The following is a 71876-nucleotide window of genomic DNA, read 5'->3' as shown; positions in this document are numbered from 1 at the left end:
CACAAAATTACAAAAAATATGCTTCGGTGCATTAAGTATGCACTGTAGCAATACCCTCTATATATATTTATAGAGAGAGAGAGACATATATATATATAAATATATATACAAAAAATACATAGATGTAGTCGGTGACAGTCTCAAAAATTCTTTCCAAAGTTTGTGAAAGTTTGAAAATGAAAAACCACGTCGTTAGCAGTGCGCAGTGACATTGTCAAATGGTTTTAATTTTTATTGTACTCTTCTTTTTGTGTTAATTATAATATTAAGTTGTACTATTCCTATAATTTATGTGCCACTCCAAACAGAGGAATTCCATTCAATTAAATAACTAAAAAACAGAATGATATTCAGAAAAAGCTTTCACACTTACTTCTTCTCACATGGGCACAGTTAGTTACCATTATAATAAAAATAGTTTTTTGCCTTGAGTTATGAGCATTTTTGGCAACTTAGTCTTTTAGAAAGAAAATAAAAATATTTCTCAAAGGCAGGCATATGTGGAGATTTTTTATATAATTTTTTGAAAAATAGAAGTTCCATTAGAAGAAAAACAAGAAGTTTCTCTTGGGAAGAAATAGAAACCAGTTAAGCCTTCTAATTGAAGAAAATATCATGAAAGTGCAGCTTAGTTCTCTTATTGAAGAAAATAAATCAATTCTTTTATTCCATGAAGCCCAAACAAAGCTTAGTCAAATTGTAGCCAAAATCAAGTCCAAATGTAAATGTGCTAAATTGAAGAAGAAATTACATTTTATATGGGATTTTTATTAGGGTGTGCAAAAATATGGCTTTTTTTTTTCAAAAAAAAAGTTAATCTATGACTTTTTTTAATAATTTTCACTTTTATGGGTTTATTTTCTCATATTTTTGTATAAAAGTTGGTTTATGCCATAGTTTTACTCTTAATCAAGTTTTATTAATTTGGAATGGTATGTTTGAAATTTGATTATTATTTTTTTAACTTATTTTTGTTTTATATTGTATTTATATTACTAATTTTATATTAAATTTTTCTTTGGTTGTTTTGCAAATTTTTTTTTGTAATATGAATTGTTTTTAAAATTATTTTTTATTTATTATAAGCACGTTTTTTTAGATTGTATGTTTTTTTTTTCAAATTCTGGGTAAGGTAACCAGTTACTTTATTGATCTTTGACAGTTATGTAAAAAAAATCTTAGAGCTAGGTTAAATAACATGCATCAGGAGGGGTAACCAGTGGTTACCAGTTATCCTGAGATGAGTAACTTTCTACCATAAGATGGGTAACCAGTTACCTAAGAGGGGTGACGAGTTACTCATATTAAATATGAAAATAAACATCAAATTTGAAAGAAAAAGTGGAAGAACACTTCATTAAAAAAGGAAGAAGAAGTAATTATGATTCTAGTAACATATGTAACCAGTTACCATAAAGAAACCATAAATATACACACATCAGAATGTGAAGGTAACCAGTTACCCCCCATAAATATACACAAAGAACATGAAGGTAACCAGTTACCCATTCACGTTTTCATATTTTTATTAGTTTTCTTTCCAAATTTTGGTATTCCTATAAGTGTTACAGTAAAAAGAAAATACTGAAAAAATTGATTTGAATTTTTTTTACATATAGTGGAAAAAACTATAAAAAAAATTACAATAATAAAAGATAATAATAAAAAAATAGTAAAATAAATATGTAGTGTTAAAATATATGTATGAAAAAAAATGGAATGAGAAAAGAATAAGTACAAAAATGAAAAAAAAACAAAAGAAATGATGAATAAAAAAAATAGATGAATAAATAAGAATGAAAAGAAGAAGAAAAATGTAAAGAAAAAAATGAATGAAAATATTGGTAGAAAAATTTGAAAAAAAAAAGAAAAAATGGAAGAAGAAAAAAAGAAATAAAAAAATCTCATATGTGTGAAAAAATAAAAAATAATAGAAGGGGAAAATAATAAATACAAAAATGAAGAAAAAATATAATGAAAAAAATACTGAAAAAATATGAACAAAAAAAACAAAATAATATAAATGAAAGGAAAAAAATTAATAAATGCATAAAAATGAAAATAAGAAGAAGAAGAATGGAAAAATTGAAAGAAAAAAAAGATAAAAGAAAAAATTGGTAGAAAAATGAAAAAATGAAAGAAAAAATAAGTAAGGAAAAAAAAATAACTGAAAAAATAATAAAAAAATGAAGGAAAAAATAAAAAAATAAAATAAAATTACCTTCATAATAAAAAAAACATAATTATAATAAAAAAATGTAGTATTTTCATATTTTAGTTAGTTACTAATTGTGTTTTCCATACTTTAACTTATTCTTTAATAAATTTTCCTATACAAATTAAGAAAAGTTTAATTCACATATTTTTGCACATTGATAGTATAAAAGTCATATTTTTGAAAAATTCCCTAAATTGAATTGATGAAAAGCAGTGTGTTTTCAGATTTTCTTGGCCCTAGAACTTGACAATAATGCATGAGAAACAAATTCCAATCCGGAAACAAGGTCGGGCTTGAGCAGAAAGGGTCCTATACAAAGTTTGTTATTTTAAAAAAAAATTATATATAAATTGATATTTTTCAAAATTTTAAATGTAAAAAAATTGGGCCTCATTATGTGAGAGCCTGTGCTTGGCCCGCCTGGTTGGGCCTGCTCGAAACACAATAGGAAACAAAGAGTAACAAAAATAGCCTACTATGGATAAAAGAGTAAAAGAGTACCAAAAACTCTCCAAACTTGCTTGCCCACCATAGCTTGGTTGAAATGAACAAGAGAATGGAAACCTAAGCCACCAAAAAATTTAAAACAACACAAAGAAAACCATTTTCTCTAATGTACTCAATATCTTCACACAAACTATCCCAATCTAAAACTAGCCATAGCAAAGGAGGGTATGGCTTGGATAATAATTTTAAGAAGAATCTCTTTACCAGCCCTAGAACAACATTTTTGAAATGAAGAGGTTACAAAATAAAATATTTTATCCTAATTATTAGGAATAAAAAAGGTAAAATATGAGAGGTACGATAGAAATCTAAAAAGGATTGATGTGTTGTTCTACAATCCTTTGAGTGTTCTCTTCTTGAGAATCTTTTTGGGATGTAGGTGCTGGAGAATTGTTCTCACATAATAAATTATATTTTAGAGATGTAGAAGTTTGAGAATTATTCTCCTATAACATGTTCTTCTCTAAATTCTATCATAACATAGATTCTAGGTCTAAGAACCTATATAAGTTTTACTATTATTGGCATAACCAACAAAAGCACACCTTAGAGGCTATTGAACCTAACTCTGTTGTATTAGATTCGATTTTCTTGTAATATGCAAGACACCCACATATTTCTCAAAATTATAAAATATCACTTTAAAATAGAAATCTATTAATTTCTATTTATCTCTTCATATTATCCTTCAAGACAATGTTAGACTTATAATCCAAAAGATTATCATAAGCCTTAAAATCGTATGACACTTTAAATTTTCACCATGGTAGGTCAAAATAAACAAAACCTCAACCTTTAATTTATTTTGACTTTTTTTTACTTGCAAAAAAAAAAAAAATAAAATAAACACATTTTTGAAAGTAACTTTCACTTGGTTTGTGGGGGCCTAGAATAAAAAAAATACATATATTAGTTGGTATCAACAAATTTTTTAATTTTAATTGTATTTTATCATGTTATTTTTAGAAATTATATCTATTTAGTGGGGGCTTTTATCATTATTTATTTAGTGACAGATCCATAAGTTTTATTCAACGGGCCTAAATAATAAAAACACAAGGAAAAACTATACAAAACTCTGTAAATTCAAAAAAATATATATATATATGGAATTCTACAAAAATTACAAAAATATGGATAACAATTCAGTTACTACTTGTAATAATTTTCTGTTTAGTCCGTAAATGTTGTTAAAAAATTGTAATGTATTGTTACAAACTTGTAAACTTTAGTTACAAGAAAAAACTTTATTGCTACAAATTTGTAAACTTTGTTTAAAAAAATACTTTGTATTTATGATTATGCCACTCTATATTTTTGTAATTTTTTTGGATTATGTATTTTTCGTAACTTTTTTAAATCTTAGGTATTTTTGCAAAGTTCCAAAAAAAAAAACATCAAGCCCAACTCTTTAATGTGAAAAGACACCACCAACATGGACCACAAGTCTACAGCAATGTCATATTATAATTTTGGAGATTTGAAAAATACCAATAGATTATTATTACATTGTTTTTCATAAATACGAAGGAATCTTGATATATTATTAAGGTCAAGTTGTATTTAATACCTAAAACTAAAAGTGGTACTTTTGTGAAAACTCCCATCAAACTAATTCCCAAAGGGGCCGCACACAAGTAACCCCAAAGAACATGGATATTATTATATATTTAAGGGAATTTACTCATTTGGTACCCTATGTTTTTACAAAATATTATTTTGGTACCCTCTGTTTTTAATAATGCTCATATGGTACCATGTATTTTAAAATTATACATATTTGATACCCTAGACTCAGATTTGATAGATAAAATTTTGTCAATATGATCAAATTGTCATAAGTTATATGTAATTAAGTAATTAAATTTAAATTTGACACTTACATAACTGACAACAATTTGATTAAATTGGTAAAATTTTATTAATTAAATTTGAGTTTAGGGTACCAAATATGTACAATTTTAAAATACAGGGTACCATATGAGCATTATTGAAAACAGAGGGTACCAAAATGATACTTTGCAAAAACACAGGGTACCAAATGGTTACCTACCCAAATATTTAAAGTGGACATTTCTTTGGTACTTATCGAAAATGAAATAAAACCTTATTGTAATATTTTTATAAACAATATTAAGATTAACTCATTTAACATCATTCTTTTTTTTTTAAAAAATATAATAAATGTGTAGAGAGAAGATTGTAAAGAAATTGAGCTATGATATTTAACGATGCAATATATATAGGAAGATTCTTTGGTGCATCCCAAAAAGGTGCACATCAGTGCACCTCTTTGGTGTTTTTGGCTCGGAAAGTATTTTCGATGATTTTTTTTATGACCGTGTACATTATAATTATTTAGAACATCTTGCAAATTTTTAGAAAATTCTGAATAATTTACAGTGCTGAAAATAAAGTTCAAATAAGTTACTTTCCGCGCGCATAAAAAAACACTCACGCATGTAATAAACTATTTAAACTTTGTTTTCTACATTATAAATTATTTAGAATTTCCAAAAAAATTACAAATATTCTAAATAATTACAATATACACGACCGTAAAAAAAATTTGCATCTAAAAACCTTATCGAGCCAAAAACTTAAAAAAAGGTATACCGAAGTACTATTTTTTTTGTTTGCATATGTAATTTAAAATGTATATTTAGAAGATGTGAGAAGGAAAAAAAAAATAGTGCCAATTGGGCACTCATAATATTTTAAAAAAGTTAATTTCTAACAAAACATTTAATAATACAATAGTATTGCAACCAATTTTTAAAAAAGAAATTAAAAGAAAAAAAGTCGGTGAGCTGAGCAAGACACGCGGACTTTATGATAGGATATAGGTATATAAATAGATATTATACTATGCTTTTTCAAAAATAAAATTAAATATTATACTATTTTAAAACAATTTTTTTGAAAAAAAAATATTTAAAAATACATTTGTCACAACAAAAAAAAACTATATTTGTTAATATGGTAGCTATTAATTTATATATAAATCAAGAAGTTGCTCGGGAAACACGGAATCTTTGTCATGATGTTTTATTTTCGAAGTGTACAAGGTGTTCATTTAAAAAAAATATGTATAATTAAGGTGATAGAACATTTATTACCTTTTCTATATATTTTATTTTGTTTTGGATTTATACTTTTTTAAATCATGTGTTATATCTCATTATTTGTTTGGATTTTGTATTTTGATAAATTATTTTTTAGACTTTATATTTTATAAAATTGTTAAAATAGAACTCTAAACCTGATTTTAGTCAATGTTTTCTCAACTAAAATCACAAATAATTTACCAAGTTAACAATTCAGAACAAAAATAAAATCATTTTATTTATCAAAATTGAGTTTAGAGTTCTATTTTAACTATTTTACAAAATATAGGGTCCAAAAAATAATTTATTAAAACACATGATCCAAACAAATAATGAATCAAAACATAAATTCCAAAAATATATAAACACTTTTATTTTATAAAATGAAGTTTCTTTTTACAAGTTTACTTTTGTGCTTTGTAACTTTATTTAATTAATATATATATATATATATATTATGATGAACATTATTTTTCAACATCATCATATTGCATGACCCTAGCCACACACATAGAGTTGGTCATTAAAACATATGGCTCAACTCTAAGGCCTCATTTATTTATGGTGTGGGTGTGTGCTTAGTACCAGGGCTTTTATGATTTAAATTTTAAGAATAATAAGGACATAAATACTTATAGTTTTCAATTCTTTACGCTTATTTTTTAGGTACATTTATTACCATCGTTACCATTAAGCATTAGTTGAGCTGACAATAATAGTCTCATTTTAAAATAATAAAAAAACTAACTGAAAATTAATTTTGACATAAAAAGTAAGTTTAATATGCCACACAAAATAGTTACATATGTAAGGGTGTGCACGGTGTAGTTTGGGCGGTTTGAACACTTTTTAATACACCATGCCACAAGTGCGGTGTGATTTCGTTGCATCAAACCGACCAAACCAAACCATTTTTTGCGGTGTGGTTTGGGTGGTTTTCCACGGTATAAGTGTGTTAAAAAATATGTGTGAGATAGAGATGATGATAGAGAGGAGACGCAAATGAGATGAAAGAGGAAGGAGTTGTCGTATATGATGTGTTAGAGAATAAGGTTATACCCTAATTTAAGTGGACTCCTAGTTTCAGATTGAGTTACTAAAAAATTGTAAATATGTAAAGTTTAATCTTTTTTAACATATTTGTAAGTATACAGTGCGGTGTGGTGCAAACTAAAATTTCACACCACCAAATCGCGCACCGCACCACACAGCGCGGTTTAGCTAAGATACAAACCATACTGAACCATTCCACTTTTGACACAGCGATTTTGTGGTGTAGTGTATATTATACTTTTTAAATAATATATTTTTTTGAAGAAAGGAAAATATTTAGTCAATCTTAAAAGGTGTTCTTAATTTTTAGAAAGAACAACCCTGAGTATACCGAGTACGACAACAAATATATTGCTTATTTAGTCATGTTTCAACTCCTAATCCATCACAAATAAATTTTTTGCAAACTCTCAAAGCAAGAAAATATTAAGTAATTTTTCTTAAATAAGCGACATAATTTTTTGAAAATAGACTTGTCAATTATAAAATTGAGTTATTTTTGGAAAGATAACAACTATTCACGATGAACGACTCTCATTATTGAGAGAAAAAATGTAATAAAAATAACACTTTGTCATATATTAAAATAAGCGACTAAAATTTTATGAAGAATGACTTGTGAGCGACAATAATTAATTGTTATAAGATTTGTAACAAATTAACACAAAGAACAACCGCAATCATATGGAGAAGACATTAGTGTGTTAAAATTTAGTTGCTATCTATGTTATTACATTATTTGTTGAAGAAGGACATTGATTTCACAATTATATATCAGTCGCTCTTAATTTAATTATATAGAACAACTTTGTTAAACGAAAAACAACAATCACCTGTCTCAGTTAGCGTATCAGTAGTTCTAACATAAATTTAGAACATGACATAAATGATATGTTTTAGCTCGGTGCATAATAAGGACATCGAATTATATAATAAGGCACCAATCCAATAGTGAGAATCATTCTTTACTAATAACGGAGAATATCGCTTATGTATTAGAGCTTTTCTCATTTTATTTCATTTCTATTCCTAGTACTATCTCATACTAATTGTGATTTATTTTCATTATTACAACATGTTAAGCTTTTGAGCTTAAGCATATTAGTATACTTCTTTACTAGTTTGACTCGAATAGAAGAAACAAAAACTGCAACCCAAAAAAGGATGAAGAAGAAGTAAAAGAAATTCATTTGAAGTATTTTCTACGATCCCACAATATATATATATATTTATTTATATATATTCCATGAACTTATAATTGTTTGATTCAATGGGTCTCTTATCATCCAAGTCAAACACACATCACAACTATTAACTATTGGATAATTGAATATTTGATATTGGAAATGGCTTATAAAATATTTATATATAAAAACACATATAAGATAAGGGTTTGATTGAATCAGCACCGACCATTAAGTTGACTAATCTTCTTCGACTGGCACAAGATGTATCAGCTTCCAACTGTTTTGTGGTTATTATTATCGTAGAAAATGATCCATTTTAGTGTTGATAGTCACGTTATTACAAATAAAAGGCATTACTTATATTTATATTTATATTTATATATGAAGTTCAAATGTTAATGGAGTGCAATCTTCAAAAAGTGATGAATGGCCAACTTTAGGCTTTACACTCCACCAAGCTAATATTGTTCTTTAATTCCTGAATTTAAGAAAGAAAAAATAATATATTATTCATTTTTTTTCTCAATTTTTCTATTTCTTAAGATGTTTAATTTTTTTTTTTAAAATAAAGTACAAATTAATGTAAAAAAAAATATAACAATTTTATCCATAAAAACATTTAGAATTTTATAAAAATTAATAATAATAACTTAATTATTATTGTTTTTAAAAGTGAAGGACATAATTGTTCTTTTTTTTCAACTACTAATAAATTGTCAAATATAAAAAAAAAAACATAAAATATTTATGCTAAAAAATTTAAATATCTCTACACCAAATAGAATTATAAAAACACTTTTTTTTTTGTTGCAAGTTTCTTCTTCTAAATAACTTTAAGTAAAAGATGGCTCACACAATAATATAAAGGTAAGTTTTATAATATTAAATTGTCATGTGACTCTAATTTAAAATAATAGAATGAAAATCCTCAATCTCTAAATTACACTTCTTATCTCTAAATTACTATTTAAAATTTGACAAATAAATTATTTACTTAAAATTACTATATCACATATTCATCTAAATATATATTTCCATAAATAAATGATGATTACATTTTAAGTGCTAGCTAGGAAATAAATGAGACATACAATTTAGAGACAAAAACACTATGCAAATATGATTTTTTTTTTTTTTATGTTTTTTTAAACTTTGGGTTTTGACTCATTACCTGTTTGGACTCTGTATTTTGATAAATTATTTTTTGGACCTTTTATTTTCTAAAATAGTTCAAATAGACCCCTAAACTCGATTTTGATCAAAATTTTTTGAACTAAAATCACAAATAATTCATCAAACTAACAATTTAGAACAAAAATAAAGTCATTCTGCCTAAGAACTGTGTTGTTATATTCAATTTTTTGTTCATCAAAATTAGGTTTAAAGACATATTTGAATCATTTTACAAAACACAGAGTCTAAAAAATAATTTGTCAAAACACAAAGTTCAAACAGGCAAAACACAAGATGTGAAAATGTATAAACTTTTTTTTTGTTAAGTACATTTATATTAAATAAAAATATATAGTCTAATTGTAAAAGAAAACATATTATCATTCTAAAAAGCTTATATGTATAAATACAATATATATTGGACAATTTTTTTATAAGGGCTTCACTTTAAACCTTACCGATAAGATTCTCAATCTTTCTCGATAGAATTCCCATAAATATATACATATATACAAAGATATTGACAGAAAATTTATGTATGTAAATTGACGCATACACGGAGAAACAAGCTGGGCCAACGATGAACTATTACTTGTTCCTCCTCAAGAGCCGTTGAAATTTAAATATGTTTTTCTTTTTTTAAAATACTTTCAAATAAATTGATATTTATAAGGATTAATTAGCGCCAAAATCTCTTGGCAAATCTACATTCTCCGTTAATTTTTTATGTTATTATGTGCCAACATGAATACATATGGATACACTTGGCTATTTTTTATTTGTACATATCATAATTTATAAATTATTTTAAATAAAAAATTGATTGAAAAGCAATTATATTAATCAAAATTAAAAAATTCATTTTAAATTAAAATGAATTTTCTATTAATTTTTTTTATTCTTTAAAAAACTCTTCCTAAAATAAAATTAAACACTATAAAATAAAATATAAAATAATCAAACAAATTTTTTTAAATAAAAAATTTCTTTCATCTTTATCTAATCCGTTTTGTTCATCAATATCACGAGTAACCCTTCACCTTCATCAATTCAAAATACACCATTTGCAAATCAGCAACAATAAACTTTTTGACTGACGATTTAGTCAACGACACAGAGTCACCATAAACAATAAATATTTATAAGTTCAATGCAAATAACTAAACAAACTAGAATTTATAGTGGTTCGACTCCATATAACTAAAGTTTGCTCAGTTTGACAATCTCTTAAAAAGAATACAAATGTTTGTATATCAATAACACCGATTCTCTCCAAATACCAATTATTGCGTCCCCCTTTTCAAAGAGTCCCTTAGTCCTATATATAGGCTCAAGAATCTGTCTATGGGCCGATGGGCTTTACATAAATGTTGATTTAAGCATATTTAATAAATAACAAAAAATATAGTATTTACATAAAAATAGGGTCAAATATTTTAGAAATATCTGACTTATAACCATATTTGAAATATGGCTTCATTACCACGACCAGACCTGGTTACATATTCAACACATCTTCTGCCGTATGATTAAGTATCGTTATTTAATCCATCGAGTAACACATCCTGATCGCTAATCGACCTAGATGTAATCACTAAATAGTCACGTGCAAGCCATATACACATTAATCTTGCCACGTCAGCAAGTAGTATCTTTTAGAGTAAACAAAACTCATAACAAAATTCAACATCACAAAAAAACAATCCAAAATTTAAAATGGTTGAACAAGAAGCCAGATGAAGAAAAAAATGAGAAAACAAAAGAGAAGAACCCATCGGAATAAATCAACCCAAATATCAAAAACTCGGCCAACAACATCAAAATTCCAACTAAATCATAAACCCAAAGATCAATTCAAACAATAAATCAACACCCACTGCCCATTTCAATATACATTCATATTTGTATAAAGAAACGACGCAAACCACATGCAGATGGAGACCCATTGGACATTGTCGCGCCCCTCAACTCGAGCCCCCAAATCAAGTTCAATCTCGCCCTTTCTGGGACACTAGCGCAATCGCACTAGGTCTCCAAAAACCTAAAATCGACCCAGAACACAAGTGTTATTCCCCAATTCTCCAAACCTACGATTCTTACAAATTCATACCTCAATTTTGATCCAACCACAAAAAAAAAAGTAACACTAGGCCTAGGCAACAAAACCAAATACTAATTCATCCCAAAACACAACATACAACTCAAACTAGGAATCAAAAGCATAACAACTTAAAAACACCATTTGAATGTCAAAACAATGGGTCTCGCCTCTGAATTTTGAATTCTCTGAGATTGATGATGACCCTAGCAACCTCTAAACCCAATCCAAAGTGTTACTCCACAAGAAGTGACTTCAATCTTCACCAAAAGTCCAAAGTTTGGCCTAACTTGGAGTACTTTGTGTGCTTCCTCCAAAATGCTCCAAAAACTCAATAGCAAAGGCTAGAACGTGTGTGAGCCTAAGTACCTAGCTGCTGCCCTAATGCTACCCCCCATGTGGTCAAATGACCACAATGTTCCTTGCCCCATTTAACCTCAAAGGTTACTTCTAAGGGGCAAAATTGTCATATGGCAAAATTCCCACTAATCTCAAATAAGTCTATCAAACCAAGTATTCATCAATTAATTCCCGCTACTCACTAATTTCCGGTAATTTACCAAATTACCAAAATATCTCTAAGCTCACCTTGAGCTGAGTATTTTACCTCGGTGTGACTTTTTCGCTAACTACTCCCTAGGATCATCTCGTACCAGATAACTCAAATATATCCACATAATAATATGGTCACAATTATAAATCTCACTTATTTACAATTACACCATTAACGAGTCAAAATTACAAAAATATTATTTTAATAAGAAACGAGTCCACATACATATTTAATACACTTAAACATGCAAACATAATCATATCATAATAAAATTCACATGATAACGCGGTCATAACACCTAAACATCTAATTAACTCATTTAGGCAAGTTGGGGGCGTTGCGGTAAATCTTCATTTATTTAAGTTGTTTTTTATTTCAAATATATTTTAATTTATTTTTCAAAAAATCATGTGAGGTGGGTTAATTGAAGCGTGACAAAAAATCTAGTCGACTCGGACTCATACACATAGCTAAGTCAGGATATTAGGAAGAATAGGAGACGTGTTCGCCATTAAATTATTTATTTAATTTCTTCGAAGGCCTCTCCACATTAAAAATAAAATAAAATAAATTGTTCAAAACAATAAAAATAAAAAAAACCGACTAGAGGAGAAGAAGAAGGTATATTCCCCAACCCTATAAAAGCATCTTGGTGTCCCTTGACCCATAGAAACTCTGGCTCTATTGCACACCACTCAACACCAACACAATACAGCACAGCGCAAAATAACGAAATCCCACCTACAAAATAGGAACACACACCGCCTTCCACCTTCTTCTTCTTTTCTCCGTATCAAATTCTCCGTCGGATTGAGAAAAGCCATAGAATCAGAGAAGCCCAGAACCAGTATCAGCCCTGAGGAGCCTGCTTTTGTTCCTCCACTCCACCCATGGCCGAACTCAAGGCCAGCTCCAGCACCACCACCAAGAGGGAAATCCAAGGTCTGCTTCTGGGTCGGTTCGAGATCGGCAAGTTATTAGGTCATGGCACCTTTGCCAAGGTTTACCTCGCTAAGAACATCAAGTCCGGTGAGAGCGTCGCCATTAAAGTTATCGACAAGGAGAAGATCCTAAAGGGTGGCTTAATTGCCCACATCAAGCGTGAGATCTCAATCCTTCGCCGAGTTCGGCACCCCAACATCGTCCAGCTCTTTGAGGTCATGGCCACCAAGGCCAAGATCTACTTCGTTATGGAGTACGTCCGTGGCGGTGAGCTCTTCAACAAGGTCGCCAAGGGTCGCCTCAAGGAGGAAGTGGCTCGAAAGTACTTTCAGCAGTTAATCTCTGCCGTCAGTTTCTGCCACGCGCGCGGCGTTTTCCACCGGGACCTTAAGCCTGAGAATCTACTCCTCGACGAGAATGGTAATCTCAAGGTTTCGGATTTTGGTTTGAGTGCCGTTTCTGATCAAATCCGCCAGGACGGTCTGTTCCACACGTTTTGTGGTACACCTGCCTATGTAGCGCCTGAAGTCTTGGCCAGAAAGGGCTACGACGCCGCTAAGGTCGACATATGGTCTTGTGGGGTTATCTTGTTTGTTCTCATGGCTGGTTATCTCCCTTTCCATGACCAAAATATCATGGCCATGTATAAGAAGATTTACAAGGGTGAGTTTCGGTGTCCCAGGTGGTTCTCGCCGGAGCTAACTCGCCTCCTCACTCGTGTTCTCGACACGAACCCCGAAACCCGGGTAACCATACCTGCTATTATGGAGAATCGGTGGTTTAAAAAGGGGTTCAAACATATCAAGTTCTACATTGAGGATGATAAACTGTGCAGAGTTGACGACGATGTTGACAAGGACGACGCCGACGATGCCAGTTCTTTTTCCGATCAGTCCATGTCGGAGTCGGATTCCGAAATCGAAACGCGAAGAAGAACAGCCTCCTTGCCTAGACCAGCCAGTTTGAATGCGTTTGATATAATATCCTTCTCTAGGGGGTTTGATTTATCAGGGTTGTTTGAGGAAGGTTCGGAGGAGTCAAGGTTCGTTTCAGGTGCGCCGGTTTCGAAGATCATTTCTAAACTTGAGGAAATTGCTAAAGTTGTAAGCTTTAGTGTGAGGAAGAAGGATTGCAGGGTGAGCTTAGAGGGTACCAGAGAGGGTGTTAGGGGGCCATTAACGATTGCAGCTGAGATATTTGAGTTGACACCATCTTTGGTTGTAGTGGAGGTTAAGAAGAAAGGTGGAGACAGAGCGGAGTACGAGCATTTTTGTAATGAAGAACTGAAACCCGGATTGGAGAATCTGACTCGTGAGGAGTCTGCTCGTGCAGCTGCTGTTGCAGCAGCCAACGCATCTTCAAATGTACCATCAGAGACCGAAGATAGTTAGAAAAAGAGAGAGAAAACATAAAAAGGGTATGCTTTTTTTGTCTTGATCTCTCTCTCTTTTCTTTCTTTGCTAATACTTTTTCTTGTATGATATTTTTTCTTCTTTTGGTATTGTTTTCTTCACTTCCTTTGACTCTGGTTTAGATGTCACCATGATATTGTAAGTTCTGTTCCTGTATTGAGAAAAAACTAAATAGAAATATAGAGAATGAGACGCACATTCTGCTTGTCTTGCATTCTGATGTTGAAGATGTTTCTTTTGTTAGTTTTTTCCATTTGAGAACTCTTTTTTTTGGCTTTTAAGTCATCTTTTGAAATAACTATAGAACAGATTATGATCCAGCTGTGGGGGAGAGATAAACACATAATAACTGATAACGTTACTTGATAAGGGAACAAAGAAAATTATTAAGCATGTGGTACATAATTTCCCTTTTAAGGAATGAATTCTTTCCATTGGGTTAAGCTATGATAATGCCGTTAAGCAAGTTCTTTTTTGTTTTTGGCAGTTTGAACTAAAACAGATGATATCAAGAGGAGGGTAAACAAGTTGGTAACATTTATGGCAAATATGAGTACTTTACATGACTGACCAGCTAGACTACAACATTGTATTGTGCTGTCAACGGTTAAAAAAAGCACTCTAATTGGACAAACTGAGTTTCTGGAGACAATTGATCAACTTTCTAAATTGATAAGAGAAGGCCACCAAGTTAGATGTACACAGAAGAAAAGCTTATGGCTGTACTACAAAAGAGGTTACTACTACATTATCCGAACTATTGAGGTTTGATTTCTCAACTCACGTGGGGTGGTAGGATATCATTGATGGAAGTGATTTCATTGCATCAATCAGATTTGTTACATCCATTTTTGTTTTTCATCTTCTTAAAGTAGGAACTAGGCACATCATGGCTGTGTTGCAGATGTGATTTGTTTACTGAGTTTGGGTTAGGTTCAGGGGCTTTTTTTTTTTTTCCAGCCAAGATGCGGTTGTGTGTAAATCTCATTGGGCTACTAACTCAACATGGTGTCTTTTAGATGTTACATCTAATTTTATGATATTTGAGAACCTTTACTTTCAATGTTCTTCTTTTGTTGTTTTATGGACCACCAAAATGCTATCGCCTACTTTTCTTATTTGCTTCACTTCTTTTCGGTATGAATGGAAAGGACTAAGAAGATGCAAATGTCTATACATTATTTAAGGAAACTAACGGTTTTAAAGCACATGTCTATACATTATCCAATTTATGTTTTGGCTATCCATTGCTTTTCAGCCACAAGTATATATATATATATATAAATATATTAAAACCATGAGTTTATGCAAGCAAATATATTCAAGGCAAAGAGAAGTTTGGACCACTAAATTATCGAACTCTATATGTGGCTAATATCGCATGGTGCATGTAATATGTTTTTGCCAAACTTATCAAATGAGCCAAAAACTCTTCATGACTTTTCTTAATGTGTTGTGGAATATTCTTTTGAGTAAGTAATAATCTCCATCTCTGCATTTTGATATCTAAAGCAGTCTCGCTTGGAACTAATAGTTGTCTAATTAATTACATAAATTTAAGTTAAAGATTAAGTAAGAGCTCTCCAAAGTCTCTTATGTGTGTTACTGATTCCATTCTATAATTCTAGCGTTGTGTAGTTATATGCACAATATACTGTGTTGTTCTGCATTTTTTTATTATACTTTTAATCCCAAATAATGAGTTTATGAATTTATAATAATGGGGTTTTCAATTTGTACTTCTTTTTTGACCATAAGCTTCACTTATTTGGGAATTGATGATTACTTTGTGTGGTAGCCTTATTTATGGAGCAATGTGTGGTGCGAACTGTTTTGATAATCGTTGAATAATATTACATTGTCAGGTTTTTATCTTTTAGGATAATTCCAAAAAAATATAATTTTGTTGTTACTGAATACCATATTAAAAAAAAAAGTATTTTCTCTACTTTCTAATATAAGAAAAAATTCAGTTTATTATATATACTTGATACAATGTACAATTAATGTACATATTTGATACAAACAATGTACATTTTGTTAGTTATATTTATAAAATTGATTAATTATTTTTATTAAATTTATATTATGTCGAATAAATAATTTATTTTAATTAAATAATTTATTTTATTTTTTTAAGTTTATATCTCTTATAGTTTTTAAATTTGAAAGTGACAACAAGATAATTTATATATATATTTAATTTAATATTAAATATTATACGTAGATTTTAAATTTAAGTTTTTTGCTAATTTTTTTTTGAAGCAGATTAATTGTTGCTAATTGATTGTAGATTATATTATATGTTTAATATAATATTATTCTAATACATGAGTTTAATTTTAATTAAATTTTATTTAAGTTATAAAATGTAAGATTTTATTATTTTTAAATAATTATTATTGTAAAATATCACAAAAATATCTTATTTTTATTTTTTTAATTTTATTTAAGTTTAAATGATATTTACAACCTAATATTAAATATAAAAATATTATGTTAAATATAATACTATTCCATTAAAATTAATATTAAAAAAGATAAAAAATCGTTAAAACAAAAAAATTTCATTATTTACCCACTTTTTATATAGAAGAAATTTTGACATGTAAATATATAATGTTATTTAAAAGGAACTACCGATTTATTGGAAATTTGAATAAACAGATTATTCTTTGTTTGTTTGGTACTGGAATTCTATAGTAAAAATGATAACCATTATTGTCATTAAAATGTAGTTTGAAGCTTGCCAAGAAACATAAATAGTTATGTTTTCCATTTTAAAAAGTAATGTTCTAGGAATTTATTTTTAATAAATAAAATATTTTCTTAGAATATTATATGTTATAATTAGATAAATCACAATTATAGAGCACTAACAACACAATTATATATTTATATTTACAACAAATGAGTGAAGTTTCTCTTTGAACTCTTTATTTAGCTCAGGCCAAAAAGGTGTTGGGTAATAATAAACAAAGGATTGAACATAATACCAGGTCACAAATCATAATACAAAACTAAAATTTATCATGGCATATATTTTAAAAAGGGCTATTTTAATTTTCTTAGTACATTTAGAGTAAAATATACAGTCTTATCTTTAAATTTTAAATAAGTTATGTCATTATTATATTATGAATATATACGTGTACTTCAAATATTTTTTAAAACAATAGTATTTTCATTATTGGTTTGGAGTTATATTTTTATTTTTTGATAAAATGAATTTCACTTATTTAAATAAATTAAAGTCAGATGGGAGTATCTTATTATAGAAAGGTGATAGTTATCAAAATGAACAAATCAAAGTTGAATAATTAGTCCCACTTTTCTGAGTATTTTGTTGGCAGAAGGCTTTGACAAAAGTAATAATAAATGAAGTTCCTTAGATTTAAAAAGGAAATTGTTCAACTACTTAAACTCGTTGGCACAATTTCAAAGCTTAATTTTGTTGGTTTGCTCTACAATCATATAGTAGATTAAAGTCAAATCATATCAACATATTATATTTATATATATATATATATTTATATACTATTTCCAAAATACACCTTACCATGTTTAGTTGGTAAATATTAAACTTGTTATAGCAAAACCCTCCAAAGAATAACTAATTTGCAGGAATTGATTCTGTTGTGAAATATATTTTTTTCTTATATAGTTTGCTTCTAAAGTCTCAAGTTGTGATTTAAAATCTTTCTAAAAACAATGATTAACTTGTGTATAGATTTTCATAATAGAGTGGCAAAAAATGGAAGACAAATACCAATTGGCAGAAGTGGGCAAGCATAATCCAAAGTTTTTTTTTTCTGTCAGAGAATCCAAATTAAAATAATGTTACAAAAATGAGATTAAAATAGTATTTATTTAGATGGGGTCGTGAGACTTTTTGACTTTGATTTAAAACTTGTGAAGTAGATTAGACACATTCATCAACAGAGACACATACACTCCACTCCATGCTATCTGCTCCAATTATTTGGTCACGTGAGTGGTTAGTGCTTTGAATTTGATACACAACACTTTTTTTTTCACTGTACTTACTCAGATTTCTCCTTAAATTTTTTTAACGGTGTACATTATGCGACTGTTTGTTAAAACTTAAAAAAATAGTTTTTTATTTAATTAATTAATTAATTAAAAATTTAAAAATTAAATATAAAATGTGTTTGATAATACTATTTTTATTTTTTTTAAAATTTATTAAATTTTGAAAATAGAGATTTTTCACTTTCAAAATTTTTTTTAAACAGTTTTTTTTTTTTCTTCTTCAAATCAATATCTGATATTGTTAAACAAAAAATAAAAATAAAAGTTATCAAATGCGTTTATTATTTTTTGTTTTTAAAAACAAAAAACAAAAATAGATACCAAACATATTTTTATTTTTTAAAAATAAAGAAACAAAAATAAAATTATATTTATATTTTTATGTTTAAAAAATTCAAAAACAAAAATTTGAAAGGAAAATTGGAAATAAAACAAAAAGATGAGTGGTTTGGTAGAAGAAAAAATAGGGAAGAAAAGAAAATTGAAGAGAAAAAAAGGTAGGACCCACACTATAAATTTCCACTCCAAAAGGGAAGAAAACCAAGAAGAAAAGGTTTGGGTATTTTTATGACAAAAATAACATCTACAAAATAGTAAAAAAAAACTTATAATTGTAGCTTTTTTTTAAATATATTATTATTAAAATATTTTTGACCTTAAATATCAAATATCTCAACATATAAGTCCTACCTCTATTTATTTAATTAAAATTTTAAAATTTGTCCTTTTGTCATTCATTCATAAAATTCTTATCATTTTAGCTCTAAAAAATATTTTATTAAATTACACATTGTTAACAATTATAGATAATAAAACACATACATATTATTCTTTTCAATAGTATATTTACTATTATATATATATTTCCAACTATTCTTTATCTTCTTAACAAGTTTGAAAAAAAAATTATGCTAGTTATGATAAAATTATATTTTTTAAAAGATAAATATAAAAATAAACATATAATACTAATACAAGGGTATAAATGTTTAAAAATATTTCTTTCCTCCCAATTTTAACTCAAATTTCTTTTCTCTCCTTATACCAAACAAGAAGAAAAGAAAATGTATTTATTTTCTTTCCTTTACTTTTTCTATCATTTCTATTTTTTCCTTCATTCCCATTCTATTTCCTTCCTACCAAACATAGTATTAGTGCATGCGATAAAATTTTCGAAAAATTATGAATAATTTACAATATAAAATATATGATTCAAATATGACACACTTATAAAAGAAAATAGACATGAGTGCAACAAACTGTTTGACTAAAAAAAATATCCACTGTCATAAAAAAATTGAAATTAGAATACTCCATGTATCAAAAATGCGAGTGGACTATAAGTTCTATGTTGTAAGGAGTTTCTTCTTATTATTTTATGAGTCATGATATGTGTACCTAAATATTACATACAATAACGTGGTGCTGCTTTTTAAAATAGTGATTCTTAATTTTGATAAATATAATTAGTTAAACTAAATATTTAAGTACAGGTATCATTAATCTTATTATATAAATATAATTAATTAAGCTAAACTACCATATCGAGCGATCACTCAGCAATGAACACTAACTGAAAGCGACCGGGAATGAGTACCTATCCCTTACGGGAATCGAACCCGTGTCTTCGACATGAAAAGACGATGTCCTAACCACTGGACGAAAGGGACCAAAAAGCCATTCTTCATATACCTCAGCTCCAAGAATAGAAGTGGTTCATTTTGTTTCTATACGCAATTCAAGATTTCGTTTGTGTTCATGTTGTCGATTTCTGATGTGAATTCGGCGGGAATATAATATTTAAGTAGACATATCATTACTATATAAAAGCTTAGGTTGTATAAAATATGAAGAAGCTTTGGGTACCGCTAATTAAATAAAAAGCTAACATGTCAATTTCTTCCTTGTATTGTTTATTTGGACAATTCTAGAAAAGTATAAAGGGAAAAGCCAAAGGAGTGGTATTATAATTATAGTTTAATAATTTACAAAAGAAGTGACTTGACACCATTTTTTATTTTTTATTATTTAATGAAACGAAGACAAAGATATTTTCGAGCTTTTTGCCAAAAAAGAATATATAATAAGATCACCCATCATACTATATTTGATTTCCAGTCACATAAGCAACAGGTACAGGGGACGAGCCCCATCACCCTTCGGAATGGAGATCACCGATATAATGATATGTACACTCAAAATATGAACTAAAATATTACAAACAGTGATGTATCACTGCTTTTTAAAATAATAAATTTAAATTTTAATAAATGTAATTGATTAAGCTAAACTAACATATCACTGTGTATAATATTTATGTGTATATTTTGAGTGTCCATATCATTACTCATTATTTGAATATGATATAAGAATGTGATTAAATAAATTTAAAAGGATGTTACAAATCATTTGTCACATATGTGGTAGAGGAGTTATAAATTTGGTAACTTATTGTTACAGATCTATAACTTACATACATACTTTATTTGATTTTGAATTTGATGTAGGTTAGGATTATGTATTTCATTTGATCATTTATAAAGTGTATAAATGATATATATATATTTTAGATTTTTAAACGTTTTGGTATTTTCTAAGTATCAAAAGAGAGCATAGCCACAAAGGTGGCTTTCATGTGGTACTGATTTTACCATTTTAATTACAATACTAACGTGTGATATTATATTTACAATTATACCATTATTTAAAGTTATTATACCTTTTGTACAATTTTCAAAATTTCCATGCACGTTAGTATCTGCCTTTTTTTTTTCTTTTGCATTATCTCTCCCCACTTTAACTCTCTCTTCTATGTTGCTTAGATAATTGTTTGGACTCAAGAGTGATGCCAACGCGATATATTTTTCAAGGTGACCATTTTAATATATGAAAAACATATGTTTTTTCGTTGTCACCGAAATAAAAAACAATTATTTGGTAGCAATTAAATACAGATTAGTTACCCTTATACAAAAATCTTTACATTAGTTAATTTACTCCAGGCTTATTTTTGGAATTTGGTTGATTTGTTTCTGTAATGTATGGAAAATAACTTTGAAGTTGTTTTAAATTTGTGTCATACCAAATTTTTTAGTCATATATCAAAATGTAACAAATTGATATCTTAAATAATTTTAAAAGCAATGAAAATGTAGCTTTTAAAAGTAACTATGTAGTAGTATACTAAATAATATCATTTTAATAAGTTATTCATGGTAATTTGAAATTATAGGAATAACTTTTTATACTATATGATAATTAATTAGTTTTTAAAATAGACTTGAATGTAATGCAAAAGTATCTTAAATAATAAGACATGTAAATTATATGAGTAACTAAAAAAGTGTATTAAAAATTTTCATTTAAAAGTTATTGTATAATATACTAAATTAATTTTTATTAAAAAGATATATAGTAACTTGTTGTACTATATGACATCTCATTAGTTTTTAAAATAAGCTTGAAAGTTACCAAATTATATCTTAAATAATAAGATACCATAATATAACTAATTGGTATATTAAGATGTCTACAAATAAGTTTTGGTGGTAACCAAAAAATATCTGTAATAATATGATCAAAAAATAAAGTTTTTTTTTATAAAAATGTAACAAATCGGTATCATAAGTAACCAAAATGTAACTTTTTATAACCTAAAAAAACAAAAAAATTCGGGAACCAGGATTTCCACTTTTTTGTTTTCAAATTCCATTATATATTTTTTGAATTGATTTACATATTTAAGGTATTTGTATAAACTTCTCTAAAATTTTAAGCAGTTTAGTGACATTTTGCTTGGGTTTAATAACCTCTCTTGTAACCTCCAAATCCTACATTTATGTCTATAAACAAATTTCAAATTCAAAGGTGTTTGAACTCTATAAATACTAGCCTTTTGGTTCATGTTATAAATTTACTTTCTCATCCTAAAGTACACTAGGCTTAGAGTGATAGACTTGAAAAACCCTAGAAACATTTCCAGAGTGTTTTCCCATAGTATTCTTGAGAGGGAGAAAAGAAAATAAGCCTTTTGGACAAAGTCCTTTGAGACTTGTTCAAGCCTAGTTCTTTCTTCATCTCTTTCTTTGATTAAGTTCTACTTATAACTTTTTGTATTGAGTTTGTTTCTTATACTCTTCTTTTGTGCTATCTTGATTTTACTTGTATTTTTTTTTTTTGGTTAAGGCTGTAATAAATTCCATAGCGACCTCTCCATAAAATGTCACCTATCTACGGTGTCTCCTCCGTCCTCATCCTTGTTAACCATTTTAATTTGTATCCCTACATATTTCTCGTCAAAGGCAATGCATAGAATCTTCGTTGGAGAGGGAAATACCCATGAAGGCCTCTTTACTTAAAAAAATATATATTACAATATGTTAAAGTATTAAATATTGTTAAAAATACAATTAAAAATATTTAAAAAGTTATTAATGTGCTAAAAAAAAACTTAAAAGAAACATACAATATAAAATTAGAGAAATTATAATAAATGACCCAAAATAATGGCATGAAGAAGCTAATGTCTTCATTCTTAAAATTGTAAAGAAATGATCATTTTATATTGTTGATTACCTAAGTTATTATTTTTCACCAAGTCCCAAGTGAATATTAGAGTTTATCTAAGGCTAAAAAAGTTAAAGAGGGTAATGATAAATGTAGAATTTCGCTACACTAATTTGTTGTATTGGGTCATTTGTTAATTTTTTTTAAAACTGTGATATTTATCTAAATAATAATTGTTTTTTAAACTATTTTACTCGTTGCCCCAATAAAATTATTGTAGAAATTAGATCCAGTAGCCATTTTTAGATAAGTAATTTTTTTTTATCTATAATTTTTAAGTTTTAGTGTAATACCTACTATTTCAATCAATATACCTATTATACCCCTATAATTAGTGGATACTGTTTTTAGAAGAGTACCATGTGGTTAAGAGTATTTTTGGAATTATCTATGATAAAAATAGGTAGAACTAAACTAAAAATATTTAGGAGGTTATTTTAGTTAAAAACTTATTAGAGAAATTATATGAAATGACCCAGGTTCTCATTTAAGTGTTAACAAATGTCTCTATTTTATAAATAGTAAGCAAATGACCTCTCAACTTTTTAGGATTACATTAATTTCCATTCTTACCCTTTAGTTCAATAAGTTTCAAATTTATAAATATACTCCACGTTATTAATGTCAGTACGTAGATTATGAAATTTATGTACATATACATATATTTAATTGCTAGTGAATAAAAATAAATGAATATAGTAGCAAAAATTAAGACTAAAAATAACGTGTAAATTAAGGTTGCATAGAAAGTAATAAGAATAAGGTTATTTGTGTAATTTTATTATTTTGAAATATGACATTCGGCCATTTTCTTAAATTTTTTAAAATAGAGTCATTTATTTAATTAACCAATAAATTTGGGGCTATTATGCTCCCCGTACTTATCCCAAAATTATTCCCAAATAGTTTTGGGCATGACCCATGAACATATTGGGCTTGGAACAAAATGCAAAGTGAAAAAAGTGTGGAGAGGCCAACCCATTTGTTGGAGGGCTTACGACAAATATTGGTGACGGCCGAGTGGATCGACAACTTATGTGCAGGCGCCTGCGCATGATGATATTCTGTCACTTGCTTCGTCTCAACAGCCAAATGACTCATATTGTGCGTACAAACATCTTCACACCAAGACAACTGCCAACATTATTTATTACACAACTCCCAACCCAACCTAACCCACTTTCACTTTCACTTTCCCTACTTTCCAAAACTAAATTATATAACAATGACTACTTACATATTAAGTTATCGGACAAGCCCGGCCAAATATCATTATAAAAAAAAAAAAAGACCAAATGTACTATTAACTTAAATTCTGGATCACAACGAGTAGTTGAGAAATCTCTTATATTATTTTATTGTCATAGGATAATTCTCGTAGAGCATGTTCACTTCCAGCCTTACTGGTAGGGTTCTTCAGTATTCTTGACCCGTAAATTATTTTTGGCGTGATTTTTTTTTATGATTGTGTATATTATAGTTATTTAGAGCATCTGTAAATTTTTAAAAAATTATGAATAATTTACAGTACCGAAAACTAGGTTCAAACATGTTATTTTCCATGCACATAAAAAAAAATTAGTCACACGTGCAACAACATGTTTGAATTTAGTTTTCGATACGGTAAACTATTCAAAATTTTCTAAAAATTTAACCAATATTCTAAATAACTACACAAAACACCCTATAACAAAATCATCCCGAAAATTATTTACAGATGAAAAACAATAACAGCCCACCTTAGGGATTAAGAATTGTCCTCTGTATGTATGTATATATATATATATATATCAATCTCTTTTTGGTACTGGATATCGGCGCATCATCACGCGTCTTTCCTTATAAAATATATTATCAAGATTTTGTTTTGTTTTTTCTTTATATTGGAACTGTGTGCACAAGTGTAAGTACCATCAAATGAAATCAAAACATACTATATAAGTACTAGTATTTTCCAATTGCATATATACATATATATATATATAGTAATTTTGTGTTACTTATTATTAATCTCCCAAGAATAAAAATGGCAAGTAAAGACTCGAAATGCCTCTCGAAATGTTGCTTTCTCGAATGGACGAGACTCGAGAAGCAATCCCTCTCGGAGCTTCAACAAGTTCTCAGCCCGAGTCCACCCGACGACGACACCGAGTTAACTCGCCTCGTCCACAAGGAGGTCAAACAGTTTGAAAACTACGTTGACCGCCGACGTCAGCTCTCCAAAGCTGACGTGGCGTGCTTCTACGCCCCCACGTGGTGCACCCCATGGGAGAACTCTCTCCTCTGGATCGCTGGCTGCCGACCCTCCTCCTTCATCCGGCTCGTCTACGCGCTCAGCGGGCTCGAGCTGGAAGCCAAGCTCGAAGAGTTCCTCAAAGTCGGCGGCGGCGGCTCAGACGTGAAGCTCGGCGACCTTTCTGCGAAGCAGATGGTCCTTGTGGACGGCTTACAGAGGAGGACGATAAAAGAGGAGGAGAAGCTTACGGCTAAGTTGGCTGGTCTTCAGGAAGACGTAGCTGATCAGCCGATAGCCGCCATAGCGAAAAAGCTGAGCCAGGTCGGCGAGATGTGTGGCGAGCTTGACAAGGCTTTGGAGGAGCACGAGCGAGCCATGGTGACGGCTTTGGAAGAGGCTGACGTGTTAAGACTGAACACGGTCAAGGAGATTCTTGAGATTTTGACACCGGTTCAGGCCATTGATTTTCTGGCCACGAGTAAGAAGCTTCATCTCAGTGTTCACGAGTGGAGTAAGAAGAGGGACCAGTGCTGCCATGGACCATGGTAGATCATGATGCAACCAAATTCTTCTTCTTCTTCTTCTTCTTCTTCTTCTTTAGTTTTCTATCTAAAAGTTTTAGTTTTGGCTTAGATTCTCTTCTTCTTCTTTGGTGTGTTTCTGCAAAAGTTTGAATGAACTAATAAGACTGACAAAATCTATGCAGTTCGTTCGCACATTATGGAGAGCTAGCTGCTAGTAGAGTTTCTTATTGTGTGGTCGACGGCCCACTTGGTAGATCACCATGCTTTGTCTGAATCTTCTCCCTTCCTTGTTCGTCTGTCCATTAATATTTTGACACAGTAGTCCATCATCATCATGTACCTTAAAAATGAATATATATATATATATATATATATATATATATATATATAGGCACAACCACCGTTCAGTTCTTATCGATTAACTATCACTACTAAAAAATTGTCCTATATATGAACAATCTTAGCAAACACTAAACTGGGTAAATTGGGGTAAGAAAAATTAGTGACTCTTTGTTATCTTTCTTTATTTTCATGAATCAACGGCAAAGACTATTATATATATATATATTAATATATTATTTTATAACAAAAATGTGTCTAACTAAATCTCTTTTTCAATTTTTTTTTTTTGTATATGAAATTTTACGCATCTATTGTTATAATATTAAAAATCAATTTCACATAGACTAATAAATTATTATACTTATAAACTAAATAAATAGTTTGTATACCGATTTATTTAATTATTTGTTTTTATTTTTGAGAGATGTGAGTGTATTGGAGATTAATACTAACATATTGTATCACAATACAAATATTTGGGGTTTCTGCCATAAGTTAGACAAACTATAGTGTTAATAATCTATTAATTTCTCACGCGGATCTGTACCCGCACGAGTTACAATTTATATTGCCTGACTTATATGATATAGATTACCATATTAATTAATTCTTCATATAAGATTATAATGTATAATATATCGGTGTATAGTGTCTTGTAATCAAATTCAATAAGAGGAAATTACACTTTATATATAACTCTATTTATATAACTAAACATAACTCCATTTATATATAACTAAACATTATTAATTAATGTGAAATTAATGCTAAAACCAAAAGATAATAAAGAAGCACTTGTCTCTAAAATACGAAGGCAAAATGATACTTATTTGACTCTTCCTTTCCTTTAAGTAGATGATACATATATATAAAACATCACATCTCACCACTTTACTCATGCAAACCATTGTTATATAGCTAAATTTTTTGTTTTTTTATAATGTGATCTCTAATCGCAACTTCATTTTAATTGTTGTTTATATAATTTAGTAATATAAATTTTGTATTTTTAAATTTGATAACGTTAGAGCATCTCTAGTGGGGTATCGAATTAGTGATATATTGTTAAAATATAGTTCATTTTATAAAAAAGTTACTCCAATAGTGTGCCAAAAGAAGTTGTGCCAAATTTGACACATAATATGACATGCTTTATATTTTGTATTAATATAAATACTACACTTTTTTATTTATTTTTATGTCATTTTTATTATTTTAGTATTATTTTTAATAATCATCATTAAATGCAAGTCTTTTTATCTTATTATTTTATTATTATCTCTAACTATCAACAATAAAATATAAAAAAAGTTTATTATTTTTTTTGTATATTTTCAATAAATATCAAATAAGCACTAATGAAAGATTAATTTTTGCATCAACTTTTACAATTGTGCATTGAAGTATAATGCTAAAAATTATGCTAAATATAAAACGTATTAATTTTTTGTGCCAAATATAGCGCAATATTTACATCTCTCATTGGAGATGGTATTATTTGTTTTTTATTTTTATTATTAATTTTTGTGATGTATATATATTTTTTAATAATTAGTATAAATGAAAAATAATTAAAATAACAAAAATATATAATTAATTATTTTTAATCTTTTTATAATATAGAATGTCTAAAAAATTAATATTTTAAAATATGAGATGTAGTGGGAAGGGAATATGACCCTAAAATTTAAATGTTTGACAGTAAATGTTTGTTTAAGGATTTAATAGTACTTTTGTTGAGTTTAAAATCCCACTTAATATATATTATTATTAGCTATTATAGCTTGGGGCCTTTCCCCAAAAAAATCCTGTGAAACAGAAAACTGCAGCTTATAGATCCTCCACGTCCGAACTATACTTAGATTCCAACTGACACCTCAATCTCAAAGGTTGTTCCACAACTTAATTACTTATAAATGAATAAACTTTTTCTCTCTCTCTCTCTCTCTTTTTTTTTTTTTAATAGGAATGTAATCTTTAATTTTTTTTTGTTTTAAGTCCGAAAAATTATTATTATTGTGGTAGAAATATGATTATTCTATTAAAGGATATTTGTGGCTTAAGTACTCAATGTTTGAGTTTTGAATGTTTATTTTTAGTGGCAATAGTACCCGGAGTCAGTAAAAGTGTATTCCGTCAGCCTCTTCTGTTAGGTCTCCGTTTCGTGACGACTGGACCAACACGTTTAACTCCGTGATTGGTCCAACTCAATAATATTTTAAAAATAATTGTGATTTGGACCAATAAAAACGTGACATGTGTCTGCCTAATCAGCTCATTAACAGACCTAACGGAGTAGACTCACGGAATTACACTTTTACTGACTTTGAGTATTATTGCTACTAAAAATAAACATTGGGTCTATGCCGCGTACAAAATCCAAATATTTGGTACTTATGACGCAATTATCCTTTCTATTAAAGCATTCTATTAAAGCACTCCCAAGAGATAGTGTACTCTATTCTTCAAAATACTTTATAAAAAATCTATTTTTTCTATTTTATTTCAAACTTTTACACTACATCATTCCCTCTATATTTTTTTTAACATTATTTAAATATTATATTTTAAAATATTATTTATTTATTTAAATATAAAAAAAAAATAAGAGAGAAAGAAATTGACCAGAAAACAAAGTAAAAAAAAAAGTTAAAAATGTTTGAAGAATAGTAAAACTTGTCTTTAAATGTAGAAATATATTATAGCTAGCATGTTAGAATATTATTTATTTGGTATATAAAATCAACTAATTGATTTAATATATTAAAGTCAATATTTAATTTATTGACAAAATATTCTAATTAATGGTCAACATTGTTTGTTACCTGATTTTGTTGTTACCCGATTTTTCATATCCCAACTGATTGAGGAAATATCTCAATCTGTGGCAGAGACTCTGATGGTAGGTCTCACTCTATAAATATAGAGTACCGGTCCCCAAGCTCGCTGCTCATTCTGACTTTCAGTAACTCCATCTAAAAGAGTTAGTGAGAGATTGGAAGCCCGTGTACTCGTTCTAACTTCTGTTCTTTTTCTTTTGTAGATTTAAAGCTAGATCGAGGTTATCAATAGCAATGGCTGGAGGTATACAATATTCGATCCTTTTTGTATATGTTCATTCTATATATTAATTCCGCCTACATGTATATAGAATTGTTCATATGCCCACTTTCATATTAATCTAACATTTGGTATCAGTCGCCAGTCTACATCTCTGCCTTGCTAATTTTATCTGCATATATATATTTATTTGATTTATATATGTCTTCATATTCATATTCATATATATATATATACATATATCTACGTTTTTTTTTTGTTGGCCTACATTTAACAAAATTTCTTTTGGTAATTTTATTGTTTTTGTATTGTTTGTGTTTACATATATGTTATATCTAACATATTTTAGCAATATAAACAAATTATACACATATATTTTTTTATGATTTATAGATGTGCCTATGTCTTAATCTATACACATATATTATATATTCGTGTATATAGTTTTATATATTGTTTGAGGGCCATATTTATAATTTTTTTTTTTTATTTTTATTTTGATAGAGAGTTTTAATGTCTCATATTTTTTGATTTTTTGTTTCAAAACTAATTTTCCACATAAGTACCATTAGAAATCCTTCAGATTATTTTTTCTAATGATCTATGTTTCCAAATCAAGTTTTGAGAATCCAAAATCAGTTTTGCAACCTTCATGTACCCGGTTATGGCCAAAAACAATTTTGATATTAAAGTTCGATTTTTTGTTGTTGTTTAATCAATCTAACGTCATGAATCTCTTTAGACATGAATTTCGAACCAATTTGGACAATAAATTTTATCTTGCCAATTTAATTAAAACATATAATTTTGGTAAATTATATATTTGGAAATTAATTAAAATGTGCACTTACTTGATTTTGGTGTATGGTATATTTCTTTTATTCATGCAATATTAAATAATTGTGCTATTTTAAGAATGTAATAAATTTTTACAATTAAGTTTGTGCAATTATTTTATTAATTCACGAAATCAGTAAATGATGTTATTGTCTTATTAAGCATGATTTTTTCTGCCATTAAGTATATATATGGAATTATTGTATTTTCGTACATATAATTAATTATACTAATTTGTATGATTATTTTGTTCTTATTCATGCAAAATTTATTTTGAGTATAATTATCTTTAATTTTATATGTATGCCTTTATAATTTTAAATACATTATATATATATATATTCCATTATCGTGCTAGATATATTTAGATTATATTCAAAACATTAAGATAGGTTGAATAATATTTAGCACATTAATCTTCATAATTTATTCATAAAATATTCATAAAACATTTAGGGTGAATAAAATTATGAATAATTCATAAACAATTTTGTGGTTGACATAAGAACGCATGAAACTGAGACAAATGCTCAAATCTAGAACGGTTTTTAATGATCTTCGGACGACCACACTAGGAGCACTACTCTCTGTGATTGCCTATTATGTTATAACGAAATTGTTCTTAGGTCTTCCTAGAGCCTAAAACATAATGTCTAGTGAACCATATAATTTTGCATAATTAGGGAGTAGCCACAGCATCTTTAATTATATAAAATTATATATTAATTTGAAAGGATCACATAATGGACAAAATTGTGATTGATTATATAAATATAACAATTTTACCCCACAGGGATCTTATTATATTTATATAATCAATTAGGATAATATATTAAACTAATTTTCTTAATTTACCCACAGGAGTTATGATAATTAATTTAATAGTTTTATCATAAAGTTTAATAAAGATAGAAGTATCAAACCTTACTTTATCCCAAATAATTCGTTTGAATAATCTATCATCCTTTACATCCAATTTTATTAAATTAAAAATTTAGCCCACAGGCAATTTTTGTTTAATAAAATTTCAATCTTCAGCATGTTATACATTGGTAAAACATGACTTCATTAAGCCTCAATCTTCTAAATCTAAGTTTGTAATCCTATTCATGCAACTTCTTCATCATCCTCTAGTTTCGCTAAAATCCTTACCGAAATTCCTGAGCTTAGGGGTGATAATTTCAAAATCTGGAAGGAACGAGTTCTTCTTCATTTAGGCTGCGCCGACATGGACTACGCAATAAGGAAGGACGAACCTGTTGCAATCACTGCTGCTCAGATCGCACTATATGAGAAATGGGAGCGGTCCAATCGCCTCAGCATCATGTTCATCATGTCCAAGATCCCTCTGGGAATGCGTGGATCGGTGGAGCAACCTGAGAAAGTCAAAGACTTGATCAAACTGATCGATGAGCAGTTCGACACTTCGGACAAACCACTTTACAACAACCTCATCCACCAGTTCTCATCCACAAAACTCACTGGTGTCAAAGGAGTTAGAGAACATATTTCAAAGATGAGGGACATTTCTGCTCAACTGAAGAAACTCGATGTAGTCATTCCTGAAACCTTCCTAGTCGACTACATCCTTAACCATCTTCCACCTCAATATGGGCCTTTCAAAATTTCCTACAACACACATAAGGACAAATGGAGTATCAATGAACTGATAACCATGTGTGCTCAAGAAGAAGCAAGGCTCCTGCAGGAACAAGGTGAAAGTGCTCATATGGCCACCCAAGGCAAGAAACGCAAACCATCCAAGAAGGACAAGGGGAAAAATAAAGTGCCTCCCCAAGGCGATATAAAGAAGGATTCCATCAAATGTTTCTTCTGCAAAAAGAAGGGACATGCGAAAAAGAAATGCGCCAAGTTCAAGAAATGGATGGACGACAAAGGTAATCCAATTTCATTCGTATGTTATGAATCTAATATGGCTAATGTTAATATTAACACATGGTGGATTGATTCTGGATCGACAATTCACATTTCAAATTCCTTGCAGGGTTTACAAAACCTAAGGAAGCCAGTGGGAAGTGAGCAAAGCATCTTATCCGGAAACAAGATGGGCTCACATGTGGAGGCTATAGGAACGTGCCATTTAGTTTTAAGTAGCGGTTTTGTTTTAAAGTTAGAAAAGACATTTTATGTACCAAGTTTCTCTAGAAACTTGATTTCCGTTTCAAGACTTGTACCTTTTGGTTTTTCCTTTACATTTTCAGACAAATCTTTTAATTTATATAATAAATCTGAATGTGTTGGAAATTGTATTTTGTCTGATGGTCTTTACTGCCTTAATTTACAAAACAATACCGCTTATAATACTGTGCACGTTCACGCTGGCAATAAAAGATGTGTTATGAATGAGAATTCCTCTACATTATGGCACCGGAGATTGGGACATATCTCTATTGATAGAATTAGAAGGTTAGTAAATGATGGGGTACTCAATACCTTAGATTTTACTGATTTTGATACTTGTGTGGATTGCATTAAGGGAAAGCATACCTCCAAGTCTAAGAAAAGTGGTGTCCATAGGAATTCTGACCTATTAGAAATCATACATACTGATATATGTAGTCCAGACATGGACTCATATGATCAGAAATACTTCATCTCTTTCATAGATGATTACTCACGCTACATGTATATCTACTTACTTCATAACAAAAGCGAAGCGTTAGATGTCTTTAAGATATTTAAAGCTGAAGTAGAGAAACAATGCAACAAGCAAATTAAGATAGTGAGATCAGATAGAGGTGGAGAATATTATGGTAGATACACTGAAGATGGACAAGCACCTGGTCCTTTTGCAAAGTTTCTTCAAGAAAATGGGATTGTTGCCCAATATACCATGCCCGGTACACCCGAGCAAAATGGTGTTGCAGAAAGGAGAAACCGAACATTGATGGACATGGTGCGAAGTATGCTTAGCAGCAACCCTAAACTTCCTAATTCCTTGTGGACTGAAGCTCTAAAGACATCCGTGTACATATTAAATCGAGTTCCAACCAAGGCAGTCTCCAAAACTCCTTTTGAATTATGGAAAGGTTGGAAACCGAGTTTGCAACATGTACGCATTTGGGGATGCCCATCTGAAGTTAGGGTATACAATCCACAAGAAAAGAAACTGGACCCAAGGACCATAAGTGGATACTTTATTGGTTACGCTGAAAGGTCTAAAGGTTACAAGTTTTATTGTCCATCTCATAGCACTAGGATTGTGGAATCAAGGAATGCAAAATTTCTTGAAAATGCCTTGATTAGTGGGAGTGATCAATCCAAGGACTTAGGTTCTGAGAAAGATCCTTTAGAACCCTCCACCTCAAGAGCAAGATTGATTGTGGTCGATAACACCCCTGCAGTCCAAATGGATGTTGAACCACCACAGCCAATTGTTGAAGATCCACAAGTCAATGATGAAGTTCAAATAGATCAAGTTGTTCAAGAGTTGCCTATAATTGTTGAACAACAAGCTGAACCACCCGCTCCTCAAGAGCCTGCTGGTGTAGCCTTAAGAAGATCCACTAGGACAATAAAATCGGCGATACCTAGTGACTACATTGTGTATTTGCAAGAATCTGACTACAATATTGGAGCCGAAAATGATCCAGAAACGTTTTCACAAGCTATGAATAGCAAAGAATCGGAATTGTGGTACAATGCCATGAATGAAGAAATGAATTCTATGAAAAGCAACGGAGTCTGGGATCTTGTTGAGTTGCCTAATGGGGCGAGGGCTATTGGGTGTAAATGGGTCTTCAAAACAAAGAAAGACTCATTAGGCAACATTGAGAGACACAAAGCGAGACTCGTTGCTAAGGGATTCACTCAAAAAGAAGGAATTGACTACACGGAGACCTTTTCTCCGGTATCTAAGAAAGATTCCCTCAGAGTTATCCTGGCATTAGTTGCTCATTTCGATTTAGAGCTACAGCAGATGGATGTGAAAACTGCCTTCCTAAATGGTGACCTAGAGGAGGAGGTATACATGAAACAACCAGAAGGATTCTCCTCTAGTAATGGTGAGCATTTGGTGTGCAAGCTTAAGAAGTCCATCTATGGTTTAAAACAAGCGTCCCGCCAATGGTATTTAAAATTCCATGATGTCATCTCTTCTTTTGGATTTGAAGAGAATGTCATGGATCAATGTATATACCAGAAGGTCAGTGGGAGTAAGATTTGTTTTCTTGTTTTATATGTGGACGATATTCTTCTTGCAACCAATGATAAGGGCATGCTACATGAGGTGAAGCAATTTCTCTCAAAGAACTTTGAGATGAAGGATATGGGTGATGCGTCTTATGTCATTGGCATTAAGATCCATCGAGATAGATTCAAAGGTATCTTAGGTCTATCTCAAGAAACCTACATTAACAAAGTTTTAGAGAGATTTCGGATGAAAGATTGTTCACCAAGTGTTGCTCCTATCGTTAAGGGTGATAAATTAAATTTGAGCCAGTGTCCAAAGAATGATTTTGAAAAGGAAGAAATGAAGAACATCCCATATGCTTCTGCTGTTGGAAGCTTGATGTATGCTCAGGTGTGCACACGACCCGACATTGCATTTGCTGTCGGAATGCTAGGAAGATTTCAGAGTAACCCGGGATTAGACCACTGGAAAGCTGCAAAGAAAGTTATTAGGTATCTTCAGGGTACTAAGGATTACAAACTCATGTTCAGACGAACCGACAACCTGGAAGTAGTTGGCTACTCAGATTCAGACTTTGCTGGTTGTACTGATTCACGTAAATCAACTTCTGGTTACGTGTTTATGTTTGCCGGTGGAGCTATATCATGGAGGAGTAACAAACAGACCTTGACTGCTACTTCTACTATGGAAGCCGAGTTCGTTTCGTGTTTTGAGGCTACATCGCATGGTGTATGGCTAAAGAGTTTCATTTCAGGCCTTAGAGTTGTAGATTCAATATCTAGGCCATTGAGAATGTTCTGCGACAATTCAGCTGCTGTATTCATGGCTAAGAACAACAAGAGTGGTAGTCGAAGCAAGCACATCGACATCAAGTACTTAGCTGTGAGAGAACGTGTTAAAGAAAATAAAGTGGTCATTCAACACATTAGCACTGAATTGATGATTGCTGATCCTATGACGAAAGGCTTGCCACCTCATAAATTCAAGGATCATGTAGTGAACATGGGACTTGGTTCCCTTATGTAAATTTATTGTACAAACTGAAGTTATTATCAATGAAACTCTTTTTTTGATGTTTTCTCATATTTATGCGCATCTTAATTTTATTTGAGAAAATTTTATCTTCATAGGACCTGAATAAACATAAGGTTTATTCGTTTAAGTACATAGCCACATAAATTACATTGTTATGTAATAAATATATTGTAATACATGGAAGATAATACTCGTCATAAAAAGAGGACCTATCGCCATGATTCATGTGTTTATTATCTAACAGGGATGATCGTCGGGCCTAAGTAATACATTAATTTAAATGCTGACCAAGTGGGAGAATGTTAGAATATTATTTATTTGGTATATAAAATCAACTAATTGATTTAATATATTAAAGTCAATATTTAATTTATTGACAAAATATTCTAATTAATGGTCAACATTGTTTGTTACCTGATTTTATTGTTACCCGATTTTTCATATCCCAACTGATTGAGGAAATATCTCAATCTGTGGCAGAGACTCTGATGGTGGGTCTCACTCTATAAATATAGAGTACCGGTCCCCAAGCTCGCTGCTCATTCTGACTTTCAGTAACTCCATCTAAAAGAGTTAGTGAGAGATTGGAAGCCCGTGTACTCGTTCTAACTTCTGTTCTTTTTCTTTTGTAGATTTAAAGCTAGATCGAGGTTATCAATAGCAATGGCTGGAGGTATACAATATTCGATCCTTTTTATATATGTTCATTCTATATATTAATTCCGCCTACATGTATATAGAATTGTTCATATGCCCACTTTCATATTAATCTAACATAGCATAGTTAAATTATAGACCTATTCTACCACATTCAAATGGAGCATGTTTTTAGTGCTGATTCTTCAAAATTTTGAAAGATAATGTATTATACTTCACCGTTGGAACTGCTCTTAGATTCTAAATATTCTTATTCATTCATTATAACACGATGGGTTCCAATATTATTAATTTTTAATTAAGTTTTTAAAATAATATATAAGACGTAGGGCTTATATATTAGAGTGTTGCTATTTAGCATTTTAAGGTACCCAACACCACATGAAGTGTCGCATCATGATTGGTTAGCGATACCCCATAATTCTTATTAAATTCAAATAAGTGGGACTCAATATTAGATTGCACCAATAATAGTATACCACCTACCTGTGGTGCTGTGTTGCGACTTAGCAATTCTCTGTATATATTATCTTAAAATAATCTTTTTGAAAGAAAAAGGACAGAGCGTTGACTGGAGAAATTTGAAAAGAGCGAGAAGTGGAACTGTAATCTAATCAGGGCAGTAGTCGATTGTTGCGCGGAAGCCATGCACGAGCCACGCACTTCCCAACCTCGCCACCCCACTTGCGTCGTGGCTTCCATTTCTTCCTCCACGTTCCACCCCTATATATATATATATGTATGTATATATATATAAGACTAATTAATTAATCAATAAATTATTACCATATATATTATCAAGAAAAGAAAATGAGTAGGAGGATGATGAAGACCAAAGTGGAAGAGAAGTTCTCCGAGTTCTTTGAGAAGTGGTTTGTGCAGTTAGAGGAATACCTACAACAACTACTAACACTGTCCAATCTGGAAACGACGATGATTCAGAGCGAGCCGGAGCTCCAAGCAATGGTGTCAAGAGTGACAGCCCACGTTAAGGCTTACTACACCACCAAATGGGCAGCGGCACACGACGACGTTTTGGCTTTCTTCTCTCCCGTTTGGCTGAGCCCACTAGAGAATGCTTATCTATGGGTCACCGACTGGAAGCCCTCCTCGGTTTTCCGGCTCATTGAGTCGCTGAGGATGAGCCACGTCTCCAAAATGAAGTACTTGACGGAGCCTCAGCGGAAGGACATCGAGGAGCTGAGAGTCAAGATAAGGCTCGAGGAGGAGAAGGTGGAGAGAGAAATGGAGAGGCAGCAAGTGGCCATGGCCAATCGGAGGATGGTCGAGCTGGCTCGCCTGGCTAGTGGCGGCGTCACCGCCGGAGCTCTGGCCGGACACGTTGAGGGGCTGGTCGAGGTGGCGCTTAAGGGCATCCTTTGTGGGTTGGAGAGAATGATGAAGGCGGCCGACTGCGTCAGGTTGAAGGCGATCAAAGGAGTGTTGGAACTGTTGACTCCAATGCAGCGCGTTGACTTTTTGACAGCCATTTGTATGCTTCAGGTTCAGCTAAGGCAAGTCGGCAAAGAAAAGCTTAGTACGTTGCTAGCTAGATAACTGGTAGTGCCCATAACAATGGCACCATGATCATCAATCAATCAATATATATATATATATATATATATATAAAGCTGATTCTAAGTTTCCAAGTAATATTGTGGTGGTTTAAAGCTCTTTTTCGCTATTCCCAAACAAATAAGTGCTTCATTTGTTAAAAAAAAAAAACAAATAAGTACTAATCTTCTTTATCTTTGTGATATTCAAAATTAACTTTGTAAATTTCTTGGGTTGTGGTACATATAAATTAACTTCGTAATATATTTTGTGTTGGACTTATTAGAAGTATCAGAGTTTCATATCTTGGACAATGGAGAACAAACTCAGTTTCTTCTTTCTTTTTACAACAAATAATGAAAAAAGAATATGAATTATTTGAATAAGATTTCTCACCAACCTACAAATAATATATAAGTTTCACAAATTTACGTATAATTCAAAGGGTCTGAGGCATCCCAGTATTGTGTTAGTTTTACATCCCAAACAACACCAAAATACAATTATATACTTGCCCAAAAAAGAAACAAAATAAGTACATATATCTGGTGTTATATTAAAAGTTACCACATCCCACTTGTAAAAATATGATAGCAGCAATCGTTTTGCATTATTATTCTTAGCATAGAGAATGAAGAAGAAGAAGAAGAAGAAAGAATATGAATATGATTATAATGGAATGACGAATGATGATGAAAAAGGAGGCAAAAAGGGATTTCAATACCATCTTAAGCAGCAGGGGGAGCACATGTAAAAAGCTTTCCTATACCATTTTGATACAAAGAGAGAAACAGGAACTTGACATACAACACTGATACGAGATATGAAAAGTAGACTTTAGGTTGCCTCTACTGATAAAATCTCAAGTTCAGCCCACCAAAGTGGAGAAAGTCTTGGGGTAGCTTGGTCTGGTGATATAGAAATCACTGCCCTTAACTTTGAAGTTACTTCCTTCATTGTTGGTCTATGTCTTGCGTCTTGTTGGATGCACTCTTGGATGACCTCACAGATGACATCTAACTCATTGTTCTTGAACGATTTGAGGTTCGGATCAATCATGTAGCTAATGCTTCTTTTGTCGTTTAAGTACTGAGAAGCCTGTAAAAATCATCATCATATTGTCATTTTATCCTGTTGAGCAGGTTTCTGACATTGTTTTGTGATAAGTATAATTTGAAACTTACCCACTTCACAAGGCACCCTTGTTCTTCCGAGTAGGTAAGCTTTCCAGAAATGATCTCTAGCAACAAGACTCCAAAACAATAGACATTTGTTTCTGGATCAGCAGAGGGTGGCAGTTCTGAGTTTTCTTTATCGTTTTCGGTCTGATTCTTTGACTTGAAAAATTCCCAGAAACCAATCTCTGCAATCTGTGGGAAAGAAATGCTCATATGTTTGCAATCATAATGGTTGTATTTTACTGCGGCAATGAATCAGAACTTAGTTACCAACTAACCTTAGCAGCATAATCATCTGTTAAAAAGATGACATTTGAGGAGAGGTTAGGATGTGCTACAGGGGGGTTAAGATCATGGTGCATATACTGAAGACAGTAAGCAGTTCCCATTAAAATTCTCATCCTTGCATTCCAGTCAAGATGTTCAACCTCTTTAACTGCAAACACATCAATAAATTATAAGCCTTTGAAATTTCTTATTTATATTTTGTCAATAAGTAGGAAATTACCATGTAGATGCTCAAACAGGGATCCATTTGGAGCATACTCAAACACCATCATCCTAACAAAAGGTTCATCCTCCTCACAGTAACCAATAAGATTGACAAAATTTTTGTGGTTCACCCTTGAAAGTGTATCAATCTATAACAGATCCAACAAAAATACTGAGAAACCTCAGAAAGAAAATAAACTAAGAAAGAGCAGCACAATATTTATAGAATACAATTGGAACTTTCGCTAATGAACCTTCTTTCGATAAGCCAATTCAGCAGCTTTTTTCCACTCTTTGAAACTAGGTACTGTGGTTGATGCAACAGCAATCTCAACCCCACTGGACAGTGTTCCCTTGTACATAGTGGCACCGTCAACAGTGTGAAGGATATTGCTGAAATCTTCACATGCTGTTTCTAGCTCTGAACGGTTCAACTTTGGAACTCCTGCATATAATATGATCATGTTTGTACAATTTTAAATATTAATGCAAGTAAAACCAGAAATCAAGCTAAAAATAAATTAATTTTTTTTACTGGAGGTATACCACTTAGTACTGGTGAAGCCAGGGACAGCAATCATTTTAAGATAACATTGTCAACAGATGAAGCTCAACAACCCATCATTTATGGCAGAGTATCATTTCATTGCTATAAAATTAATTTAGATACAAAATGTATTTTAATTTAGATAACTTTCTATGAAACGTTGGAATGTAAACCTGCACTGATGTACTAGTTCTATAAATTTAGTGATCTAAAGTCAACACACAAATCAGGTCTACTTCCTTGACACCAAATAAGCAAGAACCAGTACACAAAACCAATATGATCCGACCAAAATGAATTAATCATAGTAGAAAAAATTTCTCGATTACATAAGAAAGACTACCTGTTATAAATGCTTTCTGCAGCTGTCCACTCAGTCCAGTTTTCCAAGGACCTATGGTTTTCACAGCTTTGCTTCGCCACATGCAGAGCATTGCTGCAGCAACAATAAGCAAGACAGCCAGACCTCCAGCAATAGTTATATACTTCCAAATGCTTTCAGAATCATCTGACAAAGGATGATTTGTTGAATTTAAGGGGAATTCATTTGCATGTTTTGAATGATGTCCTCGAGGATTCGAAGGATTGTGTATTGGAGGAGTAGGTGGCAAAGGAAGTGGTGCAGGGGCATGAAATCGTTTCCTCTTTCCTTTCGGTACAGCTGGGAAAGCCCCACTACTTCGGGTGAATGGAAGAGCAATGATTTGTCCAGGAGGTGAAACACCAACTGCAGGTGCAGCTGGGAGATTACTAGCTTGGTCCAGTAGCTTGCGGCGTGCAAAACTGAGAAACTTCTGACCAATTTGGAGTGCATGAGACTTGGAGGAAACTGATATACTGCTATGCAAAGAGTCCTTTTCGGAACTGAACCTTGAAAGAAAAAGCAAATATTTCAATGCACTGATGACAGCAATGTAGATACAAAATGAGGATGTTACAAATAATATGAAATCCATACAATGGCAGTTCTAGCAAATTCAGATAATACGTCACAGCTACTTTGATTGGACTAAATAAAGAAGAAGCCAAATTGTTGTGGTTGGAATGTCTCTTGAAAATGCTGCTCATGAAATACATAAAAGCATCAGAAACTAATACAAGTAAAATGGTGTTAGTTATATCTCCTAAATGTGTCAACAAAAGATCACATCAAGGCATCAAAGACATAAAAACCTATATTTTCTTCTAGATCCAAGTATACTTGATGTTCCATGGAACTATACACATTTTACGTTTAAGACACCTTTGATTTTTTTGGCTCTTCAATTACAATGAAAGTTTACTTTCATGTCTTTGGATGTGATTAGTACTCTATTTTCCTTTATTTGCAGCAGCAGATGACATTAACTATCATCAATCTATCCTTATTTTCGTCTACTATTCTGAATGATAAATAAAGTGTACTACGAAAGCTTCATAAACCCCAGACATGCAACACCATTATTATACACATGTATCTACACTAAAGACTGTACTAGTTGGAAATTGAAACCAAATTTGTTGTTATTGCATAACTAGATGGGGCAAAGCTAGAATAAAAGACCGTCATCAGTTGGCCAAAAGATTTATGTCGCTATCGGGAGAACAAAGATTAGAAAAACAAATGGAATATTACCAGTGTCCCAACTTTCTGTTCATGTAGTCAATTCCAGGAAAGTCTTTGAATTGGTGGTAGTCATCAAACTCAAATTCAGAGAGCATGTTGAGCCTACCAAGATCTAGAGGAATGCTGCCTTCAAATCTATTGTCAGAAAGAAACCTAGGATACAAAACAAAATTGCTCCAGTGAGCTATAAAGTAAATAAAAAAGGACAGACCAAAGAAGCAGTAGCTCACTCACAAGTATTTCAGTGATTGCATCATGCCTATTTCAGCAGGAATTGTTCCATTGAAGTTGTTATCCCTCAAATCCAACAGCTCTAGCTCCCTGAGCTCCCCAATTTCCTTAAGAATTGATCCAGAAAGTTGGTTCTTGCTGAGCACCCTTTAGTGCAAACAGAGGAAGTAAGAAATATAAAATTTCAATAATATTCAGAATATCTTAGCATCGCCAAGAAACCTGATTCAATATTCATCAATTACTAGAATCAATTCAAGAAGATTGAAAAGTTATACCTTACTTATATTGAGAGATTCAACTAAAATGTAATACATACGCTACAATACAACTAAAAATTAGAATATTGCAGACATTGTTTTAAGTCACTACTTTGTCAGGATTTGTGTGAAGTGAGTTTTAACATAGAATCTCAATTGGATTAGAATGATTGCACTCTTCTTAATATATATAAAGTTGCATATTTGAATTACCACAAACTCAAGTCAAATCATGGATGATTTCCATTATTCTCAATCTCATTTTACAGCAAATTTTTGTATAGAAAAAAGTTATTCATGGTGTACAATTTTTAGTTTTTCTTCTAAAAACACACACACACATGACAGTGAAAAATCTCTTTTTTAATTTATACAACACCAAAGTTTTTGCAACAAATAAGAAATGAAATCATCCGAATCCTTACAGAGCTCTTAGGTTACTAAGTTTTGCAAGCTCAGGTGCCAAAGTCCCTTCCAAAGCAAGATTAGTCATATTCCTGCAATATCAAGATGAATACAAAAGGAGCTTAGAGCCATAATCTTCAACTTTTGTCTATCTCTTTTACAGAAAAGGAGAACTTACAGTTTATGCACTTTGCCATCTACACAATCAACTCCCGACCAAAAGCAAGGATGGCCATCTTTAGGATTCCAATTCTCGAAAGCACCATAAGGGTCGGAATTGATCCTAACCCGGAATGCGAGCAAAATGACTCCTGCGTATGTAAACTCAAATTCAAAACGACATTCCATTGAATCAAATGATGAAATACACCAGAGCAAACGACGACCCAGATAAGAAAAAGTGGTTACCTTCATCATTAAGCGACCAACACACTCGAATTCCAGAACAAAGAATCAAAACCAAGAAACACGAAATCCCAATTCCAAATGGGTTCCATCTACCCCCCATAGCTTGACGAACCTGATTCCACAATGGTAGAGGCAGTGACTATTTCCGCTGAAAGCCACGACGCTACACAATGTACTGTACAAAATCGCCAGGTTTTTCTTCTTTTTTCTTTTATTTATTTATTTTCCTTTTACCCTTTTCTTCTTTCTTCTTCAAAACCGGTAACGAAATACAATGAAAAAGGAAACAAAAACTATGTTACAAACAAATAAAAGTCCTTCGCTTCGAACCACCATAATGATATCTGGATCCCTCATCATTACGACTTTCAATTCGATTTTACAACACCCTTTTCATCAACAAACGCAGAACCCCGTTCCCGTTCAGCTCAAATTTTGGGTGAAGCTGAAAAGTGTTCGATGAAACAGGTACAATGAGGTTAGCAATGGCAACGAGTCAAATGGGTATTCATCAAAACAGAGCTCAAAGCAAGAATCTAAAGAATACCCTCTTCATCAAGCGATCCCCTAAGAAAAAAAGTAGCGTAAAGAGAGACAATTAACAGAAAAAGGGAGTAACTTTACCATGCAGAAGAGCCCAAAAGGATGTTCGATGTGGAATAACTTGTTCCTGGGTCCTTTTGGACCGTAGCAACACAAACTTTTATGTAGTTTATTTAAATATTAACGATTAAAATATAATTATTTGCAGAAAACAGAGAAATAAAAATGAAATCGAAAGTTTCTTGGGGATAGCAGTGGATGGAGATTGAGACTCAAAAGGCAGCAAACAAAAAATAATATGAAATCATCATCATCATCATTGATTTCATACTATTTTTCAAACATTTAAGTTATAATATTCTTCTCTATCACTGCCTTTTCCAGGATGATCTCAGAGCACCATGTCTTCGACCATCTTTTGGGGTCTCCTTCCTCAGGAAACTCTCTCTTTCACTATTTTTATTTATTTTTTTTATTAATTTTGTTTCTCTCACTACTCTCTCTCTCTCTCTCTAATCCCAACCAGCCACCCTACAACAACCTGTTCTGTTTTCTGTTTTTTTTTTTTTGGGCTCAAAGGGATTGATGGGTCCCACTAACCATTTTTTTTTGTCTTCTCTTGTCTGATTGGTTTAGGCCAACTCTAACAGAGCGGCAAATCAGGATTTTTGTATAAATATTGCATGAAATCCTCTCTCTTGTTGCGTGCTTACCTCTCTGCCTCTCTCTCTTCTTCTTCTTCTTTTTTATTTTTTATTTTTTAATTATATTCTAAGTATATTTCTTCTTAGGCAACTCTTAACAAGTTATTTAGTTAGTGTTAGTGGTTGTGGGGATAGTAAGGGTAGAGAAGAAAAAAAAATCTTGCTTTGTCAAAGAAAAATAAGGTTAAATAATCTCTTGTTAAGTTGTGTTTTATCGAAATTTAAATTTAGTATGATATATTTTTAATAATGTTTATTTAGTAATTTGTAATTTAAAGTCGTATGTACTATACTATGTAACTTTTCTTAAATTTAGTTAACTAATTTTATTAATATGATGAAATTATTCTATACTTAGTTATATGTATGATTTTAAATTATAATGTATGAAAAGAGCATTATTAAAATCATCGTAGGGTCAAACATGAGTTACTAAATGAGTATTTATCTGGAAAAGTAATTAACTTTTCTAATTCTAAAACCTAAAATTTTACCTGAAATTAATATGTAGGCTTTTGATTTTGTCTAATTTTTGTATATAAAAATAAATGGAATGCATTCTATTATCTACTCCAAATATTATTTTATGTACTTAGATCAAGATTTAATGTACTTTTGATTTTTGTTTGATGTACTTAAACTTTTGATAATTAATAATCGTTTAATCAATTCATAGAGTATACAGATTGCATCCCCAATCAACAGAAGCAAAGCTATTAATATCTTCAAAAAGGGGCTAAATGAAGAATATGACAAAAACAATACTTAGAAAGGGGCCAAAAATTAATTATAATACAAATAACATGTACTTTTTCATATTTTTGCATCTTGAATTATGACCAATTCAAATGATACCCCAAAATTATTTGTGATATTAAAATTCCCCTCAAATTATATACATTACGAAATGTGAGACTTATGTTGGATTTTTAAGTGGCAAACGAAATAATGATGTGACATTTTGGGCGTTGATATGGTAATATCATGTACCCCGAGCTTTGACAAGGGTTAAATTGCACTCTTTTATTAAACAAATTAATTTTACAATGAAAAAAATATATAATTTTTTATTAAAAAATAATAAAACCTTAAAAAAATTAATAGAATAAGGAAATAAAAAATATTAAAATGTTTAAATATTAAAAATCTAATAAATATAAATAACTATTTTTTTTTTACGTTTTCTTATCTTTACTTTTTTTTTACTATAAAATAAAGGGTTTATACATTTTTGGACCCTGTGTTTTTTCCCATTACCTGTGTTGGACCCTGTGTTTTGACAAATTACTTTTTGGACCCTATGTTTTGTAAAATGGTTAAAATAGAACCCTAAATTTGAATTTGGTTAATGTTTTCTCAACTAAAATCACAAATAATTTACCAAACTAACAATTCAGAACAAAAATAAAATTACTATGCTTAAAAACTACGTTGTTATATTCAATTTTTTCTTCATCAAAATTAAATTTAGGGTTCTATTTTAACTATTTTACAAAACACAGGGTCCAAAAAGTAATTTATCAAAACACAAGGTCCAAACAGATAATGAGAAAAAACACAAGGTCTTAAAAAGTATAAACCCTCAAATAAATCTATTTTAAAATAAAATAAATCTTAAAACAAATTTTTTTCGCTTCGCCCTTCTCTTCTGTATTAACCATAAAGGCTAATTAGGCAAAATATTAAGCATAAAGGCTCAACCATAAAGGCTAATTAGGCAAAATATTAAGGCCCAATTTTTTTTTTGTAATTTTTTTATGAAGAAATAAGCCCGAATAAGGCCTAAAGCTGTATTGCAATAAAGCCCAAAACAAAATTTCTGCTAAAAATAGGGCCCAAAAAATATTTTCTTTTTTAAAATAGGGCCTCAAATTTTTTTATAGGCCTAAGGCCACCATTTGTGTTGAGTCGACCCAAAATCAGAGAATGTGTGTGAGAATAAGTGTAAATTTTGTACACTATTTTATGTGACCCCTTGTAGTATTTCTACAAGTTGAGAAAAAGTATATTCATTCATGTGCATAATTTGTATTCGGTATATTTATTTAAACCATGCACATTGATGAATTTTAGAGAACAATGGAGTAAGAGGCCAAAAGAACCAACTGATTATAATTATTCTCTACGTGCTATCTGATTCTGATATACATGTCGGAGCATTGAAGCTATGATGAAAAATCTCTCTCCAATTCATAACCAAAAGTAAGCTAATGATATCTATCTATACAGTACAGACAATGACATTATATAGAGTCAAGTATAATAAGAGTAAAGTTCATAGTGAAAATGGCTATTACAAGAACCTTTTCTGTTTAGCCATCTCACCAATTTGCCTCAAGGCCACATCATTTTAAGGACGAAAAATCATGTGTAGCTACCAGAAACCAATAACTAACCAAAAAGGATTGGCTCTGTTTCGAAGCTACTGTAGTTTCAGGACAAAGATGAGTAGGAGGAAGAGAACCTCGAACAACAGGATTATAGCCAAAATATCATGACCATCTTCAGCTACTTCCACACAAAAAAATCCAAACATAATATATAAGAAGCAGAAGGCTTTCTCCTTGAGATCATTGGTTTTTTGTTTTCTTTAATATTTTTTGGATTTCTGAGAGATATGAGCTACTAGTTCCTGTAAAAGAGATGATCAAGTTTAGTACTTTCAAATGTTTAAAAGTGATGAAAACGAAACGACAGCAACAACAACAAAAGAGTTTGAAATTACCTCAGAGTAACGAGCATGATCATGACTCAAATGAGAAGATTTGACAATTGTTTCCCACTTGGTGTTTGTCAAAGAGGTATTGGATTTCAACATTTTGGCATGTGCTTTGGCGCTGGTGTTTTTCGAGCGCGAAAACGAGTTCCTCAGAGAAATAGAAGGAGCAGTTCGCCATAGCCAAGACTCGGAAGGAGATTTTGGCAAAGGTGGAGGTAGAGGAGATGGTACCAAGCTGGACTCAATATTTCCCAAATCTTCTTTTACAATTTGATCACTTTCCTTCCTTAGATTTCCTTTAGTAACCAGTTCTGAAAATTCTTGAGCAAGTCCTAGTTCAGAGTCCCCCAACAAAGATGGCTGCTTACTAACACTATTTAAACACATAATATCTTGGAATATAGATTCTAAAGAAGCTTCTTCTTCTACTACTCTCCTTGATACTAACAAGTGCTCAAAGTCCTCACTACCAGATTTCAGCTGTTCCTTGGTATCTAAGAAACCTGAGTTTGAGTATGAACTCTCATGATCATGAGCATTATTTACAGAATCTACATAGAGAGTCTTCTCAACAGCAGGGCTCATTGAAAGTGATCCTAGTTTGTTCCTATGATTGGCTGATATGTCCTCAAACTTGTTAGTGGCTTTGTTATAAAGATAATTGGGCTTGATGTTAGGGACCTTGACATTCTCTTCCTTTGGAACACCAAGAAACGCTGCTCGTCTGAAAGGAGATTGCGAGGGTCGGTTCCTGTAGGGAGATATGCTAGCTGCCCGTGAATGTGTTGAGGGAGATGACCTCCCTCTTTGTAGATCACCTGAGTATGCCAATCGTTTTGATTCACTAACCAACTTCTTCTCCACCACGTGAAGCTCAGCCGATCGAAATTTACAGTTTGTTTTAGCCTTGTGAGTAGAATCCCAAGTTTGCTGAGAATGGCATTTGACAATGTTAGAATGGAAAGAAGTAAACTACTAACAAACAAATGAAAAATGGAAATCATGAAGAGTGTTGAGTTACCTTCTTCGCAGGTTTGATCTCGGAATGGTTATTAGAAGTTTTGCGTGGTGGTGTTGGTGTCCTCACTTTCAACCCTGGAATTGGACCTAAGATGCTTAAAGAATTCCTAAAGCATAACCGAGGAAAAAATCCACACCCTCTTGCTGATATACTTCTAGTACTGTCATAATCATCACTATCATCTTCACTCTCTTCTTCCTCTTCTTTATAATCACCATATTTTGGTACTATATTAGGCCCTCTCTCATCATTCAAAACTCTCTTATCCATACCAATCACTCTCTTGACCTCTCTAGGCTGTTCCTGTACCACCAGAGCTTGCTTCTTTGCAGCATAACGAGGTGGCTCCAACGCCATCGCCTTGGCTGCAGGCAAGAATCTCTTCATCATGAAATCGCGAGTTTGTGGATCGGTTGAAAAGGTTCCTGATGGCTTCCCCAAGCCTGCACTTTCAGAACCACTCAGACCACTTGCACTGCAGTTCAAGGAAGCAGACTCTTTAGAAGAAAGTGTTTCGAGTGCATCAGAATAAGCATCATCATCTTCATCCTCTACTTCCAAGCCCTTTCTATCATCTGTTGTCCCTTCTTTTGAATACTTAGACTCCACTATGCTGGAACTAAAAGAAAATGCTTTGGTTTGAGGCCTAAAATCAGGTTTGTGTGGATAATGATCTAGCTCTTGCTGTTGCTTTCTTGGCACCAAAACCTTTCCTGGGGGCATCCTTGGAGTGACAAAAGCCTCTTCTCGAGGCTGAGCCTCAGCTTCCTTGTCATCTTTCGCCTTTCCTGGGATTTGTTCCCAATTAAAAGGAACTGCAACTGGTTCTGTTACCTGCTCCAAATTGAAGGTTGGTTCAAAAGGAGGATCTCTTGTATATTTCTTTCTGGGAGGGGAACTCTTAACAGTCTTTTTGTTCTCTCTTTCTGAATTCGCTGATGGTTTAGCGAATCGCCTCACAGACAGAAGTGGAGCATTGAAATTAAGTTTCCTCTCTGCCATTCTACTTTACAGCTGAGAAAATGATGAGCTTAAAAACTCTATTCCTATCTCAGAGTTGTTCAATTGAGAAATGAAATTGCCAGTTGCCTGAAGTGGAAGAAAACCATGGAAAATATCTTCACCTCATAACCTCAAACTGAGTCCTGAAAATGAAAATTTTGAGCTGAGTTCAGACTTCCAAAATAACTATACAATCTAATTCACTAGTTGGTTCAGATCATTCTACCCAATGAAGTACTATTCCAAATCTTCAATGTAAAAGAAGCATATCTGTTCCAAACCCTACCACACATATCAATTATCAAGCATTTAGTGTACTAAACAAACTTTACCAATTCTCCTGAAAGTGTCATAAAAAGTAAGTAGAAAATTAAACCACCTCTCAACTATGATTGACCAGCCTAGACTGGGCTCAATTTAAGATTGCAGCTTCTCTCAAGGGATGAGAAAGAGAGAGAATCAGAATGATCTAAGAAAAACCAGAATACCCAACAGAACAAATCAACAAAAAAAGTTTCTTAAACAGAGTTTCATGAATCATCAACATCATATTCCAAAAAGAAGGAGAAAAGAGAGGTACCTGAGCTTTTGTGGATACTTGGTTGCTATAAGAGTTCTGAGAATGAGTGAGAACAAAGAAAAGCAAAGAATAGAGAGAAAAAAACAATGAAAGAAAAAGAAGTTAGGCTCAAGTAAACTGTGCTCTCTATCTATTGTATTTCCAATCTCAGACAGTTATAACTACATCAATACAAGTAACAGTTTAAGTCTAAGTCTACTAAGAAAAAAGAAAAAAAAAAAACTTTAATTTATTATCTTTCAACATCAACTCGTTTGAGGTCACGCGCTCTTTAAATGTTTTTTTTTTTAAGTTTTAATTTTATCTATTTTCTCTTTTTTTTTTTTTTAATTGGACCATCATTTATTGAATTGAGATTCTAAGGCTAAGGAGATAGAAATGTGGTCACGTATTATTGTTGGGAAACAGAGACGGTTGCTGAGCCAACGATCTTAAATTCTGCCCAAAAATTGAGTGTAACTCTTCACCGACCCAACCAAATTATTATTATTATGTTTTATAATGTCTTAATTTGATTGAAATTACGTGCTTTTTGAGCCCACGTAGAACTTTTCTGAGGCTCATCATTATTATTATCAGGGTTTATATATCTTTTAACTTTGTGTTCTTGTTTAGATTTTATGTTTTAATGAATTAAATTTTAGACTTTATGTTTTGTAAAATAGTTAAAATTGAATCCTAAATCTAATTTTGGTCAATGTTTTCTCAACTAAAATCTCAAATAATTCATCAAATTAACAATTCAGAATAAGAATAAAATCATTCTGCTTAAAAACTATGTTGTTATATTCAATTTTTTCTTTATCAAAATTAAGTTTATATTTCTATTTTAACCATTTTACAAAATATAGGGTCCAAAAAATAATTTATCAAAACATAAAATCCAAACAAATAATGGGACACATGTAAAAAAAAATATAAACCCTTATTATTATTACAAATGATTTTGTTATGTGGTTTCTTTTTAGGTGAAAAAAAGAAAAAGAAAAATGAGTGTACAAAAATGGGCAAATACCATAATTTGGTGCATATGGAAATTGGAATGGATTATCCAATTTGTTGAGGATTGAGTTTCAAAAAAGTCAAAACAATAATTATTTTAATAAAAAGAAACAAGCAAAATTTGTGGAAAAAAAAAGAAATGGCGAAACTCCCTTTGATTGCGGAGAAGACCATGTTAGTGTTGTCAAAGATCAATAGTGAACAGTGTGTTGTTTTGTTCAATTCTCAAAAGCCATTTTTTAGGTTCTAAAAAAAATCTATTGCCGATTTTGATGGTCTGCCATTCTTGACTTAACTACTTTTTTTTTTTATAATCTAAAGTATATATATAAAGAGAAACACAATCCCACTCCACTCCTTAATTAATTAATTTATCATCCCAATACTTGAATAAATTTTCTTTTTTTTTCTGAATTTTTATTTATTTATAATTATATATGTAATTATATTATGAATATCTGATCTGAGTACCACTAGTCATGAGGACCACAATCAAAATCAATATTTATATTTATATATATTTAAAATATAGGATTGGACAAATTAATTTTGTTACGAAATTATAATATTTATTACAAGAAATTAATTTTGTACCGAATTGACAAACCTAGAATATTGTAATTAACACAATTTCCATATATTATTTGTCAGACAAAAAATTGTAACTTTATGTTTATTTCATTTATTTTCTGATTATTTATTATTTGCAAATAATCAACTCACTCTTTCTCTTAACTTTTATTTTTCATAATCAAATCATATATAGACGATTTATACTAACATTTGCTCTTTATTATTAGTAGGGTTATTATGTCTTAATATCTATTTGAATTATGTGATTTGACAAATTGATTAACATTTCATCCACCCAATAAGATCATATATATATTTATAAGATTTTATACTAGTATTTGCTATACAGTGTCTATAGAATTTATATTTTTTTAGACTCTATTTTTTGATAAATTACTTTTTAGACCTTATACCTAAACCTGAGATTTTGTTTAATAGAAAAGATGTTTCCTTTTCTTTCTACCATAAACATGACATTTTGTCTGAAATATCAATGAAAGGCTTGGCATTTTTTCCACCAAACTTTAAAGGGCCACACAAACCCAATTCATCATAACTCAACACATCTTCTAGGTAAGTGGGTCAACAATTAAAGGCAAGAGTAACATGGACATGGTATGTAATTACTATTTGATTTGAGTTAAACCATGACATACCTAAATACAATAAACCATTCTCATTACAATGCCTTTGATCAAGGGAAATGAAAGATATAATTGGAAGACTTTGTCAAAATAAGAATATATATGTATATATATAATTGTTATAATTTAAGAAAACTAGCCAACTACCAAACAAACTAAGCAGTCTTTTTTTGTTGTTGCTTTAATTTGTTCCAAGTCTTGAAAAGTTATGCCTATCTCTGCCCCCACCACATGGCAGTGGGAGAAAAAAGCCATACTCCATTGAACCCACATTGCACAACATTTTGGACTCAAGAGGTCACCACACCTTATCTTATCTCTCAAGGAAATTCATATATTAAAAACAAAACTATTACTTTTCAAAAAAATATATGTAGTTCCACAATCAAATGGAAATAATTTATTAATATATATATATAGCTTTGGAATTTTAACTAAAAATTGTTTTTTTTTTTTTTTTTTAAAAAAGGATTTATACATTTTTAGACTTTGTGGTTTGTTTCATTACTTGTTTGGACCCTGTGTTTTGATAAATTACTTTTTTAACCCTATATTTTCTAAAATACTTCAAATAGATCCCTAAATCCGATTTTAATTAAAAAAAAATTGAACTAAAATCATAAATAATTCATCAAACTAACAACTCAGAACAAAAATACAGTCATTCTGCCTAAGAACTGTATTGTTATACTCAATTTTTTGTTTATTAAAATAAGGTTTAGGGGCCAATTTGAACTATTTTACAATACATAGGGTCCAAAAAATAATTTGTCAAAACACAGGGTCCAAACAAGTAATGAGGCAAAACATATGTTCTAAAAATATATAAACCATTCTCAAAAATATGAAAACCCAAATGAGGCCAGATTCAAATATTTTTAAGACACAAGGCTAAGTATCATTCCAGGCCTTATAAATAGTATTTATTTTCTTATATAATTTTTTATTTCTTAAGAATTAATATATTATTTAGCTCTGACAAACATCAGGTAAGGTAACTACTATGCTGAGGGGGGATGCACTAAGAGTTTTGTGGGAATTATTTGTAGGGTAGAATCTTAGCCCATAATACACTAAGATGGAGTTGTAAAATGGCCAAAAAAAAATGTTGAAAGATGCCAAGAACTCACATTGATCTCAAGCATTTGGTCATTTGCCCACAACCCTATCTCAAACACAGTTTGTCGTCAGTGCAATCGGTTATTTTACAAAATGGGTTGACGCAGAATCTCTATCTCAAACACAATTTGTTGTCATTGCAATGGATTATTTTACGAGATGGGTTGAAGCAGAATCGTTGCTAAACATTGTTGAGGTTGAGGCCAAACATACTACGAGCATGTTTGGTCTGATAGAATGAAATTAAAAATTGTGCGCATTCTATTGTTTGCTTGGTATTTTATTAGGTTATTGTGTCCCACATGGAATAAGTGTAAGAATATTGAACCATTAATAAGAACATGTGTAACTCTACTAATCATCAATTAATTTTTAGATAGAGTCTCACGATTCTTGTCATGTTTTAAACTTTTGGAATGCCTTTCTATATAAATTATAATTCCAACCCTTGGTCCAATACTTATTCCACTATTAAACCTATGGGAATGGAAGCTTTAAAATAAAATAAAAATTACTATTTTAACATTTCTTATTATTCTCTCTAAAATAAACAACTCAAATGTTATTATTATTATTATTATTATTAAGCATAATTGAGTAGCTAAGATAATTTTTATTTATATAAGACTCATTATTTGTTACATTTAAAAATATTTATAAAATTTAAAATGAGAAAATATATTTAATGTATGGTAAATTAAGTAATAATTTTTCATTATAAAAATATTAATTTAAAGTATCTAAAACTTTAATATTATTTTGTTATGTATGTAATCATAATTTTTTTTTAATTTTCTTAAATTTTAACTATTAAAAAAATATAAAGAAAAAAGTAATGCAGACATAATTTTATCAATACACTACTTATCTCATTTCATTCTCATACCAAACTAAAATATTATGATTATTCCAATAACAATTCAATTTCATTCTAATTCCAATTCGGTCCAACCAAACCAAAACTCTACCTGACTTTTTAGAAAAGAAAAAAAAAATGAACACTTAGGGGTCCCACACTTGATTAACCCATGGTTTATTATTTTTATTTATATTCAATGATAGTTCAATTCTAAATGTAAATAAATATAATACAATTTTTTACTTCTTTTATGTCATGATCTTGGATGTTTTCTTTGGTTGACTTGTTCTTGTGATATATGGTGGCTCATGTTAAATCAAGCCCATTTGTCTATTAAGACTGGTTCAGCTTTGACCTGTTCCAAAATTATCAACAAAATTTCAATTTCTATGAAAATTGGGATAAGAAATTGAAAACTAAAGGCATTGATATTGGAGAATCAAAGCTGAAGCTTTTCAGTTTCTATCTTATTATATATCTATTTTATAACCACATTAATTAATATGATCCAAAAACTCAATCAAGCTGATATGTATGGTTCTTTTCTGTATTGGAGTATTTCATTTCTTACTTTGCAATGTGTTTATTAATAGCAAAAGTTAATAAATAAATGAATAATTTCTTGTTAATGATTTCCTGAATTATTATGACATGAATACATATATTATGCTTTTATGTTTAAAATTAAAATTCACAAGAATCATCAGGCTTCATTTAAAAATAAATTGGTGATTATTGGAGTTACACATATTCTTATTAATGGTTCAATATTCTTACACTTATTTCATGTGGTACATCATAGTCTAATATTCCCCTCAAGATGGTAGCGAATTTTCGATCAGTATGAATCGAATGCTCGCTATGGGAATTGATTCTTGATACCATGACAATTTTTTAATAGCAAGAGTATTTGAATGAAAATCAATTTAGTAGAATTACACATGTTCTTATTAATAGTTCAATATTCTTACACTTCTAGGACACCATAGTCTAATAAAAAATAACATTATATATATATAAAAATAATACAATACATTATACATACAATACAGCTTATTTATTTTATAAAATTATAAAGACAATGAAACAAATGTGACACTCAATTATAGAGCAAAACAAAACCACATTCACATTCTTTTCTCCTTTATGTTTCAATTTCTTAAACTTAAGCAGATCAAAGAAAAAAACTCACAAAATCTTAAAACTTCTCAATAAGCAATATATAATTCTCATTCTCATTCCCTCAACGCATTGCGGCCAAGGGGTTTCTCTTCCACTGCAGAGGATGGTAAATCTTCTCTGTTTCATCAACTGTTTTCGTCCATGGAAACTTGTGCTTGGCCATTTTTCTCTTCTTAGCAACTACTCCCAAGTAGTCTCCTTGATTCTACAAAAGTAAAACAAGTCAGCTATAAACACAAAGAAATAACACAAAAATCAATGAAATAAAATGTCATATATTACCTTGAGACAGAGCCCTTCTTGAATATCACAAATGGGGTAATCACCAGGGCAGCAGTACTCAGTTCCAGTGCAGCAAACCGCATTCTCATACGCACAACAACCATAGATTAGGCAAATATCAGAGAACTCGTAGAGGCAACAACATGTCTCGTCACTTGGGCAATAGGAGAAGTCTCCACATTGGCTCGGTGAAGGAGAAGGCGGTGGAGGTGGCGGTGGCGTTGGTGGTGGTGGTGGTGGTGGTGGCGGTGGTGGAGGACCAGACGGCGATGGATAAGGAGATGGCGTGGAAGATTCTTTAGTAGGGTAAGAAGCCATGGCATTAATTGCACACACTCCATAAGGTAAATTAGTATTCCTTCTTATGTAAAAATAGCCTTGTATTCCCCAACTAGTCCCCCATGAATTCTTCACTATCCAATAGTCTTCATCGCCTTCGGAGCCGTATCCAACGATCAAAACCGCATGATCAATATCGTTAGGGTTGTCCGAGCAATCCCCATCGTAGATTCCCTGTTCAAGTAAATCAGTTTAGTTTAGTCTAACCAATCACATTTATTAAAATAGTAACACGACAATATTTGGGTGCATGAACTCACTCCTGTGTAGAGTTGAAAATCCATTGCTGATCCATCCATACCAACACTGATGGGTTGGTGAACGGTAGCACACAGAAGATCTTTATCTGATTCTCCAACATCTTCATACCCATCAATCGAAACAACTTTGTTTTTCTCCTAAGGAAAAGACAAACGATATTAGTCAAGATTTGGTGAGAAAAGAGTTAGTTTATTATGTGAGTGTAGAGCAGACCTTGGTAGTGTCACAGGTACCATCTTGACCAGTGTAAGGATAATTAGCTTCAGTGTCAATACCACCATTGTTCATAACCCATTCAAAAGCGTAGTCCATATAGCCTCCATCGCATCCATCGTTGGTGGAATCACAGTCCACTAGTTCTTGCTCCGAAAGGCTTATGAGGTCTCCTGTCACTATGGCGTTTATTCCTTCCATGGCTCCTGTCGAAGAAAATGCCCAACAACTTCCTGCAAATTTTACATATTATATTGCAGAAGAAAATTAGTTTGACCCCATTTTCAAAATGAGAACATTTTTGCTTGTTCTGTGAGTAATGCAAATGAAATCATTGTCCAATATGAACACATACAATCGCAAACACAGTTTGTTTGGACTACAAATGATTGAAATTAAGAAGTTTGATTTTATATTTATTTAAGAAGTTTTAATATTTGTTCATTTTAGTTATCAATTCTTAAATATATTTTAGAGGGGTTTTGTTAAAATCACTTGTCAAAGTTATTCTTCTATTCTATATTAGGACATAAATTTGTTAGAACATTCTACTAATAAGTGGTCATTTATTTCTATTTGTCATGTTAGTCGGATCATTAGTGTTACGACTCATGGATTTGCTAAGCATGTCATTAGGCTAGACAATAAGTTTTTTTGGATAGGAGAAATTCCTAATCTTTATCAATTTCAACATTTCTTGACAAAAAAAAAAAAAAAAGACCATTGTGGTTTAGTCTTACACACTAATGTTTAAGTATTGACTCAAATTAATTATGGTATTTATTTAGAGAATTTTTAATTTTGCGTAATTACCAATTTGTGCAAAATAAATGTCTCCTTGGGCAAGTTGTCTGGGTACTCAAGTTTTACAACTCTATACAAACATTATTTATGTGTGTGGGGGTTTTTTTGGAAGACAAGTAAGTGAGTGTTAAGTGAGTTTGAAGTGTTGAGAATGAGAAACAAATTATGTATTGGGCTTTGAGTGGAGAGATTGAGAGAATTTAAGTGAAGTTCAAAGAGAAATAAAACTCTCATTAAATTTAAACCAAGTAAATTTCTTGTGTTTTTTAATTGTTTCTGTTGAGCTCCGGTAGTTTGTCTTTTTTCCCAATTCTAAAAGTCCACAGTTCACTTTTCGAAAGTGATACATTTTTACATCAAGGGTATATAGAAAATCTGCTACTAACTGAAGAAAATAGTGTATAACTATATAAGTATAACACAAGCACAATTAACTAAGAAAAAGAGGTTAATTGGGACAATAGAGCTTACCACAATCGCCTTGGTCTTTCACACCAGTAACAGCACCTTTTTTCCTCCAATCCAAACTCGAAGGTGCATCACAATACTGTAGTCTTCTCTGCACACTACCAGTGCTCCTCCTCTTCCCCAAAGGCCTCGTCACATTCGACAAGTAGAGCTTCCTGAACTCTCCATTGCTCAAATCAGCGAACCTGTTCAACCCCAACCGGTGACCTTTTCCTGACCTTCTCTTCTCCATTATGTACTTGAGATTTTTCTTGAAGTTTTCGAACCTCAGCTCAGCCTCCTCCGGTAGCCGGTAAACTCTCTTGTGCTTCTCCTTCCAACTCTGGAACAACTCAACAACTCTCTCCCCTGAGATAATGCTCTCCAGGTCATGATCGTAAGTGCCCAATATGGAATAGCTATCACCCTCCTCACTCAGATTGGGGTCGTAAAAAGATAGGCATGATGTTAGCAGAGATGCCCAGATAAACAAAATGAAAGAAAATTGGGTTTTCTGGCAACCCATTGGTTTCTGTCAACTGGAATTTCCTTTCCAGATTTTGTTGTTTCTGTATTCATTTTTTTTTCTCAGTTTTATAGGATTGAAGAATTAGCAGCTGAACTTCCATGCCTACCAGTCAGCTCAAGAATATAATTTTTTTAAAGGTTGATCTATGCTTTTCTTGATTAGTGAACTTAAGCAGGTTTTAGCTGTGACAAGAATTTGGATAGTAATAATAAGCTTATATACCATCTTATCTTATGATCCCTTTTCTAATTTGCCAAATACCCACTTATAATAACTATATGATTTTAAAAAGGGTTTATATTTTTGTGTACTACTTGTTTTGTCTCATTATCGGTATAGATTTTGTATTTTGATAAATTATATTTTGGACTTTATATTTTGTAAAATAATTAAAAAAAAATAATTTAAATATAACAACACAAATTTTAAACAGAATGATTTTATTTTTATTTTGAATTATTAGTTTGGTAAATTATTTGTAATTTTAGTTGAGAAAACATTAACCAAAATCAGATTTAGGTTCTATTTTAACAATTTTACAAAACATAAAGTCCAAAAATTAATTTATCAAAATACATAATCCAAATAATTAACGGGATAAAACACGTTTACAACGAAATATAAACTCTTTAAAATATATTAAATTACTCTGTGTTTTGTTTTTAATACTCACTTATTGATGTAGTTTCAATAATATTTACATTCATGAGACACTAAAATTACAAACTATTGTAAAACAAAGAAAGTCAAGACAACAACTGGTCTACTGGTTTAAAAAAATTATTGGTAGTTCCTTCCTACTGGTCTGCTGACTTTGACTCTTTAGTAAAAGTAGAGCCTAACTAACAGTCAACCCTAATTAGCTTTATATTGGGCCTAGGAATGGGCTGTGAATGGGACTGAATTCAGGCCAGGCCCACCTCATTATCAAGTCAAGTGCCTGGATTTTTTTTGTTCCTTAAATACTCATAGCTGTGCCAAGACAACCGATGTTGGCAGTGAAATATGAACGTTTATCTGCATTTTGGATTGCGTCGACAATAGTAAGTTTTAAGTATTTTTTCATTGAGGCTAAGAAATAATTTCATGGCTAAGCATGAAACTCTCCTTATAATTTAAAATCAGTTTATATTAAATTTTTAATTGTTTGAGTAGTAAAAGGTAATGTTTTAGCAAAATTGAAGTACTTTTACTGCAAATAACAAAAAAATTGAGTATTCAAATTTTTGAGAATTTTATCACAAATAAAAAAGCTTTTAAGTATTTTTTGTTGAAAGTAAAATTTATGTATTTTAAGTGCTACGTTTTAGCAAACTTTTGTTACTTTTCCTTAATTTTTTTTTTTTGGATATTTAAATGCAATATAATGTAAAAATTCAGTATTTTTTTCCATAGATATTCCTATAAAATATTATACAAAAGATAATATTTTTCAACATAGCTCAGGGGTGTTATGTTAGGAGATTTGGAAGGCCAGAAACAATGGTAGTTTTATCAACTAGATTGGGACTTGATCAAATGGTTATCTGCTCAAACTAACTAAATCTATGGTGCCATGCCATCTCTGAGTGGGCAACGACAGGAGATGGAAGTGAGCAATGGATTCGATTCGACCACACATCGATATGATCAAGGTGAATGTTTAATGCAACTACTTTTCCAACTAAAGGTAATTAGAGATTAGAGAAATTATAGTAAATAATCCAAAATAATAATGGTATGAAGAAGTTAATGTTCTCATTTTTTAAATTGTAGAAAAATGATCATTTTATATTGTTGATTACCTAAGTTATCATTTTGCATAAAGCCCCAAGTGAATATTATGGTTTAACTAAGGTTAAAGATGGTAAGGGTAAATGTAGAATTTCGCTATACCAATTTATTATATTGGACCGTTTGTTGATTTTTTAAAAAATTGAGATATTTATCTAAATAATAATTGTTTTGGGGGCTATTTTGCTCGGTACCCCTTAGAGATTATGAGGGGAGATTTGTTGAAGCAATAGTGTGCCTGTTACTGAAGGGCCGAGCTTGAATGGTAGGATCCCGATACAAAATTTGTTATTTTTAAAGAACCTATATATAAAATGATACTTTTAAACTTTTGGGGGCTTTGTAAATGTAGAAAAAAGGTATTGTAAAAAAAATTAGTTCTCATTACGTGGGGTCCTAGGCACAGGCTCCAGAGCCGGGCGAAGCCCAATAAAACTGAAGCTTTAGGAGTGAAAGAAGCATTAAGGTGGATAAAGAGGTGTTCATGGCAGTCAATGGTTGTGGAGACTGATTGCTTGAATGTAGTTCAAGCCATCCTATGGTGTCTTCTTTTGGTTTGATAATTAATGACGGTGAAAGATTGTTAAGTAGCTATTGTAATGTTGATGTATTTTCTATTAAATTGTCTGCAAAGATAAGTATTACCTTACTCGAGCATCTTATTCTCAAACTGACTGTATTATTTGGGGAGTGACGTTTTATCTGAATTATTACCTCTCTTGTTGGAGGATATTTCAAATTAATGAAGTTAGATTAATTTATTTGAGAAAAATAAAAAATAAAAACCATCACTAGCAAAAATGAGTTGTATATTATACACACATATTTAGAAAGTGACATCTTTCTCGATTCTCCTAAACTACTTTTCTATCTTTCTTGCTCATCATCTATCTGTTACACAAAAACACATCCACAACTACTTCACTCATCCAAAGAGAACAAAACTTCTTCTTCTTGTTTTTTTGTCCTCGTAAAAAGCAATACTAATATTAATAAATAGCAATAGAAAGAAGAACTAATTAAACGTATACGACAACTTAATGACCAAAACGACAAAAACAAAAAAAAAGAAGTTCATTCATCAGCAGCCATTTTTTGAGCGATTCTAGCCAATGACGAAAGGTTACACCGTATAATGGTATCAGCGAACGTGCAAGTATCCTCAACGCTACTTCCGGCGGGAACATCCACCACGTACGACTCCACCACCACCGTCTTACTAGCGGCGCCACCTTCCTCCTCCTCCTCCTCCTCCTCCTGGACCGAAATCGTCGACCTGTAATTGGCCAGGCGGTGGTCCCCGCCGATTATGCGAAACGACATGACTCGAGTGTCGTCGTCGAGCTCTTCAAGCATCTCGACACTCTGTTCGGCGGGCAGCCCCGTAATGATGGTGACTTCGCGCACGCTCCCGATGCCACCGGTGCCCGAGCGCATGCTGCAGCTCTTGACGAACTGCTTGTAGACTTGGGGATAGGCGAAGCGGCGGACCAGGGACCAGACCAGGCTCATTGGAGCGTCTATGGTTTGGGTCAGGCTCGAGCTGCACTGGTTCGAACTGAGCTGCAAGCTGGAGTAGTGGAAGTGGTACTTGTTCAACATGGCTTCTGCCTTTGACTCCTTCATCACTTGTACCATTACTCAAACTAACTCAGATACTTACAACGTAGCTCTTTTTTTTTTTGTTAATAACTTCGTTACAACGTACGTATTTATATGTATATATATACCAGCTGCGTCTCACACGTATATATAAGCGGTGATATTCAATATAGCTCAAGAATATTACCTATATCTATTCAAAGGAAAAAAATATAACGGCAAATTTCTATGGCTCACGTGGACGCATCTCCCTCTCACAGTGTTCTATTAGCAAAAGAAAAAGAAAAAACTGTTATCAACTCTTTTCTGACTATTACTTTTTTACTTAGTTTTTTTTTTTCTGTTTGTACTCGGGGACACTTTCATCAATTTTATTTAAATATATATTTTATATATGTTGAAATATTCAAATTTAGATGTATCATTTGTATTTTCCTCCACAAGCTGTATTATTTAGTTAATTAAACATCTCACTCTTTTTAGTATATATTAACATATAATTGACAATGTAGTTTTTTAAAAGTAAATGAAATATTCATTTATTACAATGAGATAATAGACATATTAAGTCATTTACAATAATTAATAGAAAGAAAATTCAAACAAAAATATAAACTCAAACAATCAAGCTTACAACGAGTGCAAAATAAACTAGGTTTCTTTTCCAATTAGGCATATGAGAGATTAACTCCATCAATGGTTTGTTGCTTTATTATTTTAAAAAATTTACATAATAATACTTCGTTACTATTAGCATTACTCAAACTCAGACAATTTACAACGTAATTCTTAATAACTTCGTTACTATTAACGTCCGTACGTATTTATATGTATATGCATATATATATATATACATACATGCTTTTAATTAAAGCAGCTGCGTCACACACATATCTTATTCTAGTATGCTTTTCATCTATATATGTTACATTATCGAGTCGTACGTTTGTTTTTAGTGTGTTTAATCCAAATAAATCATCTCAAACTGATAAATATAAATTTTTGCAAGTTGTTATAGTTTTGGGAAATGAATTGAAGTCGGTTAGTGAAGATATTTTCTCTTTTGTTTTTATCATTGTTACTAATTTTGGCTTCTATAAGGCGGTTAATTAATTATTAACTTCTTATTATGTGGATTTTAATGCACAATAATTCTATGGTTGGAAGTTTGTGGAGTATAATTTTAGTGTTATAAGAGTATCTATGCTTATATATACTCAAAAACTACTCGTATTTTTTTATTTTAAAATATATGACGTCGGTACATATATATATATATATACGCTAAAATTTATGTGTCTCGATTAATTAAAAAACCAGTAAACAATAAAATAATAATCCCATTTTCGGAGAACAAAAAACAAAAACAAAAACAAAATGCAGTATCGAATTATGGGAAACTTCACTCTCAACAAAAGAATAAAAGTAAAATTGGGAAGTCGACGATGATCGATCGTAAGAGGTTTTGTATTTGTTTTATAAGAATCCACGCGTCGCCACGTCAGAAATTGAGAAAATGAAACGTGGCAGGAAGAGAGGCTGTGATCGTCTACGGATGCCACCTGTCGGAGTAAGATATTTGCTTGACACGTAAAACGCGTTCGTTACCCAAAACGGCGGATTATAAATATAAATGCTCTCATTTTAATAATGCTGCGCTGGTTTTGGTTCACAGTTCTTCAACATTTTTATTTTTATTTTGACTTTTTTTTTTTTCATTGTTTGAGTTTGAGATAATTTTCTAAGACTATGTTTCTTAAGAAGGACGGAGAAAAGAGTAGTGGAATGGAAGGGAGAGTGACACTCATTTATGTTATTTGGTAAGTTAGGATGGAGAAATCACAATTTTCAATCCTTTTGTTTGGTATAAGAAGAAGAATTTAAAGGATGAAGAATAATTTACTTATAAGATTACTTTCTTGCCCTTATAATATTATTAAATATATATTGTTAACCGAGATTTTCGGCAACTATATTAATGAACAATATTTACTGATAATAATAATGAAAGTAGAAGATCGACACGGGGTTTTTACGAGGTTGGGGCGTTAACTAGCCTTAGTTCACGAGTCTATATATTAGAGCAAGAAGAATCTTTTACAATGGAGTTTTCTAGTTATATCTGAACATAGTTTCTGCTTTCTTTTTTCTCTTTTTTTTTTTTTTTCTTTACATTGTTCTACAGCTTATATTTATAAGCTGAGGGGAATACCGGGTCTGGGCTGGATCCGACCCGGGCCCATCAGAGAAATGAGTACAAGGGGCCTTTCTAGTGGAGGCCCAATACAAAGAGATATACAATACACGAAATTCAAATCAGCTAAGGCCCAATTGGTTGACCTGAGACACAAGTTTCGCCCGACAAAACGGCGCTTTGGCTCTGACCACTTCGAGTCACAAGGCTGATTCAGGAGACAAGACTGGTCAGGGTACTTGGCTGCGCAGTCCTGACACATCAGTGAGCAATCTCGAGGCGACCCTTTCTGCAGGCGAAAAGTGGGGGACAATGCCCACGCAAAACGAGGCGGCTTCAGGATCCTGGACGCTTGACCCTTCAACCGAGGGAGGAGGTGATCCAGGTCCGTTTACCTTTGGCCCGCTTCATTTACCTCAGGCCCGGACCATCCCAGGGTCCGGGATAGGAACGCGTAGGCCGCGACGGTCCGGGCGCTCTGGACATCGCCAGGACCGTTCTTGTTGAGGATGAACCCGGAGGGACGTCCCGGACCCCTCCACACGGGCCCAATCTAGAGTCCATGGTCCGTACCAGTCCCCTTGGGCAATATTTAAACCAAGGGACCTTGGGCCAGGCCCATATGCCGAGTTGGTCCTCTGACCGTGGGCCAAGGCGAAGGCCCAAAGCCCCTGCAGGAAATGGTGATAACATATATATAGGGAGTAATTATAATGCATTTTTTTTTGTAACACTTGTGGATCATTTTTCTATTTCGGCACCTAAATAGTTATAATCCCAAAAAAATTTATATGATGGTGGACATTATAGATATCTAGAACATCCTACAAATTTTCAAGAAATTCTGAATAAATTATGTTACCAAAACAGGGTCTAACCTGTCTGTTGCACGCATGCTTGTTTTTTTGTGTACGCGTATAAAATTTGACAGTTTGAATTCTATTTTCGGTTTCGTAAACTATTCAGAATTTCTTGAAAATTTGTAGGATATTTTAAATACCTACAATATACACCGTCATATAAAATTTTTTGAAATTATAATTATTCAAGTGCCGAAAATAGAAAAAAGATACACAAGTGTTGTAAAAAAAAGTGTGTCGTAATCATTCCCTATATATATATACATAGTCAAGAGAGAATAGCATTTTGGAGGATAATTTATCCACTTTCCCGCCTTTTTTTTTTATTCTCTCTTCTCCAATCCCTTCAATGAAAGAAGGATGAGATATGGTGGGCCTAGAGGGATTTCTCATCCCTCCAAATCTCTTCTCCATCCTCTAATATGTGCTACCAAACAAATGGATTAGTAGTCTTTATTCTCTTTTCTCCCTCCCTCACTGCATCTCCTCTACCAAATACAACTTAAAAGATATCTCAATCTGCTGTATATGTGCCCAAATTACAAGAGTAGTGTTGCTATTTGGCATCTTAAGGTGCCCAACACTACATGATATAGCACTTTATGGTTGGTTAGCCATACATCATAATACTGATTAAATTCAAATGTGTGAGACCTGATATTAGATTGAACCAATAACAGTATGACACCTTCCTGTGATGTTGGACATCAGTAGTACCCCTTAGCATTTCTCTTACAAGTGCTAGCCAATATATAAAGATTGCTGAATGAAAGAGTAAGAAAGCTAAACTGATCTAACCAATCTTGACAAACTGATTACCGGAACTAGTTGACAACATAATGAACTAAATCTGTTTCTGAGACTTACTTCATTCAAGAATTGTATAAATAAATAATTGAAACCATGGATGAAGAAAAAATCACATCAAGAAAGGTAAAGTGAAAGCATAAATTAATAGAATTTTTCTTTTGTCTTTTTTGAGATATTTGTGGTAAAATCCCTAAAAAAAATTTTCCTAATGTAACATTTAAACCCCAATAAAAAAATTTAACAGTAAAACACCATTTTGACAATGTTTTATTGTAAGTGTGCTTTTTTAACGGTTAAATACAGGCTATACCCATTACAGTGCAACTATGATAGAAGTGATAACGTTCTGTTGGGTCATGTGTTAAATAGCTAATTAATTATTTTAAAACTATTTTAAAAATAAATTTAATTAATAAAAATAGTTCTTAAACTTTATCCTTACCCAAGCCCCTCCATCCTCGTCCTTACCCTCATGGGGGGATGCACAAGGACAATGAGAGGTTGATGCATGAGGATGGCGGATTGACGGTGCTGGCTATGATTTCGCTAGGCAGATCGATAGAAAAGGGATAGGGATTGTGGTGCTTTGCAACATTTAGAGACTTCGACGGTAAGAGATGGCAATGCTTTTCATCGTTCACAATTGGATATCGAAGGTGGCAGAGAAGCTAGGTTGGAGAATGCACACTTAGAGGAACGAGCTGGGTTGAGCGAAAAAGACCTAAAAATATACAATATTTAAATGCTTATAACTAAAAATCAAATTTCACATATTTATTATGTGAAATCGTTCAAGTGTTTTATACCTCATTGTGTAACATCACATCGTATTTGTATTTAATAATCTTAACAATCTCATCGTTAAGAATTTTGATAATTGTTTAGAAAATGATCTCCAATCAGTGTGTTAATAATTTTTTACTAAGTTTGAAGTATGTCAAACTTATCAAAACAAATGTTTTTACTAAGTTTGAATTTTTTTACAGTGTCAAAGAAGATGTCAAGTGTGTCTAAAAAGCCATTTCACAAAAAATTATCAAAACAAAATTATTATGCAAAGTAACTATAAGAAAAATATTATTTTGGCAAACAACCCTAAAAGCAAAATGGACGCCTAGTAAAACCGATAAATAGGAATGAACGAAACCTCTCAAAATTAAATCAATGCACACACGTGATAATTTGTAAGTGTTACGAGAATTGTAACTCCACTTTATATATTACAAAATTGATTATAATCATCATTTATCAAATTATAACACCACAAAATATGTTACATTTGACAAAATAACATTTGTCACATAATTCATTTAATCAAAATATTATACTATTTAACATGATCAAGAAAGGGAAATCATGGTGGATGTCAGCGTTAATGGTGGACAATGGCGTGGGTTTGGGTAAGATAGAAGGAATTGTGAGAAGGTACATTGGGTAGATTTTGAATCATAAGCATATTTTTCCATGTTGTATATTAAGAAGCATATTTATACAACTTTAACTATAGAAGAAACTCAAATTTTCCTTCTCGTTCTACTAAAAGTTTTCCTCACTCGTAGAAATAATCCAAAAAGGAAAAGACAAAAAATGGTTTACTAAAAAACCACCGTATCACAAAGTTAGTTATACACACCAATTTTAAAAAAAATATATAGAGACAATACTAATTCCATTGAATTTGCATCAATTTTGTTAGATCCATTGAATTTGCATCAATTTTGTTAGAGCAACTACAATGCTCGTTGCCAAAGACATGGCTTCTTGATTTTTTCTGACATGCAACCAAATATAAGAATCGCTTACCATTGTAGCCGAAAGTTGCTTATTAATTATGAAGGAGTCGTTACCTCTGTAAGGCAACGGTACTTTCTTTAATTTTTTTTTTAATTATACATATATATATATTATATAGGAAATGTATTCGTTGGTAAAAAACGGTAATATATTAAAAAAAATTCTTCTATAAATACTCATCTATTTCATTCAATTTTCACACTATTTCATACATTTTTCTTCCAAATTATTAATATCACAAAATTTATTTTTTTACCAATGGATTCCCAAAACTTTCCAAATACCAACTCCTAAAATCTAAATTTTCAAAATTCATCATTTTCTCCACAATCTTCAAGCTGCAAAAAAATGCTGAAATTCGTGATAGAAATATTCATCGCAATCTTCAAGCAGACTTGGTGGAACACATATGGTCAAAATTTGAAAGTCATTTTAATTAGTTTTTTTTTTAATTATGTTAGATTGATTAATTACGATTATGTCATTTTATAAGTTTTTTTTTAAATTTAGTCTAATTTAAATATCATGTACTATTTATTTATATTAATATATGAATTTAAAAAATTTAGTATGATAATATTTATAATTATAAAATGATATATTAAATAATAATATGTGGAGACTATGGTTGGCAATTTTTAGGGTAACTTGCATTGGAGTATTTTTAAGAAATATGCTACAAAAAGTAATGTGGATGAGAAAGAAAATAAAAAATTATATTTTTTAGTTGATTTAGACATTTTAGGCAATACTGGGGTAGTTTGCATTGGAGATGCTCTTACCATATTCAAAAAACAACATAAAAAATTCTCCTAAAATATAACTACGAGTCTTGCATCCTTTTGCGTCGATTTTGTTTCCAAATTCAAAAGACAACATAAAAAGATCTATAAAAAAATCTCATAATCGTACACATAAGTGTTTGAAAAATATATACTAACATATACACATTACTAAATAGAACGAGAAGATACTTGCCCGTAATTTTTCTACACAAAAAAAAGATAACGATGGGAGTTAACATTAGATTTTGATCAACATCGTGATTCAATGTGCTTCAAATTAGTGATGTTTGAAATGAGTCGAATCAAAGGAATAGAGAAACAATGGTTGTTTAGGGAGTGAGAGTGAGAAATGAGTGGGAATGGAGAAGAATGCAAGTATCAAGGGCTTTTCGTCCATATTTGATTCTGAGGCTTATTATTCCAATAATTATTAAGATTGGTAATAGATTTTCGTTACAATTCAACATACATTGATTTTATTAAGCATGTCAATTAAATCAAAGTTCAGCGATGCTTTGAAAAAGTATCAAGATTATTGAAAGTAATATATGTTTAGCAACTGTATCAAGTTAATATATAACATCAAAATTTCCAATACCCCTAATTTAAAATTTCATATATATATATATAGAGAGAGAGAGAGTATCTCAATTGAAAAGTTAACCATCCATCAAATGAGAATTTGCCCCCTATTTATAAGGGTTTTTGGATGGAGAGCTAGCTTTGGGCACTTCTATTCTAAGAGCACTCACAATAAATCATGTAAAATAGCTACAAAGCTAAAAAAATATAACTAAAAACACTAAAATTCTTCTCCACCAAATGATGTATAATAACTAAGGCGTTACAGGAAAGTAAATGTATATCCTTCACCACATTTAGCTACATACTATTCATCATTTAAATTTACTTAATTATCTCTTTCTCTCTCTCTCTCATTTTCTTTTATTTAAATAAATAAATAATATCTAAAACTATAATATTTAAATGTTGTAAAGAGAAAATATAAAGCAAAAACTAAAGTTTTGGAGATATATTTTGAAAGATAGAGTAGAGAAGCTGTGGCGAGTGCTCTTATGTGGACTCTACACTGTTATTATCTCTACTCAAAGGAAGTACTCAAGTGGTTCCTGACAGTGTGTTCTTATATCTCTACGAAGGATTTTGGTTTTCTCTACTTGTTATATACCAAATGCAAGAAGAAAATGGTGTTGTCTATTCTCCCCTCTCCCTTCAATCCATCATTTCTTATCTTAACACCCCACCAACCCCATCTTTTATCCCACATAACATTCCAGTTGCTTTTGTTTAGAAAATGGTCAAATCTGCCATTGATGATTGCGCACACAAAAGCAACATATGTGACACTGAAGAATCTTCCCATTTATTACCTATAATCATAGATATCGAGGAAAATTACAAGTACGCATCTTAACATTTTGGACCATCAAGGCTCTTGTTATAGCAATTATCAGTCAAAACTCAAAACAAGTTTTTAAAATGTTTGTCACTATATTAGAATCATGCTATCTCTTTGGCTTGGCACAAGCTAAGTTGAAGCACAGTTCCTGTGATGCTCCTGGGATGGTTCTCAATGGTTGGAAGACAAATTTAGCTCTGTTATTTAATGTAAAGCCAATACTTATACTGAAAGAATTGCTTCATTAGGAGTCCGAAATAAGAATAGAATGTTGGGCTGGAGTTCAGTCCCTTGCAGTGTTCTTCAATGGGAAAATAGGAACAACAGAGGATTGAATTACTATTGGTTTGAATCAGATGATCATATCCTACTTGCCCAGAATAGGTTCTAACTTCAAAGATTTGGAAGTCTACTAACATAAAAGAGAGCATGGTATATCCAAAATGAGCAAAAGAAGAATTTAGATTTTATGTTTTCTTCACAGTCAATGGACCTAAGCATAGATTAATCAACTGGCAGAACATGACACACTAGACTATGTAAACACTCATCGAACCAAGACATAACTACTCATAATGATCAACCCAAACCTTCAATTATATTGAAAAATACTATACAGGGCAAAAATCAGTATTATTCATCGACAATTAAAATGAACTAAGTGCATAGTTTTCACTGAAGAACACCAAGGTAACCACCCCATTATTAATGCCCAGAACAAACTAAATGACATCGATGGTTTGCTCTATTGATAAGAACTATTTCATTATAAATTTTCAAGTCAAGGACAAAAAAAAAATCTAAGAGACTTACTTCCCTATTACGGTGCTCTGGGGTCAGTGCCGTGCTGCCAAACGTAGACAAGCTCATCCCAGCCAGTGCTAGCGAAAAGCCCATCAACAAGCACACTCATATCGACTCCAACCGCGAATTCAGTATGATGATCGTATCTCCCCACAAGGGCATCCTCGACCATATAATCCCACAAGCAAACCGACATGTCGTACGAGCAAGAAACCAATAAACTCTGCCTATGGGGCGAGAACTTCACCTTTCTAACCGCGTATCCATGGCCATTAAGCACCGACAGAGGTGTTCTGAAACTCCTCACATCCCACACCTTGATCGATTTGTCCACCGACCCAGTAACGATACAGCAATCGTCGTACTTGTTCCAGTCGCAGGAGAGAATCTCGAACTCGTGGGCCGGTATAATCATGGTTGACCCAGGCTCACGGACATCCCAAATGCGCACGGTACAGTCCCCGGAGGCAGAGGCGAAAACATCCCCGTGGCGGGGGTTCCAAACAGCGGCGTATACGCAGTACGCGTGCTCCTTGAAAGTCCGCACGCTGGTGGGGCGGTCCAAAGTCCAGAGCTTGATGGTGTCGTCCCAAGAGGAGGTTATAAAGGAATCGCGGCGGACGGGATTGTAATCAGCGGACTGAACCTCACGGGTGTGCTCTTGAAGAGAACGAATGGGGTTGGAAGAGGGTGGAAGAGCGAGGTCGTAGAGCTTGACGGAGCCATCGGCTATGGCGGCGACGAGTAAGGAGTCGTGGGATTCGGACCAAGCGACGTCGTATACGCCATCGGCAGTGTCGTATGAGGCAAGCTCGGTGATGGGACCACCAGAAGGGGAGAGGTCGAGGACGTGGAGGCGGCCATTTCCGAGGATTCCGAAGTTCTGGGCGGTGGCTACGGCGAGACGGTTCTCGTAAAAGGGGCTGAATTTGACTGAATAGCCATTGAAAGGGGTCTTGAAGAAGGGCATCTTTATCGTACACAGCAGCAGTTTCAGCTCAAGATTTTGACGATGTTTTCCTTTGGGATTTTGGGCAAGTTTTCACTTTTCACGACAGAGGGATCTCGTCCCAATCAATCCCCTACCGCTGAGATGTGCGCCTGCCTCAACCTCACCCTGCCACTTTTTCTCCTCCTTTTCTTGTTCTTATTTATTTATTATATTTTTTTCTCACAATTTTCTTATTTATTTTTTTAGAATAATTAATATTTTTTTTACTCAAAACTAATCTAATTAAGCCCCAGATTCACTTGCAATTTAAACGTTTTAAATGACTAATGGAATGATGAATAAGGGTAAGTTGAGAACTACCCATTTTTAAGGGTAGTTAACTAAAATTAGACACTAAATATATTTAGTTGAACTTTACCCATTATTATTATGAGATTTCACAAATTACCTTTATTTGAGCACATGATTCTAAGTGTTGTTGTAATGTGTATTATATGTGTCATATTATAGTTAAATTAGAAATACATTCTAATTATAGTGTGTTTAAGGAAAAAAAAAAGCATGTAATTGAAGAGGTATAATGGATACATCAATTGAAAATTTGGGTACTAAAATAAAAATTAAAAATAGTGAATAAAAATTAAAGTGGGTACAGAATCTAATTTTCACAATGAATAATTAGGAATTTTACTCTCGAACTTTCAAGCATTATTACAAAGTTGATATTTTTAACGCACTGATAGACTCTCAATGGTAAAAAAATAACCAATAAATTTGATGATACCATGGTGAGTCTTCAACTTTTTATCCAAGAGAAATGAGTGTATTGTGTAAAAAAAATTTACCCACAAGACTTTGTAGAACATAAGATGATACAACTAAGGATGCATTTTCAACATTTTGATCATATGCGACTACTTAATGATTTCGGAGCTTTGATAACTATTTCTGATTTATGTCAATGGATGCTAAAAATCAATAAAAGCATAAGCCTATCCACTTGTTATAGAGTGGTAACTCTTATTCTTACACTTCCAAGTTTCTACAATTACTACATAGTGATCTTTTTCAGCTATGAATACAGTGTAGACTAAATTTCACAACAATATGAAAGATGAAATTCTGACTGGTTGTTTGTTAGTGTAAATTGAGAAGAAAATTGTCAAAAAATTTAGTGTAGATTTACTTATAGATAATTAATGTGATATGCAAGAGAGATGTTGTGCATTTTAATAGATTATGAATGAAATTGTAATTTTTTTTAAATATTTGTTTAATATTTAAATTTTAATAGTTCTCCCGTCATCTAATCCCAACTATGTCTCAGTATATAGATATGTGAAACAGTCTTTTCCATTAATTACCAAGTGTGTTATGTGTTAGGAAAAAGTAAATTGTGTCAATGGAAATAGTAAAAAACTCTTACAACTCTAAGCAAAATATACAAATAAACAAGGCTCGATTAACTAATATTATAACTCTATAACAAAATGATAGTAATAGAAAATACAACTCTATGACAAAATGATACAAATAAATTAGAAGTAGTAGTGGAAAAGATGTAGAGGAGATTACAACTTTAAAAAAAAAAATACAAGTAAAAGAGTAAATAGAGAATAATAGAAGAAGATGAAAAACAATATAATAAAAGAAAAAGAACAAGAA

At 31.6% G+C, this 71876-nt stretch overlaps 8 protein-coding genes and 1 non-coding gene across 14 annotated transcripts; 3 read left to right on the top strand and 6 right to left on the bottom strand.

The window, feature by feature from the left end:
- The first annotated feature begins 12563 nt into the window (after nucleotides 1-12563).
- On the top strand, nucleotides 12564-15313 carry LOC133801680 (CBL-interacting serine/threonine-protein kinase 12-like). Its single transcript, XM_062239934.1, has 2 exons — nucleotides 12564-14255; nucleotides 14738-15313. Exon 1 carries the CDS (start codon nucleotides 12787-12789, stop codon nucleotides 14227-14229), a length of 1443 nt encoding a protein of 480 aa, XP_062095918.1. The 5' UTR covers nucleotides 12564-12786; the 3' UTR covers nucleotides 14230-14255; nucleotides 14738-15313.
- Nucleotides 15314-19901: 4588 nt separating this feature from the next.
- On the bottom strand, nucleotides 19902-19973 carry TRNAE-UUC (transfer RNA glutamic acid (anticodon UUC)). Its single transcript has one exon. It is a non-coding gene; the product is annotated as a tRNA-Glu (tRNA).
- A 4901-nt stretch (nucleotides 19974-24874) lies between these two features.
- Nucleotides 24875-25829, top strand: LOC133802662 (protein DELAY OF GERMINATION 1). The gene has a single exon (XM_062241013.1). It carries the CDS (start codon nucleotides 24896-24898, stop codon nucleotides 25652-25654), a length of 759 nt encoding a protein of 252 aa, XP_062096997.1. The 5' UTR covers nucleotides 24875-24895; the 3' UTR covers nucleotides 25655-25829.
- A 10682-nt stretch (nucleotides 25830-36511) lies between these two features.
- On the top strand, nucleotides 36512-37488 carry LOC133802661 (protein DOG1-like 4). Its single transcript, XM_062241012.1, has one exon. The coding sequence runs from the start codon at nucleotides 36524-36526 to the stop codon at nucleotides 37268-37270; it is 747 nt and encodes a 248-aa protein (XP_062096996.1). The 5' UTR covers nucleotides 36512-36523; the 3' UTR covers nucleotides 37271-37488.
- Nucleotides 37489-37624: 136 nt separating this feature from the next.
- LOC133801679 (protein MALE DISCOVERER 1) lies at nucleotides 37625-43690 on the bottom strand. Of its 4 annotated transcripts, none has more exons than XM_062239931.1 (13): nucleotides 43019-43690; nucleotides 42395-42839; nucleotides 42165-42297; nucleotides 42007-42078; nucleotides 41325-41468; nucleotides 41100-41243; nucleotides 40443-40544; nucleotides 39828-40348; nucleotides 39192-39382; nucleotides 38954-39086; nucleotides 38724-38881; nucleotides 38452-38637; nucleotides 37625-38365 (listed from the first exon to the last, which is right to left on the bottom strand). In XM_062239931.1, the coding sequence occupies exons 2-13, from the start codon at nucleotides 42492-42494 to the stop codon at nucleotides 38105-38107; spliced, it is 2145 nt and encodes a 714-aa protein (XP_062095915.1). In that variant the 5' UTR covers nucleotides 42495-42839; nucleotides 43019-43690; the 3' UTR covers nucleotides 37625-38104. The 4 variants fall into 4 exon arrangements, with proteins under 4 accessions (XP_062095915.1, XP_062095914.1, XP_062095917.1 ...); XM_062239930.1 differs by having other exon boundaries at nucleotides 39828-40354; nucleotides 43019-43688; XM_062239933.1 differs by lacking the exon at nucleotides 40443-40544 and having other exon boundaries at nucleotides 43019-43687.
- A 2036-nt stretch (nucleotides 43691-45726) lies between these two features.
- LOC133801678 (uncharacterized) lies at nucleotides 45727-49122 on the bottom strand. Of its 3 annotated transcripts, XM_062239928.1 has the most exons (6): nucleotides 48964-49110; nucleotides 48763-48852; nucleotides 48610-48665; nucleotides 47382-48526; nucleotides 46367-47290; nucleotides 45727-46273 (listed from the first exon to the last, which is right to left on the bottom strand). In XM_062239928.1, the coding sequence occupies exons 4-6, from the start codon at nucleotides 48381-48383 to the stop codon at nucleotides 46232-46234; spliced, it is 1968 nt and encodes a 655-aa protein (XP_062095912.1). In that variant the 5' UTR covers nucleotides 48384-48526; nucleotides 48610-48665; nucleotides 48763-48852; nucleotides 48964-49110; the 3' UTR covers nucleotides 45727-46231. The 3 variants fall into 3 exon arrangements, with proteins under 3 accessions (XP_062095912.1, XP_062095913.1, XP_062095910.1); XM_062239929.1 differs by having other exon boundaries at nucleotides 48610-48852; XM_062239926.1 differs by lacking the exons at nucleotides 48610-48665; nucleotides 48763-48852 and having other exon boundaries at nucleotides 48964-49122.
- Nucleotides 49123-54151: 5029 nt separating this feature from the next.
- On the bottom strand, nucleotides 54152-57269 carry LOC133801676 (low-temperature-induced cysteine proteinase-like). The gene is made up of 5 exons (XM_062239924.1): nucleotides 56713-57269; nucleotides 55438-55670; nucleotides 55224-55361; nucleotides 54625-55137; nucleotides 54152-54547 (listed from the first exon to the last, which is right to left on the bottom strand). Exons 1-5 carry the CDS (start codon nucleotides 57212-57214, stop codon nucleotides 54404-54406), a joined length of 1530 nt encoding a protein of 509 aa, XP_062095908.1. The 5' UTR covers nucleotides 57215-57269; the 3' UTR covers nucleotides 54152-54403.
- A 2075-nt stretch (nucleotides 57270-59344) lies between these two features.
- On the bottom strand, nucleotides 59345-60893 carry LOC133801677 (abscisic acid receptor PYL11-like). Its single transcript, XM_062239925.1, has one exon. It carries the CDS (start codon nucleotides 60626-60628, stop codon nucleotides 60065-60067), a length of 564 nt encoding a protein of 187 aa, XP_062095909.1. The 5' UTR covers nucleotides 60629-60893; the 3' UTR covers nucleotides 59345-60064.
- Nucleotides 60894-69028: 8135 nt separating this feature from the next.
- LOC133801675 (peroxisome biogenesis protein 7) lies at nucleotides 69029-70406 on the bottom strand. The gene has a single exon (XM_062239923.1). The coding sequence runs from the start codon at nucleotides 70227-70229 to the stop codon at nucleotides 69276-69278; it is 954 nt and encodes a 317-aa protein (XP_062095907.1). The 5' UTR covers nucleotides 70230-70406; the 3' UTR covers nucleotides 69029-69275.
- Between the last annotated feature and the right edge of the window lie 1470 nt (nucleotides 70407-71876).

Source organism: Humulus lupulus, chromosome 9 (assembly GCF_963169125.1).
Source record: "Humulus lupulus chromosome 9, drHumLupu1.1, whole genome shotgun sequence".
Lineage (NCBI taxonomy): Eukaryota > Viridiplantae > Streptophyta > Magnoliopsida > Rosales > Cannabaceae > Humulus > Humulus lupulus.
Note: the sequence above shows the minus strand (reverse complement) of the source record. Positions and strands in the feature narration are given on the sequence as shown.

Coding starts and splice junctions, on each gene's coding strand:
- LOC133801680 (XM_062239934.1), top strand. CDS start 12,787: ATGGCCGAACTCAAGGCCAGCTCCAGCACCACCACCAAGAGGGAAATC.
- LOC133802662 (XM_062241013.1), top strand. CDS start 24,896: ATGGCAAGTAAAGACTCGAAATGCCTCTCGAAATGTTGCTTTCTCGAA.
- LOC133802661 (XM_062241012.1), top strand. CDS start 36,524: ATGAGTAGGAGGATGATGAAGACCAAAGTGGAAGAGAAGTTCTCCGAG.
- LOC133801679 (XM_062239930.1), bottom strand. CDS start 42,494: ATGGGGGGTAGATGGAACCCATTTGGAATTGGGATTTCGTGTTTCTTG. Junction 40,545..41,099: donor AACAGAAAGTTGGGACACTG/GTAATATTCCAT, acceptor TTTCATGAGCAG/CATTTTCAAGAGACATTCCA. Junction 38,882..38,953: donor CCTGTTTGAGCATCTACATG/GTAATTTCCTAC, acceptor ATGTGTTTGCAG/TTAAAGAGGTTGAACATCTT.
- LOC133801678 (XM_062239926.1), bottom strand. CDS start 48,383: ATGGCAGAGAGGAAACTTAATTTCAATGCTCCACTTCTGTCTGTGAGG. Junction 47,291..47,381: donor AGATCAAACCTGCGAAGAAG/GTAACTCAACAC, acceptor TGCCATTCTCAG/CAAACTTGGGATTCTACTCA. Junction 46,274..46,366: donor ATCATGCTCGTTACTCTGAG/GTAATTTCAAAC, acceptor TCTCTTTTACAG/GAACTAGTAGCTCATATCTC.
- LOC133801676 (XM_062239924.1), bottom strand. CDS start 57,214: ATGGGTTGCCAGAAAACCCAATTTTCTTTCATTTTGTTTATCTGGGCA. Junction 55,362..55,437: donor GTACCTGTGACACTACCAAG/GTCTGCTCTACA, acceptor TCTTTTCCTTAG/GAGAAAAACAAAGTTGTTTC. Junction 55,138..55,223: donor ATTTTCAACTCTACACAGGA/GTGAGTTCATGC, acceptor TTACTTGAACAG/GGAATCTACGATGGGGATTG.
- LOC133801677 (XM_062239925.1), bottom strand. CDS start 60,628: ATGGTACAAGTGATGAAGGAGTCAAAGGCAGAAGCCATGTTGAACAAG.
- LOC133801675 (XM_062239923.1), bottom strand. CDS start 70,229: ATGCCCTTCTTCAAGACCCCTTTCAATGGCTATTCAGTCAAATTCAGC.